At 35.1% G+C, this 60,948-nt stretch overlaps 1 protein-coding gene across 1 annotated transcript; it reads right to left on the bottom strand.

The window, feature by feature from the left end:
* Positions 1–8,907: 8,907 nt before the first annotated feature.
* On the bottom strand, positions 8,908–13,684 carry LOC116131430 (zinc finger protein VAR3, chloroplastic). Its single transcript, XM_031417080.1, has 5 exons — positions 13,130–13,684; positions 12,941–13,049; positions 11,254–11,537; positions 10,943–11,041; positions 8,908–10,809 (listed from the first exon to the last, which is right to left on the bottom strand). The coding sequence occupies exons 1-5, from the start codon at positions 13,567–13,569 to the stop codon at positions 9,138–9,140; spliced, it is 2,604 nt and encodes an 867-aa protein (XP_031272940.1). The 5' UTR covers positions 13,570–13,684; the 3' UTR covers positions 8,908–9,137.
* Positions 13,685–60,948: the final 47,264 nt, after the last annotated feature.

Here is a 60,948-nt window from a genome sequence, read left to right as displayed (position 1 = left end):
AAAACAAGAGCATCATTGTGGGTTGAAGGAGGATATATTGACCAAAAGTGCGGTGAAGAACACTGTTCTGAACGTGACAGACGAGGAGAGAAGAATTGAGGAAAAGAGGAGAAAAGAGATTTTGTGGTTCTAAAGATTTTATTCTTAGGTTGGTATAATCAAACTATCTGACGTGATCTAAATATTGTGTGTTCTCTGGGAAATCAGAAAGTTTGATGAGTTAATGGCTGCTACTGTAGAAGGCCCTGGAAAATCAAGAGCAGAGTTGAGCTAGCTTTTTAGATTTTACTTGGATGTAGCTTGTTCTTAAGTTCGTTAATTATGGACTTCTGTAATGGTTTTTTCTAGATGAACTTTTATCAAGTGAAGTTTTCTAGTAGTAACACAATTCTTGTAGGATTTTTGTAAAATTCAATGCCCTCGGTTGCTTAATTCAAATGTGTTCTAAAGTTTATGTAGCCTTCTCTGTTCACAATGGTCTGTTGGTGTTGGTTTGTTTATGGTTAAGCATGATACTTGACATCATCTTTAACTCATTGTTGACCACCATAGTGAAAATAAGGGTTATATGCCATCATTCTTTCATGTTAAACTCACTGGCTCAAGGGTAATGAGAAAAATATCTTTCATTAATACAGATTGCCTATGAACGCAAAAAATTGTAACCTAGAAAAACTTGTGTTTCAACTACAAAATGAAGTTACTCACCCTTAATTACATAGGTTTACTATATGATAGATTTCCAATATCTTGGTGTACACAAGTACTACAATGTATTTGCAAAATTAAGTAAGCAAAGATTTGTCCTTGTATTGATAGCAAAAGTTCAACTGAAGGTATACAAAAAATGCAGCACAACTAAAATGTTTAATTTGGTGCTGAAGCAATTTACAAGATGCTTCTATTAGCATCTCCAAAAAGTTGCGTAAGTCTTGAAGTGTGGCATTACCTCTTTGAAATCTTGAACAACATGGTATTTGTGGCTTCACGAATCTGATGACTGGAAAAATGTATAGACAAAGAGATGCTACACCATACAAACAACCATTTCTTATTGTCAAAACCAAATCAAATGACAAAGAAAATCATCATCAAACACAAACCCCAGTCAAAATCAATATTGCAAATATACTACCCAAAGACAACAAGTGCTACACAAAACACTATGCCCAATTTTCATACCACAAGTTAACCTGCTGCTCAGCAAACAAAACCACCCATTTCATCAATGACTTGGTTGACCTATTAGATGAGTAAGAATAAGGTTGTGACAGTAAAAGTAATAGGCATAATACATGGTTTAAAACAGTTTTAAGTACCCCTTGAACTTGAAGCTTGTGACAAAATTGACTTCTGAGTTGAAGAAGGCATTGAAGATGCTGCAAATTGAGCTGCTGAAGAGGGTGCGGTCATTGTGCGCACAAATGTTCGCTACAAAACGAAAAAAAGGAACAATATTAGTATGATAATCATTGGAAAAAATTATGATGAAATGGACATTTTACTATACCTTCTGCTTTTTCCTTTATTTGCATTTGCTGGATTTTTTTTGCAAGACCTTTTGTTATGGCCCATGACATTGTAGACACTCATCTAAGTAGAAACCCTTTTACTTTTTGGCTCTTCAATTGGGTCTCTCCTTCTTGATTGGGAGGTTTACCAGGCTTGGGTTGCTTGGTTGGTGGCCAGATTTTTTCATCACTGACCTCTGGCCAACTGGTCTTGTCGGGGACAGGTGATCATGTCTGCATAAGTTTGCAGGTACATTGGAATTCTAAGCTTCTGATCAACATGTTCTTCAAAGTTGGAGACGTTTCTGTGTAACAAACAACTTATAACATACACAGGAATACCCGATAACTGCCACATGCCACAATCACCACCTGGTTACCCAAAACTAGCACACGTTTTCGCTCTTCCTTGTTATCAAACACCTCAAACTCATCAAATCCAAGGTACTGCATTGACATTTCTAGCTGACTCAATCAACTTGTTAATCTTTCTATGAACCACTGGTGGAAGAGTTGTAACCATTTTGTACCGGCTTCGAATCTACATTGTAATCGTTTCATCAGCCTACATCGGTAAAGCTCAAGTAGACTTGTATGGGAAGTTCCCTATCTTCACCCAACCATGAATTGAAGCATTCACTCATGTTATTGGTAATGTGGTCTGACTTCGATGTTGTGTCAAAGGCTATGTCTGGACCATTGGTCCGTTCATTTTCAAGCAACCATTTGTATGCATCCTCGTCTGCACTTTGACCATACCCATGGCCTCAACAAAATTTGTCCTATTTACGGCCCTACTCACTTGCCAAAACAATTTCCTTAGGTGAATCCCGGAAAATTCTTTCTAAAGTTAGCGTACACATGCCGAGCACAAAATCAACTCCTTGCATTTCGCCACTCAGCTTGTAATGCATTTAAATACCTTTTTGCCTACCCTCATGAATGTCACATGCTCTAGTCACCTAAGAAATCATGCAAGAGTCGAATAAAGAAGCCCCATGAGTCATTATTTTCGCCTCCAAACACATATTGCTAAAGGGAATATCCCATTGTTTGTCATCGTCTGCTGATAGAAGTACACACCATAGTAACCTTTCAATGGCAGCCATCATCCCTATAAAATACCTACACTCCTTCCAGAAATCCTCTTTTTGAGCTACAAAACTTAGAAAAAATCTCTTCAATCTAGGACTTTCTGGAACGTCTTCTCTAATCACCTTAGTTCGTCATCGATCTAGGGTTGGTCACTTGAAGAATTTGCGTTACTTAAACAACCAAGCAAATGACTCAGCAAGCTGTTTTTTGTCATTCCGGTTGCATTCTCCTTGCCCTATACAACTTCCGTTTATGTATCTCCAAAAATGCATTCTTTCTAATTCAGCATCTAAGGGTTACACAACAACCCTTATGTGACCGATAAAATCCCCCATCTTCTCGGCAATCCATGCGGCTGAGGCATCCGGATTATTATAACTCTAGGCATGTGTGCTATGTTCATATTTCCTAATCTGGTATGAATGCTTGTCAATCATTAAAGCTGCATATATATGGAATGGACAACCCTCTACTTTACACACGCTTTGATCCTCCGCTTTTGATTATACACCCTTCTCACTGCAAAGCCTCTTTGAATTATGTAGTCCTTTAAAACCATCCTAAAATGCACAATACTTCTAAAAACCTGCCCTACCTCAAAGTAAATTTTCCTACTACCCCATACTGAAACTCATTTGCCTTCATATTCCTACTCATGCTGCTAACTATATCGTCATCCTTACTAGACCCCAAACCCATGAAACGTTACTATTTTTATCGTTATCAGACAAAATTCCAGCATTTTCAGCCCTTTCATCTCCTTTGCTACAATACCCCATTCATTATCACCAGCCTCACCATCAACATTCCCATTGCACCCACCAAACCCACTACCTATTTCATCTTCCTCATTGGAGGCATCACTCCAATGGAAGTCATCATCACAAAAACCTTTGCGGTGATTTTTTGTTTCATTGTCATTAGGCTTATTAGGGTTCGGTTCAGGCAAAGGTTGCAATGATTCCAAACTTATCCGGAAAGCATCAACATACAACCTAAGTCTTTCAACCCTTCGACCCATATTGCTTGAAAAGAAATGTCATATCCTCGTCATTTTATTAAACATGCTTTTCCTTAACCACGGTAGCTTGCCCTCATCCTAAACTTCTCATTAGGATATAGTTGAACTATCCATTCTCCTCTGCAACACATGTTTTCATGTTCTTTATTAACACGATGTAGCTAAATTCATCAGGGTCAATATTCCGCATCTGACAATCATACCAAACAATGAAATATCAAATTAAACAGTTGCGGCTTCATCCTGCAAAATGAAAAATTTATATGACAAGATATTCATGCTAGCACTCCTAATAGCACATTCAAGCAAACCAGCCCCACCGTTTGGTTGGATTTTTCTTTTAGTGTAGTAAAAAAGTCTCACTCTAGGTTATCCATAGTATATATTGTGAAAGAGGCATTTTTTTTCCTAATACAACAGAGCTGAAATTAAGTATGTAAAGAAGTAGAGTCTGTTCAAAATCCTAAATACACAAGAGCTTGATTTCAATTACTATCAAACAAATTCCATTAACACCGCTTTACATTAAACAAAAGGGAAAAAACAAAGACCAGTCACCAGTTCCCTCTTTTAGTTTTATTTCTTCCTATTGATTTCCAGTTTTATTTAGTTTCTAGCATTGGCTACCTAAAACTTATTATTTAATATAGATAAAGTAATGAAGAAACAAATTCTGAAGATCTTTGCATGTCCTTCTCTCAGAGTTATCAGCACATTCCACAATATAAACAACCTTAACAAAAATATCACCTGCCTTATAGCTTGGCTTCACTATCCACTTTTGATCTCCACCACTTCCAAATCCTGTGAACCAAACACAAACCGACTTAGTACTGCAGTAAAATATTAAAAACCAAGAACAACTCTTTCACAGTCACTTTCACAGAAAATATTTTTAACAACCTTACACATATACACAGTATACACGACAAACCATCATACAACTTTCAATAATCTTCAAATAAAAAAAAGGCTGATGAATATTACCTACTCCATTAAACCTTCGCTTTTTCTGTTCGGTCGTCGATGCTTTATCTACCATCAACTTGTAAACAACCCTATCATCAAATGTTGTTGTGTTCCTTATGCCGTGCACCATAATGCTGCTTCTCAATGTTTTTTCCCTTCACTCGTCGCAAACAATTTTCCATCCTCCGTCATGCTCGTTGGCTTTAACTTGTCCTCCCCTGTCACTGGTTCATGTTTCATTGGTTGTCATCGATGGTTTCGTTTAGGTCGTCGTCGATAGTAGTTGTTCAGTAGCTCAAAGCCTCAAACTCTACACAAAACACTTCCTCCACTTCCTATCTTGCGCTACAATGGCAAAAAGAAAGAAGAAAAGCTCAACCCAACTACACAAGCGACAATGCCAAGACTTGAAGAAGGGTAATACTACATAAGTGCCTGGAGAAAAAGCCACAACAAACAGCCACAAAACCATAGACTTTCATTTATTCTTCTTTTTTTATTCAATGTCAATTGTTAAGGACACATGTCAAGCCCCTAAGAAATCTTCCAAGAGAAGCTTCTTCCATTAATCGAGAAAGTTAATTAAAATTTCAAATTTGGCTGCTCTATATACAATTACTATATTACCCTTTAATAGACTGAAATTTTTAACACAGAATGACGGAAGCTTTTATTTTTCTTTTTCAAATTATTTGGGTACCACCTTGTCATTCTTCAAGCCTTGGGTGGTGTGATGTCGTTCAGCCTATTTAAGTCATATAATTTAGGGAAAACGACTTATACCTACCCAAGGTTTGGCGAAACGACAGATTGGTACCCAAAAGGTTTCAAAAAGAACAACATGTACCTTCTGTTAGTGAAAAGACTAGAATGCTTTTAGAAATATTAGTCTATTTTTTTAATTACTTTTAAACCCCTTAATTTTATAATTCCATCAAATACCTCACAAAAAAAGTTTAAAATTAACAAAAACCCCCCCACCCACCCATATTTGCCAGATTCCGGCGGCCACCGCCTGTGGTAGCGGAATCTGTCACAACGTCTACGCCACCACCATAAATGGTCGGTAATTCACCGATCTGGCCTTTTCCGGCCAGATCCACCACGGATATGGCCGGAAAAAGCCAGATCTGATGTTGAAAAGGCCAGTCTGGCCGGAAAGTGATGGCTAAAGAAATGAAAAATCTTGGTCATCGTTGACAGACAACAACGGCCACATCTTTGCGGTCGCTGACGGCCAAAGATGGAGTGCTGCGGCCGTTGACAAGCCAGATCTGCCTTTTCCGGCCATATCCGTGGGGATCTGGCCGGAAAAGGTCAGATCGATGAATTACCGGTCATTTACGGTGGTGGCGTAGACCGTTGTGACAGATTTCGGCCACCACCGATGGTGGCCGCCGGAATCTGGCAAGTATGGGTGCGTGGGGGTATTTTTGTTAAGTTTTAAACTTTTTTTCTGGGGGTATTTGATGGAATTAATAAACTTAAAGGATTTAAAAGTAATTAAAAAAATAGACTAATATTTCTTAAAGGGCATTCTAGTCTTTTCACTAACAGAAGGTACATGTTTGTCTTTTTGAAACCTTTTGAGTACTAATCTGTCGTTTCGCCAAACCTTGGGTAGGTATAAGTGGCCTTATAATTTATTACAAAAGTGTTAAAACCATGTTGGATTATTTTATTATTTTATAAGAGAATGTGTAATATTTTTAGGGTCTGCTTTCGAGTTTTTTTTTCACTGGTTTTAAGGAGTTTTTAATTAGACTGGTTTTGAGGTGTTTAAAAACCATTACTTGCCAGATTTTCAATAGGCTGGTTTTGACTGGTTTAAAAACCCCCTAAAACCAGTGTAGAATATTTTTGAGGGGTTTATAAAATACCCCAAATCGGGGTGTTTTGACTGATTTAAAAATTTTATCCCCAAAAAACCCCTTTTCCACAATAATCCCTTTGCTGCTAAAACAAAAGTCATAGAGCCTCTTCGTTTGATTCTTCCTTCTCCAGCTTCTTCAATTCTCTCAACAAGGTTTGTTTCTCTCTTTCTCTCTCATTTTTTGTATGGGTTTACCATGCTATGCTTAAATGAGGGAAGAATTATTTGTTCTTCTTAATTGATTTGCCCTAGATTTGCAATAGGTTATTCTATTAATCACATTTGAGATGAATTACCGCTTGTTTGAAAGGTTATAATTTTTGTTCTTTTAATCTGGTAATCTGCAGGTTGTATAATTGGATTAAGTTCAGAATTGCAAGCAAAAATTGTTTAGCTTGTTGAAGGTGAAAAGGACAAAGAAGCACGTGATAAGCAACAGGAGGTTTACTGGTTTAACAGTTTGCGTCGGTGGACGGGACTTTGTTTTATTATGATAATTATCCAACAAAACAAATTCTTTCTAAAAGTAATGGGGATGAAGGAGACTAATGGCTTTTTCAAGTCTTAATTTCAGCTAATAAAGTTATTATTTAATGCACATAGATTTCTAAACCAACAGAAAACAGAGGGTATAGCAAAAGAGAGGGTGTTTTAACTTTGTTTGGTTGTGTTTGTGTGAAGAAAGCGAAAGATAGACAACATTATAATTTACTGATTTGTATTTCTTTTTATTTAAATGTTTAAGTTTGGGTATTTTTATGGACATATATGTAAATTTATTATTTAAAAAAAAATATCAGAATCGTTAGAAAATAAACTCTCAAGCACAGATTAGGTATTTTAAAAACCGTTACTAAAAACTCTTCAAAACCGTTACAGTGGTTTATCCTCAAAACCGCTATGATTGTTTACCTTCATAATCACTACCATAAAACTTCTAATCAGACCTCAAATAGTTTTTAGAGACTTTTTTTTTTTAATTATATAAACATTTTTTAATATTTTCTGTTTGTATTTCTATTATAAATTAAATATATTTTGATACGTTAATGAATATGGGACTTGTCTGAAGCCACGTGGTTGGGAATGTCAAAAGCGTAAGATTATTTATGAACGGATGATTGGAGAAGATACCAAACACAAACAGCCACTTAGATGAGAAATTTGTCCTATTAAAGATATAAACGACGTCAGGTGTCAACAAGTACAGTTTGTTAAATTATTGAAAGCCGGCTTAACAGTTGACAAAATCATTTTCTTTTTTTCTCTTTAGATATACTTTCAATTATCAAAATTTTAACACTATTATAAAAGTTATTTTTGTATAATAAAAAAGATAAGATGAGAGACATTTCTGATTAAGTATTAAAGAGCTATATAGGTTTGGTTGCGCCTATCTAAGTTAGGTGGTCTTTTATAGACGTCTCAAATTATTTATATAATAAATTTTTTAAATAATAAATATTGGTTTACAATATAATTTTATAAGCTTTTTTTCGTAACCCTGATGTGATTGTTTGTAATTGGTTAACTCGTAATTAGGCAGACGAAACTTATTTACGAATTGATCAATTATAAACTGTTATATCAAATTATGAGAAAAAATTTGTGAGATTAGATTATTTGTTAACCAATTATCTAAAATATGTTTGGTAATTATATTTCAAAAGTGATTAAAAGAAAAGTAGATTTATTTCATTATCTATTTTATTCAACAGAATTAAAAGTAGGTTCTAACTTAAAAATTGTTTTTGTATGTCAATTAATAAAAATAAAAAAATAAAATAAAAAAACCTTCTTATTAACTTAAATTTTATATTTTCTAATAAAATACTAATTTAAAATTTGATAAATAAATTTTCAAATATGAAAACTTGAAATCTACTGGATGGCAATCGTCGCCATCACCGAAGGCGTGTCTGATGCCAATGTGGAAATTGACAATGACATTGTTTGTTCGTAGGAGGCCAAGAAAGTTTGGCGACAATCTACATAACGGTTCCAACATAAAAGTCTGCAACGACTTTCTTTGTTAATTAGAGGTTGAGAAAGATTCAATCGAACTTTCCCGACCTTCAACAATCAAATGATGCTGCCTCTAATTTCCACACCAACATCCTTATATAGATCGTCTCGCAAAAATCTCAATGGAGCCAACAGTGTTACCAAATGCATCTTTGGAGACGACGACTTCCTTCTAGACTCCTTCCGATTAGTTTTTCAAGTTTTCAAATTTTAACCTCCTTCTATGTAAAACATTAATTATTAATAAATTAAAAAAATTAGAAAAACTTAGTATTTTAGAAAAAAATAAAAAAATAAATACCAAGAGCAAAAGCAACTTTAAAATCAACACAAACTAATACCCTATAAATTATTTCTAAAATTGATTATTTCTTAAGTTAAATTATAAGCGCTCAAGGAGAAGCTACAGCAATAACAATCTCAAAGCATAAAATGCTTCATTAAATTGATGCTTTAATAGACTAATAACATTAGCTAACCCTTAAAAATGTCGCCTGAACTACACCAAAATCAGAGTAATCCAACAAATGTCATTTTCATGCACAATGTTTTAATAGGACTTATTTCTCTGATGTTTACATCGAACAAAATTTTGATAACAAAATTAATTATTTTACATCAAAGAATACCGCAATTGAAATGCTCAGTTATTATCATTTTCTTTCTTTGTTGGATCAGAACTTACAATTGGAAGATTTCTTCGATACTGCTGAGATGTCAACCTCCTTTCTAATGGTGTTTTCCTCTTGCTCACAACAAACCTGTTTACTCCTTTCCTCATTGGCATTATTGATGGGAAATCTTCGTCAGGGATCTGGCTCAACTCCGAAATATCCTTTATCTGAGCAACGCGTCGGAACCACCTCTCTGCCTTTGCCTCCTCTGACATATCCAAAGGGTCTGGTTCCTTCACTGCCGAACCCTCCAAGCTCTTTCCACTCCAGCTATTTCTAATATTCTGATCTGCAGTTGGTTGAGATGCACTCCCAGCTAAGTTTACCATCTTGCTACTCTGGTTGTCAGTTGGTTGAGATAAATTATCATTGCTCATTGGCGGTGGACTATTAAATTTCTGGGTTGAAGTTTCATTGGTTGACGTCCCATAAGCTGCACTTGTCTTATGACCCTTAAAGTTCTCTCCGGTAGGTTCTGAGTTAAAGCTCATAGAACTGGTCTGCTGATTTTCCATTTGCCGCATACCATCCATATCAGGCACTGGTGGTCTAGCCTCATGCATTTTCCCTGGTAATACAGAATTTGTAGTTTCTTCAGCTGCTTTAGGAGTCATATCTGCTCCCTCTGGCTGCTGTTTATCCTTCTTAGCAAAGTAATCAGGTGGGAAGGGGACAAATGGAACAAAATTAGTATTGTTAGCTTGCTCAGTTGCCATACGTCTCTTGTACATTGGTGAGGTCAGAGAACGATCCTTTTTCTTGTTAACTACAAACCGGTTCTCTCCTTTATGCATTGGCATGATCTCAGGGAACTCCTCATCAGAAATTTCACTAGCCAGATCAGTAACATCATCCAGCTCAGCAACCCTCTTAAACCATCTCTCAGATTTTTCAGCTTGTTCATTCTCTTTATTCTTCAACTCCTTCTGGTTTACTGGCTTTCCAGACAGCTGATTATTTTTTTCAGGATTTAGATAATCATTGCCTCCAGAAAATCCATCAGTTTGTTCATGAGTGTATGAAGCATCAGAATGGTAGTTGCCAGACTGTGGACGCATGCTCTCATCAACCTGAAAACTTTCAGGTTTCTTGGCGAACATATCTGCAGGTAATGGCACAAATGGAACATAATTAGAATTGCTTCCTCTATAGTTCCCATATTGTGACGAGCCTGAACTAGAAGTAGCAGGGAAATTATCATCTACACTCTGGTTGAAATTTGGGTCAAGACTCTTCTTCTTATCCCCCATCTGGAGATCATTACCCTCAGGTATGCCATCATTACCCATGTTTCTTCTATACTGAGCATTGGCCAGCCTCCTCTCTAGGGGAGTCTTCCTAGTGCTCACAACAAATCTGTTAACTCCTTTCCTCAGGGGCATGATTTCAGGGAAATCTTCATCTGCTATGGCACTGCTCATATCAGAAGTATTGTCCAGCTGCGAAACCTTACTAAACCACCGTTGTGCCTTCTCTTCATTAGCAGCCAACCTGCTATCAATATCAACCTGATTTGCAAGGCTCCCATATCCATATCCTTGACCTGACCTGTTGTTTGCCATACCAGGCAAGAGCTCTCCAGGTCGCTTGCAATCACACCTCAAGCATACTGTATTCCTCGCATAATTAAAGAACTCACATCTGAAAAATTGGAAGTTAAAAGTGAAATCACCATTTGTACCATTTGCACTCTAACAGAAGAAAAATGCATCAACAAGCCTTTTGGGGAAAATATAGTAGAAGGCAAAAAAGCAAGTTAAGAAGAAATGCTCACTGAGGACACTCCCATTCCCCACCAGTCAGCTGTTTTTTGGGTCTTGCTTCTTCACATTCAAGACATTTCTGATTTCTTGCAAAGTTCATAAAGCTACACCTGCTCAATACAGATGATAGTAAAATACTATTAATCAAGATAGGTGTCAAATTTTTGCAACAGTGAGCATACAAAATAAATTTTATTATGTGTCCAAATCCAATTTGTAGAGCAGTACAAAGTGCTGCTAAATTGAACAATAAAAGAAGGAAGAAGGATAAATAATAAATAATTAATGAAATAAATTAAAAAAAAAAAGTTCAAAAGACTACCTGGGGCAAATCCAATCACCTCTTTTAATTTCTATGTTTTGCCCAAAGGGCCTTGGTGTTTGTCCATATCTGTCTGGGAATTGATTCTGCAGTGACCCAGAAAGGTTTGATTCTGGAGTTCTACAGCTCAGCTTGGCCAACTCACCCAAAAGATTACTGACAGATAACTCAACCAGTTCCCAATTATTGAAACTATTTGCCTCTGAAAAAGCAATGAGATTACTTGCACAACTCAATAAAAACTTCATCAAATCAACTGTATTCGCTTTATCAGTATCCAACTCCTGAAAGAGCAAAAGATGGTTAGGAGCAGGAAGTATACAGCAAGGCTAGCTGCTACACATATAGTTGTAAAGAGCAGCTTAAAACTAATACAAAAAATAATATGCTATTTTTCCAATAAGTTTAAGCTAAAGAGAAAAGAATTAGTTAAAGAAAATAACTTTAAGCTTAAATTCACAAGAATCAATTAAAGTACTATGCAAGACAGATGCAATAAAATTCTTACATGCTTCAAGTTACAACAATATAATCCTTTTCACTTCATATCGACATTTGTAAATTTAAAATTTCAGTAAATGGGGCATAAGTTCCGAAGGTAACTTGTTGGCTTTGACTGTTATTTCAATGTCTGAGCATAGGCTACTTAATGAAATATTTTCTCCTCCATATCCAATGTTCCATTGTCAAATATTCTTCGATTATGAGTAACATTCAGATATCAAGTCTCAATTCTCTTTTCTGAACTGTGCATTGACAGCGTTATGAAGAGTTTAAAGACTAAACATTAATTGAAATCTATTTAAAGAGATTGTCATGGGCATTACAACAATATTTAGCATCTAAAATTATAACCAAGGACTTTTGACCAACCAAGCTGATGAAAAATTATTAAAACCAACCCAAAGAACTTATCATTAAGCTTATTACAACCACCAAAAAAACAAAAACTTAAGAGAAAATCAAATACTCATTTTCTTGAAACATTTGCAAATTACTATTACTATTCTTGAGCAATAACATATTCTGTAGATTAATTAATATTCATTTATCTTCAATAAAATCCTAAAATATCATAAGCTAGCAGACTCTTTCTTGATTCTACGGGTAGAGGCCATTCTTAGTTGGTAGAGTGATATGTCCGGTTAATTCCATTAATGAATGAGACCTCAGCCTGCTAACTAGTTATGCGGACCTCTGTGGCCAGCTTCTTAGAGGGACTATGACCTTAAGCCAAGGAAGTTTGAGGTAATAAAAGGTTTTTGATGCCCTTAGATGTTATGGGTTGCGCGCTACACTGATGCATTCAATGAGTCTATAGCCTTGGTTGAAAAACCCAGCTAATCTTTGAAATTTTATCGTGCTGGTTCAAATTAGAGGTTCATCAAAACAAAACAAATTGAACCCATTTGGTTCACACCACAAAGAGCTTAGTCTAGAGCTAGTTTCTTTCTTCACTCCAACTAAATTTGGCGGTTGGCTAAATGATAACTAAATAAATGAAATGCTACTACACTGTTATCATCCCATCCCATCCATTCCACTACCAATTTTTTTCAAGGATTGGCATAGCCGGTTTCGACCATAATTCGACAAAGTTACAAAATAATTTATCAGTATCACTACAAGAATAACTCCATGTACAATTTAGATAAAAAGGCTTAAAGCAAAAAAAATTAAAACTTACATTGTTTCCCAAAAACGATTTTATCCTCCTAACCGAGTCTTCACCATTTTTAAACAGAAACGGTGTCGTATTCTCCACTACCACCTCAACATCTCTCCTCGAAAGCATCCTATACATTCATTAAAAACATAAGATAATTTTTTTTTTTTTTAAATTAAAAAGAAAGTATAATTAAGTTCTGAAACTAACCCCAAGAAGTTGGGTCGATCTCGTGCGAATGACAAGCACGCTTTGGCAGCGCGTAAGAAATCCTCCGGCAAATCTCGAGCACCCAGAAACTCGAAATCAGCATCGTTAAGTAGATTGTAGTAGCCAGAAGCAGAAAGATTACCAAGAAGCGCTTGAAATTGCGGGAAGTGTTGGTGAATAGAGGGAGAAAAGGCGTGGGGTAAAGAGGAGAGTTGGGTGTGGAGTTCACGGGAGGATTTGAGCGGGAAAAAACAGGTGGTTGTGGTGGGAAGTGGGGGTGTGGACGAGAGAGAGTGGTGTTGCTGGTGTTGGTGGTGATGGAGAGAGGATGGGAGACGATGGTAGTGGCGGCGGGAGAGGCGGAGGAGGGAGGAACAGCGGCGGTGGAGGAGAGGAGAAGGGGTGAGGAGTAAGAGAAATCTGGTGGCGCCGCTGCCCATTTCTTAAACCCTTGGGGTTTCTGGTGATGGTATGAGTGGGACTAGTGGCTACTAAAGCTTCTGTCTGTCGACATAAATGTGAAAATATCAATTTTTTGTGCTGAAAACCTTGGCTAAAGAGATAAGTTGATAAAATTAACTTAATTGTAATGAAAGCTGCAAAATGAATACCCTTTTATTGTTTGACACGTAGGACATTTTGGTACTCTTTTTTAGGGTGTAAAATTGTTTCATCTTGACACCTTAGATTGATAAGTATGATTTGTGATTTAATGAATTCAATCAAATTGCTGCATCTTGACATATTGAGTTTGTATTTATTACTCTATCTTGACACGTTAGATTTATATTAATAATTAATAAAAATTATTAGATTTATATTAATAATTAATAATAATAATAATAATAATAATTATTATTATTATTATTATTATTATTATTATTATATAGGTGCATTGCATTGGCATTCCAAAAGTCTAAACATTTTGACACATTGAATGTGTATTAATAACAAGTATATAGGTGCATTGCATTGACACCAAAGGTCTAATTAAAAAGATAAAAAGATTGGAGTTAGTCTCTTTATATTCTGTTTTGTAGCCTTACAATTGCTTCGTTTTGACACGTTAGATGTGTGCTTTAATGACATCTGCCTAAGATTGCTATTAATAATTATATAGGTGCATTGTATTGACATTGCAAACGTTTCTTCGTATTCAATTACATTGGCATTCGAAAGGTCTAAATAAAGAGTTATAAAAGGGTCATAGGTTCACTTGTGTATTATCACAATATGTTAGTTGTTGTCAACAATACGTTTGGTTTTTTGTTAATTGTTTATAGGTCATGTTAGTTTGTGTCAATAATATGTCTGCTCTTCTTGATTTTGTTAATCGATTATTATTTATTATTTTGTTATTGTTGTTGTTATTGTTTACAGGTCAAAGATTTATGAATTGGCATAGAATAAAGACAGATGTCTGATTGAGGAATTAACATTGTCAAATGAGTTGTTATTTCGATTCGTTCTTCTAAACTATAAGTATATCTTCTAACTATTTTAATATGAAACTGTAAGTATATCTCTTAACTATTTTAACGATTATTATTTGATTAAATGATTGTTTTTGTTCGGTCAATCTATTTGAATGATTAATTGTGTCAGTCCTACCAAACGATAAGTGTATTCCTTAACAATTTTAATATAAAAATCAATTAACTTTTGTTGATTTCATTTTTTGATAACAGTTGTTATATGAATAAATAATTGTTCCTTAACGGTCTTATTTTTGTTTTCAAGGAAATATTCATGTACTTCACTAAAGTCAAATCGAGGATGATCCTATCGTTTGCCGAACTGTAAGTAGATGTCATATCTATCTTAGTAGGAATAGTTCATTTGTGTCATTTGTGTTTGTTGTGTGTGATTTTTCCATCAAGCTCGGGCCTTCGCGAGGATATAGTTCAACCCAGAATTAGCTTGAAAACGATCATTGATCGACCTAGCATAAGCTCGTCGAGCTATAGTTGACCTAGCATAAGCTCGTCGAGCTATAGTTGACCTAGCATAAGCTAGTCACGAGCAATCCGAGCAATCATTCAATCAATCCCCATATTACTTCAGATCCCAGATATTACAGGAATAACTAGATCAACAGCAATTACTGCGCAATCACAACACCCAATAGCGAGAATATCGGAATTGCGATTCAGATCAATTGTAATCCCCTTAATTTCGCTATTTTCTTTGTATAAATCTTGTATATAAACACCCTCAAACAATGAGGAAGGGGTTATGAATTTCATATAAGAATTACATTTTAAGCTCTCACAGTAAATACAAAAACAATGGACGTAGGCTTCAGAGTTAACCTCTCCAAAACTCTCATTGTCTTTACTTTATTGAATTTTCACATACATTACTGATTATTCTTAATCACGCACACATAAGTTCCGATCTTGGCAAGGTCGATCGGATCTCGCTGGTTGGTGCAGATTTCTGTATCAACATTTTGGTGCTAGAAGAAGGGCCTCCGCCAACATCCTAAGGATTCCGACAAACATCCATAGCAATCTACATGTTCTAGGCCCAAAATGGTGTACACAAGAAACCTAAAAAACGTGGAAGTCGCCCATCAAGAGGTGCAACAGGAGATCGATGGACGCCGACCACTTGTGCCGCCAGCCCAACACACCACGAACAATCAGAGGGTAGGGACGTCAAACCGCGAGGACAGCCAGCTGATGGAGATGATCAGAACGATGGTTGCACAAGGGTACAACAAAATGTGGCCGAATTGTGGAACCAACAACTAGTTGCTCGGAACCTTGACCAGTCGCACTTCACCAATGCAACCCCAATATGTATGAATTTTGTAGGTAGACGGTCCGTTTCGTCAGCCCCGGGGGGCGATCAACACCCCCAACCTTGCAAACAGCACTCCACCCATGAGCGTGAGTCCTACGAGCAAAGAAACCTTGGGAGGCCGCCAGGGAAGCCACCACAGAGAGAAAACGAAGGCAATGGGCACCATGGAGAAGCTCGGCGGCTCCCCCAACGTCAGTGTGCCGATATTAACCCATGCCCAAGACAAGATCGATCTTTGCAGACTCGCGAAGCAAGTCATGTGCGTCAGTCTGGCAATGACCAACATTCCAGATATGACTGATGTCGCGAGCAACACACTGACAAACATGATAACACTTATTAGCCTAGCCATCATGACTCGACTTTGCGCATCAACGTGCACACCAGAGGAGCTTCGCAAGCATTAGAATTGCGAACTCATTTGCTCGAGGTAAGGTTTAATAGAGCTAGATAGGATAACCACAATAAAGATTTAGATCGCATGCAGAAAATGCTTGACAATCTAAAAGCTCACCAGAACAACCTGGCAGAAGAAGGAATGAGTTCCCCTTTCACGGAGGAAGTTTGCCAGGACCCACTTCTGCAAGGATTCAGGGCACCAGAAGGCAAATTCAATGGGAGAAGGGACCCCAAAGACCACTCGACAACTTCAATGACCTGATAGAGCTACACTTGGTCAGTGACTTAGCGAAATGCTGATGCTTCGCAATCACGTTAGTTGAAGATGCCAAGAGGTGGTACAAGAGGCTAAAGGTGAACTCCGTTAACTCCTGGCAACAATTCTCCTCACTGTACTTACAACAATTTTAGGCGAGGAGGTAGTTCGCAATGCCGCTTAGCTACTTGAGCAGCATGTGCCAAGAGAGAGATGAAACACTAACCTCGTACCTAACGAGGTTCCAGAATGAGCAGGCAAAGGTTGTCGATGCCCCCGAAGAATCCATCCGAACTTTGCTGATCATAGCAATTAGGCCGAACACAAAGCTATGGAAAGAGCTCTAAAGTGAAGATCATGTAAGTCTTGCCAAATTCTACCAAATGACTGCAAAATACCAGTGGGTAGAAAGCTCACTGGCAGCATTGGCTAAAAGCTCGACCCGGGGGGCCTCGAACAGACAACAAGATAGCCCATTAGATAAGCGTGAGGGCCGAGACCACAATGACAGGGATCGCAACAGGTTCCAAAAGAAGTAGAAAATAGATAATAGTGGGGATAGGCATCCTTTCCCGCGGTATGTAGAATATACCTCACGACATCTATAAAGTATCTCGAGAGGCGAAGAGACTTCCCACTCCATAAAGGATAAAGAGGGATCCAGGTAGAAGAGATCGGCAAAAGTATTGTCGATACCACAAGGACGTCAGGCACAACACAAACGATTGTCGAACTCTGAAGGACGCCATCGAAGACCTGATAAGAAGAGGTCATCTAAAAGAATTCGTTAAGGTGGAACCAGCTTGTGAAAATCCTGATGAGCAAAGTAACTAGGCTCTATGTCAGGCTCAGAACTCGACACAACAAGCTCCACCAAACCCCAACGAGGTCTTCATGGGAATGATCTATAGAGGACCTAACATAGCTGGGAGCTCGAGACGCGCTCAGGAGCAATATGCTCGGGAAGCCATAATGAACTCGGTTCCCCATGTAATGAGCTGTGAACAGAAGCTGCCCAAGTAGCCCAAACAAGAAAACGAGGTAGTAGGATTCATAATCAACGAGTGTGAATCATCTCCTCGCCATAATCATGACACAATCATGATTATGGCTAGAATCGGTAATGCAAGCATATTAAGGGTGATGGCCGACAATAGGAGCACGACAAACATTATTTTCTTGGAAGCCTTCTAGGAATGAGGTTCACAGAAAGAGACCTATGAGCGTGCCCTTCGCCGCTCTATGGGTTTACCGGGGATAGCTTGGTTCCCAAGGGCACAATCAACCTTCCTGTAACCTTGGGGGTAGAGCCAAAGGTCAAAACAGTGATGGCTGAATTTTTAGTGGTAGACTGCCCGACCACATACAACATCATCCTCAGAAGGCCAATCTTGGATGATTTAAGTGCAGCCACTTTAGTGCACTGCCAAACAATGAGATTTCTAACTACCGAGAGAGTTGCAACGATCAAGAGTTGCACCAAGGAATTCAGGAATGTTACAACCGAGCTATAAATGTCAATGGCTGCACCCAAGGATAATGATCATCACAAAATCTAAGTCGAACCCCAGACCACTCGAGGATACCATAGATCCTCGCTTCCATAGAGAAGAGCCTACAGTAGGGCCGGCAGAAGAATTGCGAGAGATAAGGGTCAGCGAGGAAAAACCCAACTCGTGTACTGAAGGTCGACAGCGGCTTGAGCGGTAAGGTGGCTGATAATCTGGAAAGCTTCCTAAAGGAAAACCTCAACGTGTTCGCGTGGGTGCATGCAGACATGGTAGGGATCAGCCCTAAGGTAATGTGCCACAGGTTGAACCTCGATCCTAAAGCTCAGCTGATGAGGTAGAAAAGAAAACTCGGAGTCAAGAGTCCAGGAAAGGCAGCTTATCTCAAAAAAGCCATGCCAAAATCCAACTCTTTAAGGATGAAACATCCTAAATCGACAAAGTTGAACTTGAAAAAATTCAAGAAAAAACACATCGAGGGAAATCGGCCTGAAGCCAGCGACTAAAAAACTCGAAAAAGACGATAAGTCTAAAATCAAAGTTGATCAGCGCATAAGATTTCCTTGCATAAATCTGAAAAAGCTCCTCAAGAAGTGAGCTACACATGACTTAGAGCAAATTCGGATTTTATATTACAAGTCCAACTAGGACAATGAAATGACTCCGCAGAAATATGATAAATATTGCTCGATGAGGAAATGATAAAAATTTTCTTATATTGATTAACTTTGATTACATTCTTTAAAGGGGGGGAGGGAAGGAGAGAGAGAGAGAGCAATAACAAAAAAGATGATGTTTCAGGTAGTTAAAGGAGTAGGAGTTTCATCCTCGACCTGTTCGGGAAGGTCGTCTTCGAGGGGAAAAGATGGATCATCACCTTTGAACAAGGAAGTCGATGGAAAGAGAAGTCGATTGAAGGATGGGCTTCCCATAACTTTTGAACAAGGAAGACGGATGTCTCTTAGGCCCGAACAGTAAGGGTCTCATTCAGCTCCTTAATTCGAAGCCTGAGCTGCCTAACGTCAGCTTTGGCCTCCTAGCGACCTACTGCCTGTTAGGCAAGGTCGAGCAAGGACTGCTTGAACTTAGCCTCCCAACTCGCAGCAGCCTTTTGAGCCGAGGATAGATCAGAGTTCAGCTTGTTGTTGGCACCCCGCCGTTGTGCCAAAGTCTTTTCTACCTCTACTACCTTAGCTTTAGTTTGGCCCGAGCAGTCTTGCTCATATTGAGTTTGTCAAGGAACTCCCTTTCCTTGACCTGGAAGGTGTCAACTTCCCCCCCTGAGCCATTCGAGGTTAACATGTTTTGCCTCCCTCTCTTTCTCTACAAGCTCGGCCTTGACTAGAGCGTCCTCCTTCACTATCTCTGCCGCCTGCCATCCTCGATGAGTGCCTTCCAAAGTGTTGTAGCACTCATCATAGAGGAGCCTGCTCGCCAAGGCAGCCTAAAAAGAGAATAAAAAAGAATCAGTAAAAATCAAGGATAGCATACAAGTAAAAAAGAAGAGAAGCGAGCTACCGGTACCTTTTCCATGAAGCTACACAGCAAGCCCAACATCTTGGTGGGTGTAGCGTCCCTAATGGCCGCGTAAGTTTGTAGGGTGATAGCATCCCTAGCCGCTGTAGCCCCAGGCTAATGTGATTGGGGAGTTTGTCGATCATCTCATTGACCACAACATGGGCCGTCTCATCCATTTTCTTATTTTTCGGTTGGGGCAATCTAGACTTACACCCCCTGGTAGTACCTATTTCGCCCATAGGAGCGAACTTCTTCTTTGCCAAGTCCTTGGCCACTATTCTCTAAATGCCGCCAGCATATAATGACCTCTTTGCCCCAGCCAACCCTCTACTCAGCCATTTTTTGCTTGCCCAAGCCCCACTAAGGCTCAGTTGCTTTCTTCTTCCTCGAGTCGTCATATTGCTCGGATGCTTTATGTTTTCTCAAGCCTCTAGTTAGCTTGGACGTCTTCTTTGCTGGCCCTTTTTGGGGCTCAGTAATGCTCTTCCCGCCAACTGCCTTAGAGGCAGTTGCGGGCTTCTTTGCGCTTGGGCCTCCCCCAAGCTCGTTACCCTGTAAAACTTGAGACCGCCGAAGATGCACCTAAAAACCTTACTAAAACCCTAAAAAACACAATGTGGCCACTACAATGGCCACCCTTTGATGCAAAAAAAATCACAAAGAACAGAAAAGGAAAGGGAAAAGAACCTTACCGGAATAAGGAATGCAAAACAACTCACTAGAAAGACCATCGTGACGATGTAGAAACAACAGCGAAAAGAGCAAGAGAGTTAGAGAACTTTCGGAGTAATTATTCTGATAATTTTCGCCACCTTTTATAGCGGTTTGCATGAGAGACGAAAGGGTGAGGTTCAATCGTGGTTGTTGACCTATAATTGATCTTGGTCCTTCATTCATCAAGCAATCTCAGCCCTCAGACGTGGCCATGTGTCCACCATCCATGAAGAGCGATGAATCATCAGACTACTGTAATTATAACCATCATCGCACATCGCCTCGACTTCGCGTGTGAACGATCGAGTTGCCCACGCGTGATGAAACGTGACAACCACAGGCTGCCTCATTAAATGCGACATGTTCATGCATAAATTACATGTTTGCCCTAACTTTTCATATTTCGAGTTTTGACAAGTAACATGGAAAGTAAAGATCCAAGTGTGAAGTACGTCGGCTAGACATAAGGTCAACCTTGGAAGCTCAATCAAACTTACACTTGAAGACCTACTGATGAGGCCGAGCTTGACATCAATTCTAACAATAGCCTTCAAAGCCCGAAATGAGCATCGAACACTAGGGGCAGATGTTGTGTGTGATTTTTCCATCAAGCTCGAGCCTTCGTGAGGATATAGCTCGAGCCAGAACTAGCTCGGCAACGATGATTGATCGACCCAACATAAGCTAGTCGTGACAATCATTCAATCAATCCCCAGATTACTTCAAATCCTAGATATTACGAGAATGCCTAGATCAACAGCGATCACTACGCAATCACAGCACCTAATCGTGAGAATATCAGAATTACGATTCAGATCAATTGTAATCCCCTATATTTTGCTCTTTTCTTTGTACAAATCTTGTATATAAACTCCCTTAAATGATGAGGAAGGGATTACGAATTTCACAAAGGAATTACATTGTAAGCTCTAACAGCAAATATAAAAACAATGGACGTAGGCTTCAGAGTTAACCTCTCCAAAGCACTTTAAAGCTCTCATTGTCTTTACTTTATTGCATTTTCATATACATTGCTGATTATTCTTAATCAAGCACACATCAGTTACGATCCTAGCAAGGTCGATCAGATCTCGCTAGTTGGTGCGGATTTCTGTATCAACAGTGTTGAATATGTTTTTTTGGAAAAACATTCATGTATTTTAATTTGTTATATGAATGATTAATTGTTTATGTCATTCTGATGTGCGAGTATATATGTTAAATGAATTAATTTTTGTTGATTTCGTTTTTTAATTAATAGGTGTTATTTGAATGAATAATTGATTTTGTACTGTGGAATGATAAGCATATTTCTTAACAATCCTAATATGATAATCACTTAAATTTAGGTTAATTTTATCTTCTAGGAAAATATCATGTGTACTAATGAAATAAAATTAAGGGTGTTTCTATGCCTTGCCGAACTGTGAGTATATGTCTTAAAGTATATTAATATGTAAAACAATTAATTTTTGCCCGTATTGTTTACACCGAGTAACATATTGTAATATTAGTTTAGAGACCACTGATAAGCGTATTTTATACTATGATTTTGTATTGAATTTTGATAGGATTTGGGATACTTTTCATACAATTTGGGCCATAATTGCTACCTAATTCTATTAATTTGTCTTTGTAGGCCTAAACGATGATTTTTAGCATAAATGACAGTTTTGAGCGTAAATTGTGTAACTTGAGCTTGAAAACTCGGAATAACCTGAATTTAGAAGCTTTGGAAAGCTAAGAAGAAGAGCTACAACGTTCATGTTTTGGGTTTTTCCTAATTCTGACTGGACAAAGGTGAAAACTTGGCTTGAAGTCGTGAAAAGGACGCTGGGAACTGAAGAAAAACGTCTTTGGACGTGCTTCAGTATTTCTGCCATAACTTGAGGTGTAGACCTCGGATTGTGCTGATTCTTGAACGACCAGAAAGATAATTGAAAGGGCTATAATTCATATGTTTTACACTTTTCCAGATTCTAACTATATCATGCTCAAATTGGGCCTGTAAGTCTTCGCCGCGGCGAGGAAAAAGCTTCGCCGCGGCGAAACCTGCGTCAGATGCAAAAATAAAACGACGCGTTTTGGCTTGCTAGGGCTTCGTCCTTAAGTGAGAGAGGTATAAATTAGAGCGAAAAGGAAGAGAAAAGGGGCTTGGTTCGTGATTTGGGAGGCAGCTCATGGAAGGAGAAGATTATTGAAGATTTGGGCTTCAAATTAGAGAAGATTTCTCCATCTTTTGCTTGCTTTTCAATGATGAATCTTGATTCAGTTTGTTTTTGTTGTTTTATTTCGTTTTTGAGTATGAACTGAGTTGTTTAGCTAGGGTTTGATGTAATCTTGATACAATGATTCAAATTTATATGGATTGAATTACTTTGAGTTTTAATTTCATGATTGAGTGTTTATCTCTTTGCTTAATGTCTTTTGGATGCTTGATCACCATTCAAATGTGTGTTGTTCACAATGAGACTGAGAAGTGATTTGTGATTGTGCCTCTTGGGATAAATACCATAGATTAGCAAACGCTAGAGATAGGTTTAGCGATCTATGAAATCTAGATAGAATTCCACAAAGCTTAAAATCCTTTGAACTATTAATCTTCATTTTGTTGGGTGCGGAAGCTTAATAGGGATAAGTAGGGAAATGTAGCATGAGAATGTATGTTTTACAACTTAGGGAATTCGATTTTCAATCAAGGAATTAGAACTTGGGTAATAGATTCTATGATTTGGGTTAGCGTATTTAGGTGAATTCAACACCCTAGCATTTGTTTTAGCATTGTTTAATTATTTAAGTTGTTGGGTTTTGCATTTTGTATTTAGTTTGTTAATCTTCCATCAATCCAATTTATTGTTGCTTCAATTAGGACTTAAACTAGAAAAATCAGTAATTAGTAACACTATCCTCGTGGGAACGATACTCACTCATCACTTTATTACTTTTTGTGACTAGTATACTTGCTATTTTTGCATGTTGTAGTAAACACGCATCAACCACTCCATGCTTTATATAACGAGTAACAAAATATTTTATTGTATGAGGTTTGGTCATGGTGAATGGCTAGGATTGGTAAGGTGGAATTGATTTCCTTTGGATTTATCAAAAAGGGAAACTAATATTCCGTATGTAAATAGTTCTACTACAAATGTGTGCTAAAGTTAGCACATCGAACAGATGTTGAAGTGGAAGATTGTTGGAAATTGAGGACTTAAATATTTTATTGTTGTAGGGTTTTGGTGTTGATGAACTGGCAAGATTGGTGCCATAAAATTGATTTGTAATATAGGAACACTTGGGATTGTGAAGTTGGATCATGTAAAGTTTTGTACCATGTATATGTATTTCATGGAGGATTTGTTGTTTTCAATCTATTTTAATTTTGTTATTTAGTTTTGTTGGTCTTTGCTGTTTCATTTTTTGTTGATAATATTGTATTCTATATATTATATGAAAAACATGTTAATTTCGTTTGTTATTACATTTAAATATTTTGTTGATCTTAACTATCAAATTCAAATTATTTGTAACTAAGTGGTATTCCGTTATTTTGAAAGTGATTGCATTGTGAATCCCAACTATTGAAATGTGTTATTTCGAACCATTTTTCATTTAGTTATCAATGTTTTTCCTGATTCTATGGACAATTGTTTATAAGTTATTCCTAGAAAAGTTATAACAAATTAGAAATGCGCCTAATCACATCATGTTAATGGTTTGGCAGTGAAATGTTAAACTCAACGATTCCTTGATCTATCACATTTCCAAGCACGCACCATCTGATTAGTCACATTTCTACTCTGTTATAACTTTCCTAGGATGAACTGATGCACCAGTTGCTCGACCATTATCCATTGTTATAATTGTTCAATGTCTGCTTCGGTTTTCACTGCCAAATCATCGATTTGGCTATAGAATGGTAATAATATGTCTGCCGAACCAACCTTTCTCCTATTATTATTATTGTTATTATTTGTATGATTAACCATTTTGCATAAATGTCATATACATGTTTAACACCTTATCAAGTCTATCCTTATAATGTTTTCTAACTTGCATGTTTAACAAAATATTTACTATCCTTTCCTTTAAACTTGTGCCAATAAGATTTCATTCTTCTTAAATCGACGTGTTATTGAGTTCAAAATCTGACTGCCTGATACTTAATTTGACTATAAAAAATAACCTAAGAATGACCAATATAGGAACATATGGAATTGTTAGGTTCGATCATTATTGTACTATGAAATTTTGATAGTTCAAGGTATCCTTGAGTTCAACATTTCATTTCCGTTATAACTTATTAAAAATTGTCTAACGAATTGTATGAAATCGGTTGCCTAACCATCGTCCATAATTATTATTGTTCAAAGTTTGTTTCGGTCGATAACTTCACTGCCAAACCATCAATTTGGCTATAGAATGGTAACATGGCAAATACTGACCCATAATTTATCCATGATTTAAGAATGGTTGGATTTTGGATAGATCAAGGTATCATTGAAGTCCACATTTCATTGCCGAACCATTATCAGGATGTGATTAGTCACATTTATAATTTGTTATAACTTTTCTAGGAACACTGCCAAACCATGAATTTGGCTATAGAATTGTAATAAGGTAGATACCGACCCATAATTTAAATAGATGAAAGATTCCATCTATTAAAAATCTCACTGTCGTGATCTTAATCTGACTTTAAAAAATAATTTGGGGATGATTAATATAGGAACTTTTTAGATTGTCAGGTTTGATCATGATTGTACTATAGAATTTAGAAAGATGACTATATCCTTCAAGATGACATCTTACAGCCAAATAGAATGGTAACAGGGCAAATACTGACCCATAATTTTAGAATAATTAGAATTCAGATAGATCAAGGTGTCATTGAGGTTTACATTTCACTGCCGAGCCATTAACAGGATGTGATTAGTCGCATTTCTAATATGTTATAACTTTTCTAGGAACACTGCCAAACCACAATTTTGGCTATAAAATGGTAATAAGGCATATATCAACCCATAATTTATGCATAATTTAACTAAATCAAAGATTCCTTCTATTAGAAATCTCACTGGCGTAATCTTAATATGACTTTAAAAAATAATCTGTGCATGACCAATATAGTAACTTTTTAGATTGCCAGGTTCAATCATGATTGTACTATAGAATTTAGATAGATGATTGTATCCTTCAGGTCGACATCTTATGGCCGAACTGTTAATTATGTTGTATTTGTGATACAAGAATATAATAAACGTTTAGCTAAATCATGATGTGATATCAGCCAATCTGTCGAACGATAATATTAATAACAAAATTGAAGTGGTTCAATGTCTCTTTGAGTTCAAAATCCCAGTACCAGTCTATAAACGATAAATTTGACGATTTGGATTGTAATAAACCATTTCCTAAGCCATAATTTATTCAATATATCAAAGGTGAGCCTTATTTCAAAAACTAAATGCTGAACCATAATATTTTATGCCAATGAATTGTAATAAACAAATTGTCGAACCAATCATGCTGCTCGATTATGAATGACGATTTTTTTACTTCTTTTGTTAGTATGGGTGCATTGCATTGGCATTTCAAAGGTCTAACCATTTTTGACACGTTGAATGTGTATTAATAACAATTATATAGATGCATTGTATTGGCATTCCAAAGGTCTAAATAAAAAGATATAAAGATTGGAGTTAGTTTCTTCATAAAACGATAAATTTGACGATTTGGATTGTAATAAACCATTTGATGAGTCATAAGTTATTCAGTATATCAAAGTTGTGCTTTATTTCAAAAACTTAATGGTGAACCATAATATTTTATGCCATGAATTGTAATAAACAAACTGTCAAACCAATCATGCTGCCCGATTATGAATGGCGATTTTTTACTTCTTTTGTTAGTATGGGTGCATTGCATTGGCATTCCAAAGGTCTAACCATTTTGACACATTGGATGTGTATTAATAACAATTATATAGGAGCATTGCAATGGCATTCCAAAGGTCTAAATAAAAAGATATAAAGATTGGAGTTGGTCTCTTCATAACCTGTTTTGTAGCTTCACAATTGCTCCATTTTGACACATTGGATGTGTAGTACAGTGACATCTACCTAGGATTGCCATTAATAATCATTGCGAATGTTCATAGATATATATTTATCTAAAATTGATTGGTGCATTGTACTGTTATGTGATATTTTTAATGTGAAGTTACTATTAATGGTTAGGATATTAGAATTTTGGGTTAATTATGGGTTAATGTACTTACTTTTTATTGATGTGTTTGATATTTTGATGATGTTTGGTATTCTGATTTTTAATGTCGTTCTTAATGTAGTGCTTTTGTTAAAGTGTTAATGAAATAAATGGTATTGTTTATGTAGATATTTATATGGTATTAATGGAATTCATAAAAGCAAATATTTATGTTAATGTAACGGGATTGTTATATATTTGTTTTGGCTTCACCTTCTCGGATATTTCCATGATGTTTGATCTGCCGTTATTTAATTTTGTTGTTATTGTTGTGTTGTTTATGAAGTGTTATTGAAGTTAATGCAATTTTGTAGATATATATTTATCTGAAAGGGATCGATACATTGTATTTGCTATGTATTATTCTTAATGTGAAATTAATGTGAATTGTGAGGAGTATTTATCTGAATGTGAAAGTTTTATACATGATTCTTGAAATTAATGTGTTTGTTATATATATGTAGTTGTTTATGTTGTCGTACACAATTAAGAGAAATAACTAAAGGTACTTAAAAGTACATTGTTAGATAATTGTTATATATGTTTTACTACTGTGCTCTTATTATAAATATTTTTTTATTGCATCTTGATGTAGGTATACTCAACTGAAAAAAAGCAAATTGTTGGTATAGTTGAATATAGTTCCTACTACAGGTAATCTAATACCCTGAATTGTTTTTACCTTTCTATTGTAATACTGTATATGTTGAACTATGTCTATTGTAATATTGTATATGTTGAACTATGAATTTGCCTATAAAAGCTATTAATTTGCATATAATTATATTATAGAATTGTAATAAAGAAGATAAAGAACAATATTGTAGTGACAATTGTAAATTAGTATGTTCTTCTTGGAGTTTAAAATTTTAGTACCAAACCAAAATTTCCCCATACTGTTAAATTGTGATAAGAAATATTTATACTATGAATTAGACTATAAAACTGAAATTAACCAGTTATTGAACGTTATTTTATTTATTTATTTATTTATAATTGTGTACACTAACATCTGCTTTATTTGTAAAATCTCAATGGGGAATTGTTATTGCTTTTATTGAATTGTACTAAAGATGAATTTCTTTTTACAGGCAAGTCATAACAATGTCTAATAATTCACTTAAAGATATTGATGAATCAAGAGATAATTGGATAGTCACTGTCAGAGTATCTAGATTGTGGGAATGTAGGAATTTCAGAATGGGTGACGAACTTATGAGCCTTGACATGATTTTGATTGATCAACAGGTATAAAATATAATCTTAAAATAATGTTAAGACCTTTATTTCTGATTTATACAAGTTTGTTCAAATTTGTAATTTTCATTGGTTTTTCAGAATCAAGTTATTCATGGCTCGATACCAAAGAATAGGGTTGCGAAGTTTAAAAATCAACTTCATGAAGGGTCAATATATTTGATCAGACATATAAAAGTCAGACCGTCTACTCCTTCTTACAAACCTGTTGACAATATATACCGTATACAATTTCTCATGATCACGACTATGTAAGAGATAAAAGAATTGAGAATTGTTATTTTGAGATATAAATTTAAATTTGCTAGTCTTCAAGATCTTCATACTAGAACAAATGATACAAGGTTTTTATTAGATATAGTTAATTTGAAAATTCATATTTTGAATGCATAAGAAATAGCTTGGTATATCAAATATAATAAATTATATGCAGATGTCATTGGAGTTTTGAATGTAATAGGAGAAATTGAAGAGATGAAATCAACAAAGAATGAAAAAAGAGACATCGGATTGCAGATGGTATAGTAAGTTCTTTTGTTAATGTTTTTACGTTCTTCTTCCACTTTAAATAACTTACACTTATATTAATTTCAAAGAAACAATTGACATTGTGTTATGGGGAAAATTTTCTGTTATGTTAAACTTGAAATTATCAACTTCCTAGACTAACAAAATAAACCACACAACCACAGAGTAAGAATCAAGAGCGAAAAGAGGCACAACAACACACACCAAACTTTTACTGTGGTTCACCTATCCAATATTGGATAGAGTACATCCATGGTGAGCTCCAGTAAACTTGGGGCTTGCTGCACTAAAGATCAAGAGATTCAAGATGTACAACTTCTCTAAATTACACAATAATCACACACTCTGCTAACTCCCTCAAATATGAAATTGTAACCCCTTTCCTATGAGAAATCTAGCCCTGTTTCTCAGCCATTGAAGGAAAACTAAACCCCTAATACATGATTACACAGATAGCAAAAGATTACAAGAATTGAACTGATTTGAATAAACCCTAGCAGAAGCACTATTGTGAAAAATTGAAGAAGGAGTGAATCTGCCCAATTTTTGCTGCTTAAATAGGTTGACATGTTTGGTAGATAATGGTCATTAGATCAGGTTGAAAGCAATGGCTAGAATTGACTCTTGAGATGGCTGGAAATGGCAGTGTTTGGATTAATATCCAACGGCACCGTTTTAGCTTCACTTCAACAATCTCCACCTTGAAGCTTAAACTCTCCCGCCAACTTTAAAGCTCCACAATTGTAGCAAGAACCCTTCACAGCTCAACTGTTGCTTTCACTTCACAAATAGCAAGTTCAAGCAGTTCTTGAACTTAGCAGCCGTGACCACCTTTGTGCCAACATCCACTGGGTTATCTTCAAAGGCCATTTTCTGTAAGTTGATCACTCCTTGATCAATCAGTTCTCTGACAAAATGAAATCGCACATCCATGTGTTTAGTTCTCTCATGGTAGACATGATTCTTGTTAAGGTGAATAGAACTTTGGTTGTTTGAATATATAGTCACCACCCTATCAAGTAACTCCACGTTTGACAAGATTCCTTGAAGCCAAAGAGCTTCCTTGAATACATCAGCTGTGACAACATACTCTACCTCAGTTGAGGAGAGTGCCATAATCGGTTGAAGCTGGGATTTCTAGCTTACACAATTCCCACCCAATGTGAAAAAGTAGGAAGTGGTTGACTTCCTAGTGTCCCTATCACCTACAAAATCAGAGTCAACAAATCCCACAAGATCAAGTGAATTTCCTTTTCTACAATATTCCAAACCAACATGTGAAGTGCTATTGATATATCTTAATACCCATTTTAAAGCATACCATTGTTCAGTGCCAGGATTTGACATAAATCTACTAAGGAGTGAAATGGCAAAGGACAAATCAGGTTTGGTACTGATCATTGCGTACATAATAGACCCTATAGCATTGGCATAGGGTACACGTTCCATTTTTATTACTTCAGCATTAGATTTAGAAGCTTGGGATTTACTTAACACAAAATGACCAGCTAAGGGCATAGAAACTAACTTAAAACTAGATATACCAAATTTTAGGACCAATTTTTGTATGTAAGAGGACTGATGAATTTTCAGCTCATAGTTGTTTCTATTTCTCTTTGTTGTCATCCCTAGGATTCTTTTAGCATATCCTAAGTCCTTCATATCAAACTTAGACATGAGTTTTGCTTTTAGTTCATTAATCCTAGACTTAGATTTGCTAATTAACAATAGATCATCCGCATACAAGAGCAAATATATAGGCATGCCATTATTTAAGGCATAATAGAAACAACTATCATATTTACTCCTACTAAACCCAATACTTACAATAAAAAGCATCAAATCTTTTATTCCACTGTTTAGGGGAATGTTTAAGTCCATATAAGGACTTTTGCAACAAACAAACATGATTGGGAAGGTTTTGATTTATAAACCCAGCTAGTTGTCTCATGAAAATTTTCTCCCCTAAGTTACCATGCAAAAAGGTAGTCTTAACATCAAGTTGCTGTAATTCTAGATTCTGATGAGCTACCACAAATAACATAAGCCTAATATTTTTATGCTTAACTATAGGGGAAAATATTTCATTAAATCTATACCTTTCCTTTGGGTGTAGCCTTTGGCTACTAATCTTGCCTTATACTTAGGAGGGTCAGAGAGATTTATACCTTCTTTTACCTTGTAAAGCCATCTACACTCCACCAATTTCTGATCTTTAGGATTTGGAACCAAGGACCAAGTCCCATTCAGCTTCAGGGAGTGTATCTCTTCTTCCATGAAAGCCTGCCACTTCTCTCTGTCCTTTGACCTGATTGCCTCCTCATAACTATCTGGTTCTATTCTTTGGACTTCAGAACCAGCCACTAGTGCAGTATATATCAGACCAGTGTATGAGTATCTAGCTGGAGGTCTGATTTCCCTTCTAGTTCTATCTCTGGTTAGTTGATACTGAGTTAGTGAACCATCTTGAGGTTCTACAGAGTTATCTACTAGTTCATCTTCATAATCAGGTTCCAAGGCAATTGTACTAGTCTCTGCATCAAGGTCTTTTGCTTCAGGTTGGGCTATTGAAGGCTCCACCTCAATTTGTGTACCATCCGATTGATCTTCACTCATAGGAGCATTGCTTGAGGTGCCTACATCATGGTTAGTGGACTTGCAAGGAAACAAATTTTCATTAAAGATAACATCTCTACTAATGATAATTTTTATTCCTGGTGCATTTCTCTCCCATAACCTATACCCCTTTGTCCCTTATTGATCCTAGGAACACACACATTTGATAGATCTTGGTTCTAATTTCCCTTCATTTGTGTATGCATAGGCAGCACACCCAAAAGTCCGAAGGTGACTTAGGTTTGGCTTTCTATTAGACCATTTCTCTTTGGGCCAGACAAAGGCTATGGCACTAGAGGGGCTCCTATTGATTAGGTATGCAACAATATTCAAGGCTTCCCCCCAAAATGTTTTTGATAACCCTGATGTGAACAGTAGGCGTCTAACCTTCTCTAGTAAGGTTATGTTCATCCTCTCAGCAACCTCATTTTGCTGAGGGGTTTTCCTAATAGTTCTATACCTAAGAATCCCATGATTGCTACAGAATTGATCAAACTATGAATTACATAATTCTAACCCATTGTCAGTCTTAAGGGCCTTTACTTTTTTGTCTATTTGATTCTCTAAAAGTAACTTCCACCTCTTAAACCTATCCAGGGCCTCATCTTTAGTCTTAAGTGTGTATACCCACACTTTTCTACTAAAATCATCTACTATGGAAAGGAAGTAGCTACTTCCCCCATGTGATTTCACCTTTTCAGGACCTCACAAGTCAACATGAAGGTATTCTAAATAGTTTTTAGCAAGGTGAGTTCTCGTTTGGAAACTCACCTGGTGTTGCTTACCCATTATGCATGTTTCACAGAAATTAAGAGTGTCAATAGAATCCTTACCAAACAAACCTTGCTTACTTAGGATATATAATCCTTTTTGGCTCATGTGGCCTAACCTGAGATGCCACTTTTCTGTAATAGTAAAGTTTGTAGAAAACAAGGCAGAATTAAAGTAATCTAGCACTAATTCCCATATAGGATATATAGGCCATTACTCTTTACTCCCTTTAGAACAATTTTATTATTTTTATACACATTAAGGCAGCCTTTTTTAGCCCTATAACAGCACCCAGACTCATCTAGAGTTCCTAGTAAAATTAAGTTCTTCTTCAGTTCTAGAATATACCTAACCCTAGTCAGTTTGACCAATTTCCCATTGTTAAGCCTTAAAGTTATACCCCCAATCCCTTGGACCTTAAAGCATTATTGTTTCCTATGTACACAATCTCAAGCTGATTAGTCTCAAAATCCTGAAACCACTATTTGTTGGGGCTCATATGGAATGAACAACCAGAATCTAGAACCCACTCCTGCACATTATCAGACTTAGACACAATAAGGACTTCAGATTCCTCAATATTGTTTTTAGTGGTGGCCAAATTACTCTCTATATTATTCTTTTTCTATTTTTTAATCCTCTCAAAACAATTCATTTTTAAGTGCCTTGTCTTGTTGCAATAGAAACACTTCCTAGTTTCCCCTTTTGGTTTGTGTATGCTTTTACCCTTCATTTTATTCCTAGGACCAGTGTTATAGTGAGTACTATTACCTATCTAGCTCGATTCTCCCTTTGCTTTTACAAACAAGTTATTCCCATTCCTCTTTTGAACCCTAAGTTTTAGTTTCCTGGCCTTCAGAGCCAGGACAATTGAATCAATGCTAGAGGTTGTACCAATGTATAGCAAAGCATCTTTTACAACTTGATATTCTTCTATAAGTGAGTTCAATAGGATCATTGCTAAACTGGATTCATTGAGTTCTTGATCAATACCCTTAATAACTAGGGTCATTTTCAAGAACTCGTCCAGTTTTTCCTCCATAGTCTTAGAACTATCCATTCCATATGAAAATAACACACCTTTCAAATATGCTAAATTAGATGCAGACTGCAAATCATAAAGGGATTCAAGCTTACCCTAGAGAGCAATTGGCATCTCTAGACCATCTACCTTTCTCAAAATGTTGTCGGAGAGATTCATTATGATGAGGCTGTAAGCTTCCTCATCAATCTATGCCTTCTTCTTCAATTTCTCCTCAAACCATTTAGTCGCATCTTTTTCCAGTGCGAGTGCCACCTTGTAGTGGGACAATAGTGTCTTCATCTTCTTTTTCCAACTATTAAAGTTGATCTTCCCATCGTACTAGGTGATCTTGACTTGAGTAGTACTCATGGTGGTTTAAAGTGTTTGAGTTCTTGATTAACCAAAGAAATCTGAGAAGACTTACAAGAAATCAAGATTGATTTCTATATCTAAGAAATTGATAACGCTAATTTGAGGATTTACTAACCCTAGACTACCCTGAGGCTATTTAACAAGAAATCCCCAAAAATTGACAACCCTAGATTTCAAGAACAAAAACCCTAAGATTGACAAACCCCCAAACACGAGCTCTGATACCACTAATATATATATAGCACCCTTCACTCATGAATAACAAAATCAAACCCTTCACTCTATGACCAACAAAGTTGTATAGTTGGAATATGAAACATCATCAAATTATATAATGCATAACAACAAAAGAAATACAAAAACGTCATTAATAATCAGGTATAATTCTAGGTTTGGCATATTGTTTATTACAATTAGTATAAAATGTTATGGTTTAGTTTTGAGATTTTGAACCAAAGTAGACAATGAATGACTTCATAGATGTTACTATGAAAGAATTAAACACATATTGTCCCTTTAAATTCACGTAAGTATTTATGTATGTATTTATAAATGCGATGAATTTTATGTCAATATTTATTTATAGGATCACATTTGTTTGAATTACAGTTTATTAACAGTAATACATTATTGAGGAAATAAAATTTTATAAGATAAATTATCATGAAATTAATAGTTCGATATACTTTTCTATTTTAAAATCTTTATTTAAAAAAAACAATAATTAAACTAAGAAATTCCTAATTAATTATAGTTTTCAAATTATTAAGTTTTTTGTTACTATTTTAAATGAATAGAATAAGTATGACATATGCTTATAGTTCCATCTTCGATTTAATTTTAGTAAAGTGCGTGAATATTTCCTTGAAAACGGAGATAACAAAATTTAATCGATTTTCATATTAAGATTGTTAAGGAATAAATATTCATTCAAATAACAAATGTTACCTCTAAACGAAATCAACAAAAGTTAATTCGTTTTCATATTAAAATTGTTAAAGAATACACTTACCGTTCGGCAAGACTAAGACAATTAATCATTCAAATAGATTTACATAACAAAAAAATTCATTCGTTCAAATAACAATAGTTAAAATAGTTAACAGCATTTATTTATAGGATTAGATTCATCTCGATTATAGTTTGTTAAGAGTAATACATTAATGAGCAAATTAAATTTTACAAGATAAATCATCACGAAATTAATGGTTCGATATACTCCTATATTTTAAAATCTTCATATTTTTTTAAACAATAATGAAACTATGAAATTCATAATTAATTATAGTTGTTAAATTATTAAATATTTTGTAACTATTTTAAATGAATACAATATGTTGTTTATCAGGTGTAATTATGTTTGGAGTTGGACATTTATCATTTGAATAAAATGTTGCCATTTAACATACATTGAACAACTATATCACTCAAAGCTTGCCATCAAATGCAAAAACATATCTCAGCTCAGACAACACTTGCAAAGCAGCAAGTATCTCAAACGATGATGACATTCCCTATCCAAATGAAATTTTAATACTCTGATGTGCTCTGGAATGCCCAAACGTTAATTCCATCTGAAAATTGGCATTGCAATTATGTTACTGCGTAATTTAAATCAATCGGATGGCCTTTGTAATGGAACCAGATTGATTATAACCCATTTAGTAAAGTGGTGCATATGAGCAATTAAGACGATGGTCTCTACGATGAAAAATGAGCTTGATGTCTAAATATATTATAGTTTCAACTATTGAAACATTATGAGTACACAATTAAGGCCAAAATAACTTAAGTTAATGATAGATATGGTTGGTTGAGAAATGCAACAAGGAATCAAAACCTCCTCAAATAAGTTATATCATTGTTTATTTTTTACTATTTATAATATATGTATTTGTAATGCAATAATAGGTACATTCAACTTCAAGCATTTATTTATAATGATGTTTGATTAATGTTATAACTAGTAAAAGGTAGATATGAGTATGCCAGATGGAACTGCTGAAGAACTTTTATATTGTTTGATACAGTAGCCCATAAATTAATTGGATTATCATGTTCTCAATTGTTAAACAAACAAGGCAACGATCATATAAATATCCCAAAACCTTTGAATGAACTATGTGAACAGACATTTGTTTTCAAAATTGGGCTGAGGGTTATTTATTTGAAAGAAGGATATGAATCTTATGTTGTGAGAAAAGTTTTAGCAGTCAATGTCGAACTTGAAAATGAATATAAGTTACAGAAATTGTGGAAGGTCAGTATAAATTTTAAGTTTAAATAGTTGATCCTTATAATATTCAGGTGATATTAAACATCATACACGACTGAATATGAAATACTGACACTGTAATGCTTTCTTTCTAGCTAGTATACTCGCAAAATAATCACTAAAACTCATTAAAAATATATATAAGAAAATACACATATACATACGAGTAATAAAGTATGGGCCCATATTTAATTTTTCTTTATATACAAATATTTACAAAATGTTCTCAAAAATACCAACTTGACAGTGTAGCCTAACCCTTCCACTGCGTGACGTTCCGAGCGACCGCAACTCACCTATTACCCGCAAAACATTAAAAACAACGGAGTGAGCACTAATGACTCAATAAGTAAACCCGCTATGCTACCCTTCTGTTTCTGTTGCTTAAATCCTGAATTTTCTTAATATTCGCACTTTTTTCTATTTTCTCTTGAACATATTTTAGGGCTTTTTCATGCTCTTATGAATTTGTATGCATGTTGATGGTTTCATGCTTATAATTCTTTCTAAATTCACATATTTACATGCAATTATGCATTATGGAATGCAAACATGTCATTCTCTACCATCTACAAACTCATCCCAAAATAACACATAATCATTCTCATACATGCACTTCTCTTTGGTATTTCATCAAACAATTTATGTGCACAAATCAACACTAATTTGGCTACACTTCTATCTCTATTTTAGGCCACCAAAAATTTGGAATAAACTCCTCCATAATTAACACTAAATCTGCCCAAAATACACACTTCAAAATTTTCAGTTCAATTCTTCCAAATCTCATCCAAACATCCATCAAATAACAACTACACCAACACAACTTCTCATGGATAGGTTCTAATCATTATTTAACACCAAATCCATCAACAATTTTACATATAACACATATATATGCATAAAGAAAGTTCTCAACACAACATAACTTAAATCATACTTAGGGTAGGATTTACTTACCTTGTGCTTGAGTAATTACACTAGAATTTCTCTTTCTTTGGTAGACTTGTTCTTTCTCTAAAACCCTAAGCATGAACACTATGAGAATTCAACACTTTAAAAATTAATCTCACATCTATTGCAAGAATTCTTACCTTTGGGTTCTTAGGATAAAATCTCTACCAAAATCTAACCAAAAGCCCTCTAAAATCCCTTGGAAATTTGATGAAGAGATGAGAGAAATTGAGAGTGAAGTGGTGTGAGAGGGAGTAGAGAATGATAGGGTCTTTTTGCTTGAACTCTTAATATCTCATATTAATATGCATACTTTCCCATTTTGCCCTTGCACTTTCTTTAAAATTCCATCTATGTCCCTTAATCAATTACCATAATGCCCTCATTTTTAATACATTCTCCACGAAATTCTACCTCTTTTCACTCCCCACTTTTTCAACTAATTTTGAGTGAAAAGACCATTTTACCCTTAATGCAAGTTTAAGGCATTTTCTTCACATTTTCTCAAAATAACTTTAGCAAAAAAAATCAACTAAAGGTATAAGAGCATAAATTAAATTACGTACCTCCATGCAGGCGTTACAGACACCAAATATCAAAGACATGTCTGCAAAGATGATATCGAATGTACAAGGTAATGATCCTGAAAATATAATTAGACAATTCTTATACAAACATGTTAGGCATATCAGAAGAGAGGGAAAGAGGAAATGAACTTCAAAAAAGTGACTATGAGCACTTTTCAAGTAGGCATAGAAACTATAAAAGCAACCAAAAATAAAAAATAAAAAAAATTGAAGTTTTGACAAAGTGTTCACCTCATATTCAATAGATTAAATACACAAACAAATTGGGTCTTCATTTGTGAATATTCTTTTTCTTGACTGATGGTGGTCTGCCTTTGCTACAAGGTTGTTACTCATGTGTTGGTTGAGAGGATACATTGATTGCATCTTGAACTTCTAATGAATTTGGCCACAAGATCGCACCCTTCTGTTTGTTCATCAATTCCAAATATAATCCAGTGTATTTCTCGATCTACAAGCAAAAAAAATAAACAAAATTTTTATGAGTACCGAACTTTTAATAATGCCAAAATAATTTTTTATTGGTATAAAAATTAGTTTTTCATTCAAATATATAATATTTACATCAAAATAATCTCCAATCTTCTTAAGTGTTCAAATTCATTTCACCAATTTCACATATAAAATATAGTTTGTAGAAAGACATATTATTTTGCTATAAAAACATTTTAAAATTATAAAAGTGATAGAATAGCGTATTTGATTAATAATGTATTAATGTGTAGAACTCATACTGCTTCAAGTTTCCCAGATGCATTTTCTAGCTTCAAAGCCAACTGATGATTTTCTTGTGTTAAGGTTTCAACATGCGTTTAAATGAAAACAAAATCATTAAAGTCATTAACAGTACTTAAATAGATATAACATTTGAAGTCATCCAGAAAAATAAATGATATTCTACCACTCTCTCTATACCTTCTTTTGGGAGTCGAAGTACAAATCTCTATGTTTGGTTCGTTGATTTTTGATTAGTTGTATTAGGTAGGCAACTTTTCCCTCCAAATTTTTAATTCTGTTACTTGGTTCAGCCTGTTCCATTTGCTGAGATGGTTGGGGTTCGTCATCGTGGTTGCTTTCAGTGTAAACTACCGAATCTATCAGACTTTGAATGTTGTCGTTCTACTATCCACAACTGTTCCTTGAAGTCTTACAGAGTGCCTACCATGAACCGTAACACCTTGTTTCCATTTAATTTTCGAAGATATATTCCTTCCATTTTCTTTGACTTTAGATTGTGATTCTACCATATTCGATGATTGATTCATTTTTTCCACTCTACCAAGATTACATAATAAAGCAGAACAAACATAAAACCGAAATATATTAAGAAGAAAAACAAACAGTTGTTTAAAAAAAAAAAAGCATTTGCATTACACCGTTATCTCAAACATGTAAATTGTCAAACAACAAATTTCCCTTTAAAACTAAATGTAACAATTTTTTTTTTTTTTTTGACCCTTCAAGTATTAATTTCTTATGAACAAAAAAAAAAAAAAAAAATTATGAAACTAAGTTTTCATTTTTTTTCAACACTTGAACCAAATTTTTTTTATAGGTCTTATAATTGCTTAAATATAACTTTGATTTATAGGAATGCCTAGGGGTGTTCAAAAGAACTGATTGGAACTGGAACCGGTGGGTACCTGTGGTTTGGTTTCGATTCCTACCCGGAACCAACAGTCAATAGGTAGGTTTCGGTTCCAAATTTTTGGAACTGTTACTGTGCAATTCCAGTTCCAGGTTCCTATAGTTAGGAATCGGAATTGGAACCGGGAACCGAGACTAATATAAAATAAAATTAAAGAGTTGGGGGGTAATAAAAACTTTTGTAGAAAAAGTAATGTGAATACATTTATATTTATATTTCATAACATTTAAAGTAAGTTGGTTTGACTTTTAAGAATCTACCTTTACAAAGTAATGGAGTTTGTAATTTTGAATTTATAATTTGTAATTTTATTTTTGTTAACAAGTGTCAGGTGGGGTGGTATTTGTAAGTTTTTAAGGGATTTTTTGTCATTTTAAAAATTTTTGGGAGGTCATTGTAATTTTATAGGGTATCTAGAACCGGAACCGGAACCGAAACCGAAACCATTGTTACAGGTTTCGGTTCTGGGTACCTAGGAACCAGCACTGTCGGTTCCGATTCCAAATTTCAAGGAACCGTCGATTCTGGTTCTTTCAAAAAATGCAGGGTACCCGAAAACAAACATCCCTAGGAATGCCCATCAAATACAATTGTATACTATAACATTAAACAAAGTTTAATGATAAATTACACAAACAAACAGATGAAACTGCTACCAAAACAAAAAACAGTATTAAAAAGAAGGTTGAGATATACAATAACTAAATTGGCAACATAAAAGATGTCGACATGAAAACTCCAAGCCTCCTCAAAAGAAAACCAGCACCAACAGAAGAGAAAGCTGAAACAATTACACTGACAGCGTGTCTGAAAGAAAATGGGGGTGAACCGAATTTAAAGAAATAGAAAATGCGTTAAATAGACAAACAACAAATAAATCGATACATTAATAAAAGATAAATGAGTGTTAATCCAGTCACTATAGAAAACTGGTTGGACTGATGTTTTTGAAATAGCAGGTGTACTTTTTAATTAAAATAATATTAAATCTTTTGTCAATAAAATTATCATGATTTGCAATAATATTTGTAGATAATATTGGGATAATTAACTGTGGCAAGGAATACCCCAAACAACATTACTGTTAGATATTGCAAAATAAGGCGGAATATTTGTAACTGAAATAAGCCACCTGGCGAAACATAAGTTGAATGAGAAATTAAAATGTCATTAGTAATTTAATACATTATTTACCTAATTAATATAAAACCATCAACTAAATTAAAATAGGAAATTACTTTAACATACAGTTTCATATTAGTTAAGTTTGGTGATGTTTATAAACTTTACATTGTTCATTGAACTATAACATTCTTACCGTTGGTCTATCAATTGGATTAATAATTTGTCATAATACAATATTCTTAAGAAAATTGTTATACTAATGTCAAATTGTAACTGTTGTATGAAACAATTGATTGATCAATCCAGTTATTGCCATTGTTTCTTTACTATTATGAATTTAACAAAATATATGTTATTGTTTCTTTTGACATTATCCGAACAATTTTTTTTTTTATTTATCAATATATTTATTTATTAGTACTTCTCGATTGGTTTTCCAGATGTAATCATCTATTAAACCAACACAACATTTCAAGTGAGTACATATCACCTCTGTTGGCTTTTCAATATTTTGGGGTTCTTCAATAGTTGTATTCATTTAATAGGACATGTCTATTTGATTTCCATATGTTCGTTTTCTCTTCTTATTTAAGTTGTTCTCCAAACTGTATGTCTATATAAGTATCAATCCCAATTTGTATTTGTATTACTTTCATACATTTGTAGACTTTCACTGTAAGTTTTTCCTTTAATTGGTTCGATAATGGCTGAAAGATGTACGAAATAGAGACAACAACGACACCAATAACAGTAAAACAAATCACAAACAATAAAGAGAGAAAATAATACGCGCGATTTACCTCGGTTCACTCAGTATAGGCTACGTCCAGCTGAGTCAGTATTATTGCAATACTTCCTCACCTCTCTCGTTTACAATGAACGAATTGCCCTATGATTGCTATCACACTCATAACAAAAGAAAAATATGTTTATATACTAGGTTTAAAAGAGTAAACCTAGTTTTACAAGGATTCCTATTCCTAAGCCTAAACCCAATAAGGAATTAATGACTTAAAGAAATCCTACAACGACTCTTCATGGAAAAAGCCCAAACCGCCTACAGGCCTTGATAAGAAAGTTTATAGCAGGACCCCCGAATGCATCTTCATAACCCATTAATGCTGAAGTAGTCGACAACTCCAACATTCTCCCACTTGGAGAATACTTCAAATAATGAAGGCCTACCTCATCAACACACCATGTAAACTTTTCTAAGCTTACAACCTCGTGTTAGTGATTTATCTCCAGTAGGTAGCAGAAAAATTAAAAATAAATCGAAAATTAATCACCTTTTACGCTAAGATCTGGGTATTGATTAAATTTCTTACATGTTAAAAACAAAAATTTTGTACAATATAAAATTAATCCATTCAAAGGATTAGGAATACGTTACCAGAGTTTGGAGGCTCTTTCAATATCTCTGATTTGATCTTGCTCTCGATTCAAAGTAGAATTGCACTCACGTTGTCCGCACGAAGATAATCCGTCGAACCCACTATTGTTTTGCTAGAACAACAAGGACACTTCAAGAATAAAAAAAACGAGAAAAGAATTTTCTCTCCACTAATGTCAAAAACGTGAGAGGGGGAAAAGAGGGTGGCTAGGGTTTTATTTTATTCAATGAATGAAAAATTGTGTATTATGTTTTAATTAAGTTTCACTTATATAGTGTCACTTAATTAAAACCCTAATCCCAATAGGAATAGCTGTAGATTCTCAAGTTAATCCATTTTTCCAACTAAACACACCCTTTATGGAATTTTAATTTTAATTAATTATTATTATTATAATTAAAATCAATTAATATATATGTAAAATATATTAACATTTAATAAATAATAATAATCCATTTAAATATATGCGCACATATATTTAAATATAATCTTACTGATTTTAATTTTAATATTAAAATTAAATACAGGCAATAACCTTAGCAAATTTAATTGCACTATGAGATTACCAAAATACCCTTTTGTCCTAAAAGACGAAAATACCCTTTTCACAAATTGATTCTTAAAGTATCTTCTAAGTATGTGACCCATAGGCTCCTTATCATATCAGCAGTTAGTACTATTGCGATTAACGCCAATTAATCGTCTTACTACACACAAACCAAGATTGGCCCTTAGTAAGGCATCATGGCCACCTGATAGATTCAGATTCAGCGAAATAGCCACCTATCAACAATATGGTTACCATGCAATCAGATCTTTTCATCATATGTTATCTCAACAAGGTTGAGGTACAGAAATAGTGTCAACCTCAGTTATCCTCAATATCTTTGTATTCAGTTACTGAACCAATGATCAAAATAATAAATTGGATTGAGCAACAACTCAATCCCACTGTGGCCAAAGATTTAGTGTCATTGTCATTTATTAAATTGCGTAGTGAGATAACTTTTCCCATACTCGGGAGTGATGAATCATTTGTCGATCCACCATAGTCTTGATACATTCCTTGATGCAGCCAATCACTATCGTATTGATAGCTCTGAATAGAACTACGTTGGGCTAGTGTCAAACTACACCAATTGGTGTACAAGGCGCTCCGGTGATCTTAAGTCTAAGGATAAGATGCACCACCATTCGTTAAAGGATTTATTCCATAAACACTGGGGTTGCCATCCATATGGAATCCTTTGGTGGGTCTGTCCAATGAACTTGCCTATAGCAAGCACCCATGTGTTGCACTAGGTTGTTAGCAAACAACCTTGACAAGTGAGATCAATCACTCTCTTTTGACAGGGTCGTTCAACACTAGGATAGTCTTACTGTATTATTTGTGTCCTTGGTAAAAATAATACTGAGGCTACGGACATTTCTAGAATGGCCATCATATGGGATCATAGGGTTCTCACTATCAAGATTTGAAACACTTGATACCCTCGTCTTGGTTCTACCATCCTAAAGACATATATCATTACATATAACTATGGTTTACACGATATAAAAGAATATGCCTTTTATTGATAAATAAACATTACTACAAAGAGTCAATTTTACAATAATTGATTGGCTTTAGGGCACCTACTCTAACACCTCGATAAGAAAGTCTGTAGCATTAACAAGTGTATCAGCCTTCTCTAACAACACCAATTTTTCTTCCACCTTTTGCCTAATGAAATGGTATTGTATGCCAATGTGTTTTGACCGCGAATGAAAGGCGGGATTCTTAGCTAAGTAAATAACCCCTTGATTGTCACACCCTATCTTCATAGTATCAAGCTTGAAACCAAGTTCTAAATTCAATCTTCGAAGCCACATAACTTCCTTGCCAGCATGTGTCAATGCCATGTATTCTACCTCAGTCGATGAAAAAGCCACAATACTTTGTCTTATACTCATCCAACAAACAACAGTACCAAATAAAGTGAATACATACCCACTTGTACAATGCCTACTATCGCGATCACCTCTAGCTCATCCCTAGTTGCCATGCCCTCATAACATAATGCTAAATCCAAGGTCCCACATAGATATCTAAGAACCCTCTTTACAACACTTCAATGGTCCTTGCCGGGATTTGACATAAAGCAACTTAAAACTCCCACTGCTTGTGGAATATCAGGTCGTCTACACACCATGGCATACATCAAACTACCTACAGCACTAGCATACAACACATGTATCATTTCTTCAGCATCTTCCTTAAACTTAGGACATTGATCAGTAGATAATTTCACTCCCAAAGTCATAAGAGTCTTCATAGGTTTGCAATCTACCATGTTAAATTTCTTCAACACCTCCTCAATGTACTTTCTCTGCCCTAACCACAATTTACAACTCTGACGATCTCTTGTAATTTGCATACCCAAAATCAAATTTGTAGCTCCAAGATCCTTCATGTCAAATTTTGCAACCAACAAACCCTTCACAGAATTTATCAACTCCTTTTTATTCCCAATCAGTAACATATCATCTACATATAAGGTTAAAATAGCAAAGACATTTTCTAACCTTTTTACATACACATAGTGATCCACGTTGTTGCGACTAAAACCATGTTGAAGAATGTAAGAGTTGAACTTCTGGTACCACATCCTTGGTAATTGTTTAAGCCCATATAGAGACTTCCTCAACCTACACACCAAGTCTTCCTTCCCTTTACATACAAACCCCTCGGGTTGTGTCATGTAAATTTGTCCTCTAAATCTCCATGTAAGAATGTCGTCTTTACATCAAGTTGCTCAATATCAAGATTATATGCAACAACAATAGAAAAAACATACCTATTGATGTTAGCTTGGCCACAGGTGAGAAAATCTCACCATAATCAACACCCTCAATCTGCGAGAATCCCTTTGCAATGAACTTTGCCTTATACTTTGCAATTGTTCCATCTACCTGCAGCTTTTTTTTGAACACCCATTTGCAACCAATTGCCTTTCTATCCTTGGGCAATTTACATAAGACCCATGTACTATTCTTATACAGTGATTGCATCTCCTGATTCATTGCAAGCTCCCATAGATTTGCATCTTCCATGGCGCTTGCTTTATTTATATTCCTAGGTTCATCACTAGTCACATTCAAAGTGTGTAATCCACTTAAGGCACTTAGAGAGAAACGAACTGGTGCCCTTCTAACTCTTGTAGATCTTTTCAAAGTTGGTTACACCACAACTTCATAATCAGAATCATCCTTTGAACCATTTAGAGAACCCTCATCAGCTGCACTATCAAGTTTAACTTCATGATCAGATTCTATAGGCTCTAAATTATCAGTCTCTACAACAACATTAGGAATTTCCTCCCCCTCTTACTCTACTGTAGTCACATCAAACTAAACTTTCTTTGACTATTCAAAATCTTCAGGAGCTCCCACACATTGGTTTACCTCTCTGAAAATAACATCGCTACTGTAGGTGATGCTTCTACTCATAGGATTCCACAACTTGTACCCCTTGATGTCATCCTTGAACCCCACAAACTTGCATTTCTTAGATTTACTATCAAGCTTGGTTCTCTTTTCCTTTGACACATGCACATACGCATCACAACCAAAAACTTGAATAAAAGACAGATTAGGCTTCTTACCATACAAAGCTTCATATGGTGTTGGCGTTATGTCTTTAATAGAAGAAGTGGGAGACTGGTTCTTCAAATAACAAGCCATTGTAGTAGCTTCAGCCCAAAATTCAAACCTCAAATATGTCGTATTCAGCATACACATAGCCTTCTCTAACAATAACTGATTGAGACGTTAAGCAACTCCATTCTATTAAGGTGTGTAAGGTGTAGTTTTCTGTCTTGCAATTCCATGTGTCGCACAAAACTGCTCAAACTTACCAGAGCAAAACTCATTGCCATTATCAATTCGCAAAGCTTTAATCTTCCTGTCAAACTGATTCCCAACTAAAGCTTTAAATTCCCGAAATTTGTCAAAAGCTTCAGACTTGCTGCGCATGAAATAAACCCAATAGTATCTAGAAAAATCATTAATGAAAGATACGTAATACCTGGATTTACCAACAAATTCCACTAGAGTAGGCCCAAAAACATCACTGTGATTTAACCCCATAATTTTTGTTGCTCTCGTGCCTGTAGACTGAAAACTGACCCTATTCTACTTGCCTTGTAAACATTCCTCAAAAAACCCAAAACTCATGGAACAATTAGGAATACCTTAAGCCATTTTCTGAGTCACCAAAGTAGACAAAGCCATCTCCCAAATGTGCCCCATTCGTTGATGCCACAATGTTGCAAATCAATTTCTTTTTCAGCCTCTTTTCCGAAACATTACCACCAAGGAAGAATTTCTTACAACTGATGCCTGCAGCCTATAAAATGTACCATGTCAAACTATTCGTGTACCCGAGTCATTTAATAGGATGTTCTATCACAACTAAATACTATACCTGTGTTAACCATTATTCCAACAGAGAACATATTTCTACTTATACCAGGGATGTGCATCACTTTAGGGAGCGTCCTCACTTAATCATCATGCAACCTCAGCCTGATTTTCCCACGGCCAATAATCTTCATACCAGTATCATCTCCTAACAGAACGTTTCCTCCATTGTATATCTCATACTCACAAAACCATTCCTTGTGAGGTGTCATATGGAATGACGCACCAGTATCAACATACCAAACTGATTTGTCTAATCTAGCCATACACGCAGCATCCACATACATATCACCATCTGATTCTCATTTGTACAAGGTTTCAACTTCCTTCCCCTTTACCAGTTTGTTTCCTATCAAGGTTTCGTCTCCTAAGTTAAAGCATCTCTAGATGAACCCTCTAAACCTCTTTGCCACATATCCTCTACCAATTATGTAGAACAGACTATTTCCCATAACATCTATGTCAATCCTCCACCACCAATCGCAAAAATCAAGTTGTCCCACGTATCTGGCAACCAGCATAACAATATTACCACTTTCTCACCTTCGGTGAGTTATACATCCACAGCCAGTTGTTGATTCACCAAAGTATTAAAATCACCCAGATGTGCAGCAAAAGAATCCCCATCATGCATACAAAGATTATAGAGTTTCTTGTGATGGAACAACACGTTCACCAAAGACTTACTCTGATACATATTTTCCAGCTTCTGCCATAAACCCTTAGTCGTATCCTAATCCCTCACATTCATTAGAACGGAGTCCTCAAGACAGATGCGAATCAAACTTCTTGCTTTCCGATCCATCTTGTTCCATTATGCAAGTACGGGACGATCAGTCGCGGATAATTCTCCTCTAAATGCCATTACAGATTTAAACCAAGGTGTACTTTGTTGGAGTAGGTGCCCTAAAGCCAATCAATTATTGTAGAATTGACTTTTTGTAATAATGTTCATTAATCAATAAAAGGCATTTTATTCTATATCGCGTAAATCATTATTATTGTAATATGTATTGATATATGTCCTTAGAATGGTAGAACCGTGACGAGGGTATCAAGTGTTTCAAATCTTGATAGTGAGAACCCTATGAGCACATATGGTGGCCATTCTAGAAACGTCCGTAGCCCCAGTATTATTCTGAAGTAAGGGCACAGATAATACGGTAAGGCTATCATAGTGTTGAACGACCCTGTCGAAAGGCAGTGACTGATCTCACTTGTCAAGGTTGTTTGGTGACAACCTGGTGCAACACATGGGTGTTTGTTGTAGGCGATTACACCACAGCAAGTTCACTGGACTGACCCACCAGAGGATTCCATATGGATGGTAACCCCAGTGTCTATGGAACAAATCCTCTAACGAATGGTGGTGCATGTGATCCTTAGACTTGAGATCACCGGAGCGCCTTGTGCACCGATTGGTGTAGTTTGACACTAGCCTAACGCAGTTCTTTTCAGAGCTGTCAATACGGTGGTGATTGGCTGCATCAAGGAGTGTATCAAGACTATGGTGGATTGACAGAGGATTCATCACTCCCGGGTACGGGAGAAAGTTATCTCACGGCGCAATTCAGTATATGGCAATGACACTAAAACTGTGGCCACAGTGGGATTGAGTTGTTGCTCTATCCAGTTTATAATACGGGTCATTGGTCCAGAAACTGAATAAATAATATCGAGAGTAACCGAAGGTTGACACTATTTCTATGCCTTCGTCTCGTCGAGATAACGTATGATGAAAGGATCGAATTGCACGGTAACCATATCGTTGACAGGTAGCTACTTTGCTGAATCCGAATCTATCGGGTGGCCATGATGCCTTGCTAGGGGCCAATCTTGGTCTGTGTATTAGTGAGACGATTAATTGGTGTTAATCGCGATACTATACACTGCCGATATGATGAGGAGCCTATGGGTCACACACATAGAAGACAATTTAAGATCCAAGAAGAAAGAAGGGCGTTTTCGTCTTTTAAGGCGAAAGGGTATTTTGGTAATTTCACAGTGCAATTAAATTTGCTGAGGTCGTAGCCTTTATTTAATTTGTTAGAAAAATTAAATAAGTGAAATTACGTTTAAATGTGTGTTCGAACATATTTAAATATATTATCATTATTGTTAAATGTTAATATATATTTAAATATATATTAATTGATTTTAATTGAGATAATGATGGAAAATAAAATAAATCAAATTGGGAGTGTTTGGCAATATGGGGCGTTTGGGTTGAAGCCCAAGCCTATTTCGTATGGGATTAGGGCAAATTGTTTTTACTATAAAAAGAAAAGTGTGTTAATTAAATGATGCAGATTTTTCTTTGAAAAACAAAAACACATAACCCCCATTTTACACTCCCATGGCAGAAACTTTTCTTTGGCCTAAATCAATTCAATTTGATTTCTTTTCTTCTTAATCTTGAAGCCAAAGAGGATCTAGCAAATACCTCTTTGGTTCTTTTGAGATTGTCTTCGTGTGGACTACGTGGGTTCGATCCTACACTTGGATCGGTAGCAAAACGTTCAAAGACAATCGTGGTGGAGCCTCCAAACGTGCGTTTGTTTCTTTTAACTCATGTTGAATATTTCAGCAGATTCTTATTATGATAAAATTGTAAAATTATACCCTTGATCTTGGCTCATGTAAACGATCCTGTTATATTAATTTTGTTTGTTTCCGCTGTGTATACGGGATCATTTACTAACATACTTGACGTTGCAATTCCAGATATTTCACTCGTCGTAGCAACGACTGTCCTGACTATCGGCCTATCATTCACAATTGCACCCCACAGATCCCTATCAACGAGCAGATCTTCCATCCATGGTTTCCAAAGCTTGAATCATTTGCCGTCAAACTTCTCAATTTCAATCTTTGATCCCGTCATCTCTAAATCACAATCTAACTAACCTGGCTCTGATACCAATTGAACGAAATAGAGACAACAATGAAACTAATAACAGTAAAACAAATCACAAACAGTAAAGAGAGAAAATAATACGTGCGATTTACCTTGGTTCACTCAATATAGGCTATGTCCAACTGAGTCAATATTATTGCAATACTTCCTCACTTGTCACGGCCCAAATCTCCACCCTTGGGCTGGGCTGATCGACCCCTCACGGGCCCACTCTAGGCTCGCCCCAACATGACTCACTAGGACTATCTCCCCCCGTTAAGGGATTTCTTTCGCCTCCCTCACCACTCGAACCCAAGACCAAGGGGCTATAGTCAATTGGGGATTGGCCTGATGGTACTCACCATGCTCCCCAATTGACTATAGCCCCTTGGTTTGGGTTCGAGTGGTGGGGGAGGCGAAGAAATCCCTTAAAGGGGGGGGGGGGGGGGGGGGGGGACAGTACCGCCGAACCAGTCAGGGTATCAGAGCCAGGCGATCCGTTACATCACCTCTCTCATTTACAATGAAGGAATTGCCCTATGATTGCTATCACACTCATAACAAGAGAAAAAATATGTTTATATACTAGGTTTAAAAGAGTAAACCTAGTTTTACAAGGATTCCTATTCCTAAGCCCAAACCCAATAAGGAATTAATGACTTAAAGAAATCCTACAGCATGGTGTGTTTGATCTACTTTAAGGTTTCGTTTTTCTCTTTTGTTTATATCGTACTGTTTTTGTTTCTTAAATAATTTATGCATAATATTTATATACTTCTTACATCTTTATTTTATTGTTCGTTAATGTAGATATATACAATCGGATGAAACAATTGCTCCTTGTAGTTACGGTATAGTTCTTATTAAAGGTAATGAATATCTTCTTTTATGAACTACTTTTGTAAGATTGTAAAATTGAATATTGATTGTGATTTCAAATTCAAATTACTCAGGTTGTTTAATATAAGTGAGTTTAGTGATCCTAATTTTTGAAAATATTTACATAAATTCTTGGAAAACCAATAAAGGACAAATTCAAAATTCCGTGGTTCATCATAATTTTGCGTTAGAATTGTAATCCATTAAGTTCTTCATGAGATCAAAATTTAATTGATGAACCATTCATTTATGTATAATGGCCCCATAGAATTGTAACGAGTCAATTGCAATACCATAACATATCTATAATTGTAATAGATCCAGGTATCTTTTTGGTTACAATGTCAGAGTCGAACCTATTCTCAGTTGTCAAAACCAACAAATGGATGATATACTTGTGATAGACCATTGCCGAACCAACAATTTATTCACAATTATAATAATAAAGGTCTCCTTTATTTGGAAATCTCTTTGTCGCCGAACCATTATTTATCATAGCTGTAACATATGAAGCTCTGTTTTATTTAAAATCTTGCTGCAAAACCATAATATTCCACGCAATTAAGTTACAATAAAACATTTGCCGATCCACAAATTTATATAAAGATCTATAGTAAATAATTTTTATCAATTTCTACATACAGTTATAATAACCTAGACCCCGAAAAAGGTAATAATAAAAAAAAAAAACAACGAAATTAATAGAATATATTTTTTGTTTTGGTCAGGTACAAAATTGTAAGATGGATATTGCATATCAAGATGCAATAGTTGTACAGTCATATGTTCAGGAATTATATTTGCAGATGATTGAAAACTACAGATTGGAATATGATTCTAGAAAAATGAGTATTGGTGATTTGATAACAAAATAATGCAAGGAGAATAGAAAATTGAGAATGTTAATATTGCACAGAAAAAGATCTAGATTTCCAAAGCCAATTAGAAAGTCAATCTCCAAAAGGAAAAATGGTATTTAATATTAGAACTTCATATAATTATTATTTAGAGAGTAAACGAGCTTAATCTATATATTTGTTGTGTTAGTTTGTTTTAGTTATCTGCCAACTATAAATTGATGTATCGACATATGAAGTACAGAGCAAAATGGTCCATTATAAAGTTCCAAACGAAAGTAACTAGCTTCTTTATTTTGGTATAGTCATATAATTATTTTGTATATTACATGGTTGTCAATATTTTTTTTTTTTTTTTGATAGATATGAAATAGTTGTCGAATGAATTAATTATTGTTTTTGGCTTTTGGTTAAGCTTTTTAACGATGTAATTTGTTGTGTAATATAGTCTCAATCATATTATTATTATTTTGAATTCCAGGTGAGTCATCTAAAAAGCAAAAACAACGTGTATCAAAGACAAAGAAAGGTTCAACAAGTTCTTTAAATGCTTCTATAAATATAAATGAGATATTTAATTAGTGTTTTTGCCTTTTGGTTAAGCTTTTTGACGATATAATTTGTTGTGTGATATAGTCTCAATCATCATATTATTATTTTGAAATCCAGGTGAGACATCTAAAAAGCAGAAACAACGTGTATCGAAGATAAAGAAAGGTTCAACAAGTTCTTTAAATGCTTCTATAAATATAAATGAGATATGCAGGGAAAATAGAACAGAGAGAATGTCTAAATTGAAAAGAAAGAGAGGTAAGAAATATCATATCAGTGGTTATTTATATTTTCTTGATTATCATAAATTAAATTGGCTTACTAAATGTATGTTTTCTAGGTGTTTCTCCATGTCTAGATCTTAATTCTAATATTCCAATTTCTCATGCAAAACAATACAATCGTGAGTTTTGAATTTGATAACATACATCTAAACATTAAGTTTGTTATATTTTAAAAACATAATATTATTTCGTTGTATCATGAAAATAAAGGTGTGAAACTTTGGTGAACCATTTTTAAAAGTGCAAGTGTTGTTGAATATTGTGATGATCTTATTTTTATTATTTTTAATTCCAGGTCACACGTTGAAAAAGCAAAAGAAATCTTTATCAAAGACAAAGAGGTTCAAAATCTTGCTAAACTACCTTGGAAAATACAAATAAAACATACAAAGGAAATAGGAGATCCATAACATATGTACCGACAACACAAAGAGGTAACAAATATCATATTCTTAGTTAGATATGTTTAAATCTTAACTCAAATATTAAAGTTACTTGGACAAAAGAATATCATTGTGAGTTTCCGAATTAACAGTACACGTCTAAGCATTAACTTTATTACTTTTGAAAAATATTACATTATTTCTTTGAATAGTGGAAAAAGAGCCCTAGAACTTTGGTTAACCATCCTACAATTGCATTCATTGTCGATTAGTTATGTGGTACGAAGAGCAAACTGTTAAGAGTCAAAACCCAACCATTCCTTTGTTTTCATTATGTTGTATGGATGGCAAAGTTTAGTTACCATTATTGAAAGAACCGCTTGAACCATTAAAACGTTTAGTTGATGTAGTCAGTGGTAATAAGGGGATTAGTTTCTGAGGCAAGATAAGGATATACAATTCATTGTTCTCATTTACATCAATGGGAGGGCATGCTGACCATGATATTAGCCAAGGGGGTGGCCCATGCATGTTCAAACTTTGGGAAAAATTACCATCAAATAGGATTGTTGCTTCCACTTGAAGGAAAGAAACCTCGATTTGCATAGCTTTATATTTATGACAAAGAGTATGAAATTAGTCACAGATTAAATTCTATGTGAGGTAATACAAGTGATGGTACACTTGACAGGGAATTGGTGCAGGAAGTGCAATTGATGTTTGATACGAATAACGTCTCTCGTTTCTAAGGTATTACCACGGCCATTCGAAATAACCTAGTAATTCCATCAACTAAACTAGCTAGTGGCATGTAGCCTAGTCTAGTAACGAAAACCCATTAAGCACAAGACGATCTTAAAGACAATAACCAATCTATACCCAGGCAGGGCTACAAATCAATCATTCCACACCCAATCTTGTCTCACACAAACAATCAACTAACATTAAGGTTGATTAGGCCCTAATATCAACTAAAGATTGAATTAAATGCAATGAATGAATCTAGAACATAATAAAGTGGATCAAACAAATAGATAAACAATAAAACACAAGCCTTCAATTAGATTACATCAAATCCCTAGAAAACAAAATACAACGTAAAGGAAAAGAAAAAACAACACTTGGAACCATAATCATGAAGAACAAAGGAGGAGGAGAGGAATAGAACCTCCTCTCCTCTCTAAGCTCCACCTTTCCATGATGTCCCAAATGTACTTTCTCCCTAAAATTTGTATGTAAAACCTAAAACGAACTAAAGCTGCCTTTATATAGTTTTTAGATAAAATGGTAAACTTGTAAATACTGGTCACCGAAATTACGGTTGGAAAGGCTACATTTTGACATTCTGCATGATTTGCGTCATGACTCAGTTTAATTGTGCCCCGGCACTTTCATGTCACGGCTTAGTTGAATTGCACCTTGGCTTGTTTACGCAGCAGCTCAATTAAATTGAGTCGCAGCGCAAAGTTAGAACTTCACACTTTTACTTCTCGCCTTAATTTATCTGCACTCAAACAAGTCCAAGATGTCCGAACACCAACACAAGCATGAATAATCCCTTCTTTTGCACCTGAATACCTTAAAAACACACAACACTCATGATTCCAGAAGATAACAAAACATGCAAGAAGTTACATCATAAATCATGCATTAAACCTTAAATTCCTTACAGTTTCACCCCCAAATCACTAAATAAATCCGCATTTCCAACATTCAATAGAATGATATTACAAATATGCATTTGCGGTTAAAAATGAAATGGGAAAAAGATGGAAGATAGTACAATTTGCCAACTGCATCTAAAATTGCAGGTTTAATTGTTGGTGATATTGGCATTTTAAAAACTAGAAAAGATGTCATCATTCATCATTCAAAAATGGGTCTTCAAAGGATTTCTGACTTGCAACCAAGCTTTATGGCATTAAGTTATCCAATATTATTCCCATATGGAGAAGATGGATACAGGATTGACATTAACCATCAGGAGTGTCCAAACAAAAAGCCTTCAAAGAGAAACAAGCTAAGCATGAGAGAATATTATGCATTTCGATTACAATATAGATTGTATGAAGGGCATACTCTGATGAAATCTTGTAGATTATTACAGTAATATATTGTAGGTGCATATTTGGTTGTTGAAGAGGAAAGATTTAATTGGATTAGAAACAATCAACAAAAATTAAGGAGTGATTTGTACAGTGGATTGATGGATGCTATTTCAAAAGATGATGTTAATGCACAACATCTAAGGAAATCTACGTTGCTCCCATCATCTCACAGTAGTAGTCCCCGATATCGTGTTTAGAATTATCAAGATGCAATGGCAATTTGCAAATGTTTCGGATATCTAGATATTTTTCTGACGTTCACTTGTAATCCGAAGTGGCTAGAAATACAATATCTATAGAATTCTATTGGACAATGTGATAAGAAGGTAGAGTAACTACAGTTTGCAGAGTTTTTGAGATCAAATTGCTTGAGTTGATGCAAGTAAGTAATCTGGTGAATTATATTTCTACTTTCTTTGAAAATTTGATTCGTTAATAATTTATAATATCAAATTATCCTATACCAACTTTTGCGAGCATGTTATAATTTTTTTGTCAGTTGTCTATACTATTGAGTTCCAAAAGAGAGGCCTCCCACATGCTCATTTATTGGTTTTTCTTAAACCCGAATATAAGAATCCTCCAACATCCAAAATAGATCAAATAGTTACTGCTGAAATACCAGATAAGGAAACTGATCCTATTGCCTTTGTAACTGTTGAGAACCACATGATCCAATGTCCATGTGGTGATGTTAACAAGAATTCACCATGCACAGAGAAAGGCAAATGTAAAAATATTTTCCAAAGAAATTTGTCAATCAAACATCTGTTGATGATGCCGGATACCCAATGTATAGAAGACGGAATAATGGAGCATTTGTTAGAAAAAATGGTATCAAACTAGATAACCGTTTTGCTGTTCCTTATAATAGAAATCTATTGGTTAAGTTTGATGCCCACATGAATATTGAAATATGTAATCAACATAGATCAATCAAGTATTTATTCAAGTATGTCAACAAAGGGCCGAACAGAACAACAATTTCTATGGAAATGAAAACGACAACCAATAGAATAATCAATGCAAGATATTACAGGAGAAAGATGAAATAAAAGCTTATCTCGATTGCAGGTATATGTATAAAATGCATCAAATATAATTTTTTTATATTTTTTGTTGATATTTCTTATAAATATGATATTAATTTATTCAATCCAAAACATTACAGATATATCTCTTCTATGGAAGCTTATTAGAGAATATTTTAGTTTGACGTGTATTATAGAGAACCAGTTGTTGAAAGTTTGCCATTCCACTTAGAGAAGGAACAAACGATTATTTTTTATCCAAATAAGTGTTTGGTTAAACTTTTGGAAAGCAAAGTTGTTACACAAACGAAATTAACTGAATGGATGAAGTGTAGTCAATGATACCGTTCCATAGGATCATTGACTTATTATGATTTTCCAAGCAAATAGGTTTGGAACAATACAAAAAGACAATGCTCTCCACAACAAAAAGCAAGATGTATTGGCAGTGTGTATTTTTCATTCCCAGGTAGTGGTGAGAAATATTATCTGCGAATGCTTCTAAACTTAGAGGAGCGACATCATTTGAAGATATTCAGACTGTCAATGGAGAAATATTCACTACATTCAAAGATGCGTGTTATGCATTAGGGCTGTTGGATGATGATAAGGAGTGGAATGATTGTTTAGATGAAGCATCAACATGGGCTACCAGAAGGCAGTTAAGACAGCTCTTTATAACTATTCATGTATATAATGAAGTGATAAGTCTAAGAGACTGGTGGAGAGCAAATGCAGCAGAAAATGCGGATAACATAATTAAAATGCACTGAGGAATAGATTCAGAATCATGCATTGTTTGAGGTTGAAGACCTAATTAAAAAGGGAGGAAAATCCTTGGCTGATTTCCCTAGAATGCCAATTCCAAACTGTTCTATTTTTGAAAATTCACAGAATAGATTAATTGCTGAGGAATTAAATTATGACATCAACAACATCAAAACACTACATAATGATTTATACAATGGTCTCAACAATGGCTACAGACGCGTATGTGGTTCAATCCTTGATTTGATTAACAATCAAAGAGGAACACCATTCTTTGCTTACAGGTATCGCAGAACAGGCAAAACCTTCCTATGGTCAACAATCATGGCAAAATTAAGGTCCAAGGGTAAAATTGTTTTGGCTGTGGCTACATCAGGAATTGTTACATTGCTACTACCCGATGGAAGAACGACACATTCACGTTTTCAAATAACTTTAGATATCACTAAGGAAAGTACATGTGATATTAAAAAGGGGACACAATTGGCAAAACTCCTTCAGCAAATAGCTTTGATAATTTGGGATGAAGCACACATGGCAAATAGGTATTGCTTTGAAGCTCTTGACAAAACTCTAAAAGATATTTTGTCTGAAAAAGATCAATCAAATGCAGATAAAATATTTGGAGGCCTCACTGTTGCCTTGGGTGGTGATTTCAGACAGATTTTACAAGTTATACCAAAACGGAAAAAACATGACATAATACATTCTTGTTTATCAGCATCTTCCCTTTGGAAACATGTAACAGTGTTGAGACTTACAGAGAACATGAGGTTGAAGACAAACTTGGTAAACCCAATAGAATTGGATGACTTGAACCCTATTGACAAATGGTTGCTTCATATTGGAGAAGGAAGAGACATTGTAGAAGATGAAAGTTATATCTGAATTCTTGAAGATTTGAAAGTCGCTCAATATACCAGTCATGAAGAAACAATTATGAATGCTATTTTTCTAGATTTAACTGCTCAAATAAATAATGCTGACTATATCAGAGAGAGACAGCAATATTGACACGCAAAAATGAGACAATACATACATTGAACAACTATATCACTCAGAGCCTACCATCAGATGAAAGACATATCTCAGCTTAGACAGCACTTGCAAAGCAACAGGTATCTCAAATGATGATGAAATCTCTATTCGACTAAATTTCTTAATACTTTGATGTGCTCTGGAATGCCCAAACATTAATTGCATCTAAAAATTGGCATTCCAATTATGTTACTATGTAATTTAAATCAATCTGATGGTCTTTGCAATGGAACCAGATTGATTATAACCCATTTAGGATAGTGGTCCATACAAGCAGTGATTATTACTAGGTCAAATATTAGTGATATCATTATAATTCCTAGAATAATAATGTCAAATGCAGATATGAAGTGGCCTTTTAGGCTGAAGAGGAGATAATTACCTATGGCAGTTAGCTTCTGTATGACAATAAACAAAAGTCAGGGCCAATCACTCAAAATGGTAGGATTGTATATGAAACATCGGGTCTTTACACATGGTCAATTGTACGCTACTGTGACGCCCCACTTGAGGTACATAGCCAATATTTCTCCTTTTTGTTCTTATTTGAGTCAGTTTATTAGTATTATTTGTTTGATTGGCCTTTGATTGAGTGGTATGTTGAATACTTGCCTTGAAATTGGTTGAAAATAGAAGAAGTTTAGTGTTCCAGGCTTCGCCCCAGCGAAGAAGAATCTTCGCCGCGGCGAAGAGGTGTTGAAGCCGAGGAAGCTGCTGGACAGTTTCGCCGCAGCGACAGAAGCTTTTCGCCGCGGCGACGGGCCAACCAAAATGTTGGTTAAGTTTTAGATATTTTCTTCCCTAAGGGCAATTTGACCATTCTACCCCTAATTAGTAGGAAAAGTGGGGAGTAAAATGTAAGGATTTTGCTTGGAAAATATGTTAATATGGGGATGTGTTTGTAATGAATCAAAGGGTATAGATGGAATTCCCAAGGAAGAGTAAGGGCAAAATGGGAATATTTGTACATAAATTATATTAAAGGAATTAAGTCATTGAAAAACCCTTCATTCTTCTTCTCCACCGCCACTCTCCTTTTTTTACTTTCTCTCAATTTCTCTTCCAATTGTTCAAGGAATTTTAGAGGGCTTTTGGAGTGATTTGGGGTAGAAGATCAATCTAAGACATCCTAAGGTAAGGATTCTTGCTTTGGATGTGAAGTTTTGTGAGATTTTATGTATATTTGAATATTGAGGTATCTTGGTTGAATTGTGTAATTGTTTAAAATGGTAGAGAAAAATCAAGCAACCAAGAGAAAGGAAGAGCTAGTGAGATCTCTCCATTACAAGGTAAGTAAACCCCAACCCAAGTAGAGATTTGAGAACTTTCTTGAATAGAGAGTTAATTACATTTATGTGTGTATGTATATACATGTGATATGCTATGTTATTAAGATTTAAATGGAGATAATTATTGCTTTAGGGTTGTTCATACACTTTGATTATGAGAAGTGAGATGTGGGTTGGGAATGTAGTTTGGGATGGAATTGAAGGATATTGAGAAATCCTTTTTAGAAGTGTTATTCTATGACAGGATTTATGGCTATGTGAGGTAATTTTCTCCCATTTTGGATGGTTAGAGAAAGACATAGAATTATTGTTATAGTTGAGTCTTATTATGCACTTGAGTTGTTTGATGAAATGCCTAGTAGAGGTTTAAGGATGAGTAGTGAACCTTAATTCTTGCAACATTGCATGTTGGCATTTCATAAGTGCATTAGTGGAGATGAACCATCCATATGCATTATTTGTGCATTGAGAAGTGACTTAAACAGAGTAGAAAACTTTGTGTATGCACTTGCTTTATGAGTAGAGAACTCTGTGAATGCAACTACTCTACGGGTAGAGAGAATAAGAAGTGCTAGAGTAGAGAAAGTCATTAGAGATGGGTTGATGCTGTGTGATCATCACCCGATATTTAGTAGAAATGGGTTGATGCTTTGTGATCGTCACCCGATATTTAGTAGCAACGGGTGGATGCTTTGTGATTGTCACCCGATATTTAGTAGCAATGGGTTGATGCTTTGTGATTGTCACCCAAAAGTCATGAGAAACGGGTAGATGTTTTGTGATCCTCACTTGGTAGTCACTAAGAGTGGGTTGGTGCTGTGTGAACTCCGCCCGACAGTCATGAGGAGTGAGATGGTGTTGTGTGAACGCCATCCGGCCGTACCTCTGGTAAGATGAGGTCATAACGTTAATAGAAAACAATAGAAAGAAAGTGTGAGGAAGGAATTAAGAAAACATGGTTACAGGGATAGACAGATAGAGAGTTTACTTACTGAGCATTATTTTGTGCTCACCCCGTCATTTTCCTTTGTGGATGCAGGATCTAGGTGATGATGCAGTCGGAGGGGCGTCAGCAAGCGAGGAGCAATAGCTACTCTGTTTCCCTTGTTTTTGTCTTTTAAATGGTATTTTGTAAAAGAATACTCTGTGTATGGAAGACTTATTACATATAATAAAAAGAAAAGTTTTGGGCCCATTTCCTATTATTATTAAGCAAGCTTTTTACTAGTTTACAGCAGTTGTTACAACTGCACTATCAAGAGTAATTTCAAGACAAGGTATCAAGATTCTGCTAGCATTGGAACAAGATGAACCAGCAAACACATTGACAAATATTGTTTTCAAAGAAGTATTTAACTGAAGGGATTGATATTTTGTATATAATATAATTAATTGTTTATAAAAAAAAGAAAAAAAAAAGGGATTGATACATTGTATATACTATAACACATTGTTTATGAGAGCTTAAAGATATTTATATGAATATGAAAAGGTCACATTAAATGTTTAAATATATACAAAAACATAAGTTCCTCAATACAAAGATATTGATACGTTTTATATTATCATTGTCAAATACAATGAATGCTACATTATATGTGTTATGTGTTATAAATACGTACTTTTTTTTTTTTTTTTTTTACATACGCAAAAATAGCATCAATTAAATACATCCACATTCATAATAATAACCCAACTACAAACTGTTGCATGGCAAACATTGTCAAGATATTTAACATCAATAGTACAATTAAATGGTTTAAATATTTACAGAAGTAGCATTACATAGAGTGGAGAAAGGTACAACAACATTACAGTCAATATAATATCATTGTCAAATACAATGAATGCTACATTATATGTGTTATGTGTTCTAAATACCTTTTTTTTTTTTTTTTTTTTTTTTTTTTTTTTTTTTTTTTTTTTTTTTTTTTTTTTTTACATATGCAAAACTAGCATCAATTAAATACATCCACATCCGTAATAATAACCCAACTACAAACTCTTGCATGGCAAACATTGTCAAGATATTTAACATTAATAGTACAATTAAACAGTTTAAATATTTGCAGAAGTAGCATTAAATAGATTGGAGAAAAGTACAACAGCATTGCAGTCAATATAATCTCTATTAGACGACATCTTCTCATTCTTCAACACAACTGTCTCTAAAAAACTAGAGTCTTCACTTGGAAATCTTACCTTAAATTCTTTCACACAAGCTTCTCTGGTGGCCAAAAACATATCTAACACTAAATCAAAAGCTTCTTCTCTATCTTTCTCAGCTTGTGCAAGTAAAGATTTGATCTTATTATTTTCATCAAACAATTCATTACTTTTCTTTTTAAAGACTTCTTTTTGCTGCCGCTCATTTACAAAAGACTATTTAGCATTACTAAATCATTCTTAACGGTGTTTCAATTCAACTTTTACCTTTTCAAATGCCTCCTTTGATATCTTCACCTGTTCTTCCAATTTGTGAACCTCAGAAATCACCTCTTCGTTTTCTTTTTTCAAATTTGAGATCACATCTCCTGAAACAAGCCAACGCTCCCCGATTTTTAACAAACCTCGTAAGCCTATTTCAAAAACAATGAAACCACCTTAATGTCACTATGCTAAATAAATTATGTATTCAATTACACATTTAATAAAGTAAAAAAAAAAAATTACCTCTTTCCCCAGATTGAATGTTGTCCTGTCTAGATCTTCTTTAGAAAGAGTTTTCCATTTCCATTCAAAATTCATATTTGGACCCTCTTGCTGACAAGTTTTCTGCTGCTTCACCAATTTACATAATGCAATTTCTTCTTGCTAGTGTTTTTGTCATCTTATGATCTTATTTTGAGTCATGCACTATCTTTTCCTTCCTGCCAATGTGGGCATACTCTCTAAAGGTGATCACCTTCACAAGTGTGAGCACATTAGAGTCTGTGTTCTCACAATGCATCTGACAGATATTTTTCCTCAATCACACATCACGCACCCGTTTTGCTTTTTGGACAACATTATTCCTTGTTGATATTATGTTTTGTGCCTTTACACTTGTCCACTTTCTATTCATTGTGTCAGAAAAAGAATATTGCTTTTGTTTGTGGTCCCAAATTTCTTGTGCAAAAAGAAAAACACAAAAGTTTTACTTTAACTTTTTTGTCCGCTAACCCTAGTCACATTGTTCTCTATATATTCATACTTTTCTGGTGTCTTCCTTAAGAAACCTAATTGCCTCTGATTCATCATTGAATATCCTCT

This window comes from Pistacia vera, unplaced genomic scaffold (genome assembly GCF_008641045.1).
Source record: "Pistacia vera cultivar Batoury unplaced genomic scaffold, PisVer_v2 Contig233, whole genome shotgun sequence".
NCBI classification, from domain to species: domain Eukaryota; kingdom Viridiplantae; phylum Streptophyta; class Magnoliopsida; order Sapindales; family Anacardiaceae; genus Pistacia; species Pistacia vera.
Note: the sequence above shows the minus strand (reverse complement) of the source record. Positions and strands in the feature narration are given on the sequence as shown.

What these genes read in the sequence shown, in the direction of transcription:
- LOC116131430 (XM_031417080.1), bottom strand. Translation starts at nt 13,569, where the DNA reads ATGGGCAGCGGCGCCACCAGATTTCTCTTACTCCTCACCCCTTCTCCT. An exon ending in AATCGTTTTTGGGAAACAAT is followed by an intron (nt 11,538 to 12,940) that starts GTAAGTTTTAAT and finishes TTGCTCTTTCAG; the next exon opens with GAGTTGGATACTGATAAAGC. An exon ending in GGTGATTGGATTTGCCCCAG is followed by an intron (nt 11,042 to 11,253) that starts GTAGTCTTTTGA and finishes TGTATTGAGCAG; the next exon opens with GTGTAGCTTTATGAACTTTG.